Genomic DNA, 72,089 nt, shown 5'->3' on the forward strand with positions numbered 1-72,089 from the left:
ACTCTTCAAACAATAGCATTGTATTCTTTCACTGTAATAGCTACAGTAAATTGGACAGTGCAGTTAGATTAACAAGAATTTAAACTTTCTGCCCATATCATATATGTCTATGTCCTGGGAAATGTTCATGTTACTTACAACCTCATGCTAATCACATTAGCCTACGTTAGCTTAACAATCCCGTGGTGGGGACACCGATCCTGTAGTTAATTAATGGTGTTGGTCCCCCCTTTGCTGCTATAACAGCATCCACTCTCCTGGGAAGGCTTTCCAATAGATGTTGGAACATTGCAACGGGAATTTGCTTCCATTCAGCAACAAGAGCATTAGTGAGGTCGGGCACAGTGTGGTCAGGTGCCACAAAGAGAGACTTAGGAAAATTGCAATTGGCTCAGAACAGTGCAGCACAGTTGTACACAGAGAGCTAACATTAATAATGTGCGTGTCAATCTCTCCTGGCTCAAAATGGACGAGAGATTGACTTCATCACTAATTGTATTTGTGAGAGGTATTGACATGCTGAATGCATCTAGATGTCTGTTTGAACTACTGGCACACAGCTCGGACACCCATGCATGCCCCACAAGACATGCCACCAGAGGTCTCTTCACAGTCCCCAAGTCCAGAATAGACTATGGGGAGAGCGTGACTACATGGAACTCTATTCCACATCAAGTAACTCATGCAAGCAGTAAAATTGTATTTAAAAAAACAGATACAAATTTACCTTATGGAACAACAGGGACTGTGAAGCAACACAAACATAGGCACAGACACATGCATACAAACACGCGATAACATATTCACTATACACACACACGTAAACATGTATTTTGTGTTGTAGATACAGTGGCTTGTGAAAGTATTCACCGCCGTTGGCATTTTTCCTAGTTTGTTGCCTAACCTGGAATTAAAATAGATTTTGGGGGGGTTTGTATCATTTGAATTACACAATTACACGCATTTCACTTTGAAGAAGCAAAATATATTTTCTTATGAAACAAACAAGAAATAAGACCAAAAAAACAGAACTTGAGCGTGCATAATTATTCACCCCCCTAATGTCAATACTTTGTAGAGCCACCTTTTGCAGCAATTACAGCTGCATGTCTCTTGGGGTTTGTCTATATAAGCGTGGCACATCTAGCCACTGGGATTTTTGCCCATTCTTCAAGGCAAAACCGCTCCAGCTCCTTCAAGTTGTATGGGTTCCATTGGTGTACAGCAATCTTTAAATCATACCACAGATTCTCAGATCTGGCCTTTGACTAGGCCATTCAAAGACATTTAAATGTTTCCCCTTAAACTACTAGTGTTGCTTTAGCAGTATGCGTAGGGTCATTGTCCTGCTGGAAGGTGAACCTCCGTGCCAGTCTCAAATCTCTGGAAGACTGAAACAGGTTTCCCTCAAGAATTTCCCTGTATTTAGTACCATCCATCATTCCTTCAGTTCTGACCAGTTTCCCAGTCCCGGCCAATGAAAAACATCACCACAGCATGATGCTGCCACCACCATACTTCAGTGTGGGGATGGCGTTCTCGGGGGGATGAAAGGTGTTGGATTTGCGCCAGACATAGCATTTTCCTTGATGGCCAAAAAGCTCAGTTTTAGTCTCATCTGACCAGAGTACCTTCTTCTATACGTTTGGGGAGTCTCCCACATGTCTTTTGGCTAACACCAAACGTGTTTGCTTATTTTTGTCTTTAAGCGTTTTTTTTTTCGGCCACTCTTCCGTTAAGCCCAGCTCTGTGGAGTGTACGGCTTAAAGTGGTCCTATTGACAGATACTCCAATCTCCGCTGTGGAGCTTTGCAGCTCCTTCAGGGTTATCTTTGGTCTCTTTGTTGCCTCTCTGATTAATGCCCTCCTTACCTGGTCCATGAGTTTTGGTAGGCGGCCCTCTCTTGGCAGGTTTGTTGTGGTGCTATATTCTTTCCATTTTTTAATAATGGATTTAATGGTGCTCTGTGTGTGTCACGAGCATTTTTATCCCAATGGTTGAACTCAACTATCACTCAAGCTTTGTCTATTTCCCCACAGAGGTCGTAAATCTCCGGTTTAATAAAGAATTAGACAAAGTCTCAGATTCTGCAATAGATCAATACTTTATTCAGAGAGCACTCTGACTTCAAAATGAGAACACAATCCTTTTATAACACACACACACACACACACACACACACACACACACACACACACACCAGTAGAAACTCCACCTCTCTTTAGGTGGGCTGTATTTTTCCACAATACTAACACACAGTTTCTCATTATCTTCTGCAAGCCTAGCCATTTCTAACAGTTACTCCCCTACCTACATTTTTTTTTTTTACATTTTTAGTCATTTAGCAGAAGCTCTTATCCAGAGCAACTTACAGTAGTGAATGCATACATTTCATTTCATGCATTTTTTTATACTGCCCCCCCGTGGGAATCAAACCCACAACCCTGGCGTTGCACACACCATGCTGGCGTTGCAAACACCATGCTCTACCAACTGAGCCACAGGGAAGACCAGGTTGGGGAGACCTCTTTCCTGTTAATGGTTTCAGAGTTCTCACAAGTTGACAGTTCAGTTGGCCTTGAGTGTCTCAACTATACCCAGCTCATATTACGAAATAGTAACACAATGGCCTAGTCACACACATTATTGAATTATGACTCTTAACACATTTCATACAATGATATTGTTTCAGGGTGGAACACTTTAGTCATTATCTTACATATACAAATTATTCTATCAGTGGGATGTTCAAAGTTTCGGATATTTTTTTATAACCCAACCTTGATCTGTACTTCTCCACAACTTTGTCTCTGACCTGTTTGGAGAGCTCCTTGGTCTTCATAGTGCCGCTTGCTTGATGGTGCCCCTTGCTTCGTGGTGTTGCAGACTCTGGGGCCTTTCAGAACAGGTGTAGATATACTGAGATCATGCGACAGATCATGTGACACAGATTGCACACAGGTGGACTTTATTTAACTAATTATGTGACTTCTGAAGGTAATTGGTTGCACCAGATATTATTTAGGGGCATCACAGCAAAGTGGGTGCATACATATGCATGCACCACTTTTCCATTTGACATTTTTTTGACTTTTTTGAAACAAGATATGATTTTCATTTCACTTCACCAATTTGGACTATTTTGTGCATGTCCATTACATGATATCCAAATAAAAAAGATTTAAATTACAGGTTGTAATGCAACAAAATAGGAAAAACACCAAGGGGGATGTATACTTTGCAAGGCACTGTATGTAAAATGGCACCGGAGCAGAAAATGGTGCCGGAGCAGAAGGCAGACGTTTTACGTGCCCCCAACCGAATTCGTTTTTTTGTTTGTAACTTATTTTTATACATAATGTTGCTGCTACCATCTCTTATGACCGAAAATAACTTCTAGACATCAGGACTCCGATTACTCACCACGGACTAGCAGAATCCTTTTTCTTCTTTCATGACTCTGACCAGCCTGAGGCGGAGGATATACGGCTCCCTCGGGAACAGGCTGCCTTCTGAGGAGTAGGAGGCGATCGAGTAAACCCCCACACCCCTCAATTCTGCTCGCAAACATGCAATCTTTGGACAATAAAATGGACGAGTTATTGGGAAGATTAAACTACCAGCGGTACATTAAAAACTGTAACATCTTATGCTTCATTGAGTCGTGGCTGAATGACAACAATATCAACATACAGCTGGCTGGTTATACGATGTACCGGCAGGATAGAACAGCGGTGTCTGGTAAGACAAGGGGTGGCGGTCTATGTATTTTGTCAACAACAGCTGGTGCACGATATCTAAGGAAGTCTCGAGCCATTGCTCGCCTGAGGTAGAGTTTCTCATGATAAGCTGCAGACCACATTACCTACCGAGAGAGATCTCATCTATATTATTTGTAGTTGTTTACATACCACCACAGTCAGAGGATGGCACCAAGATAGCATTGAATGAGCTGTATTCCACCATAAGCAAACAAGAAAACGCTCACACAGAGGCCTAGTGGCTGGGGACTTTAATGCAGGGAAACTTAAATCAGTTTTACCTCATTTCTATCAACATGTTGAATGTGCAAACAGAGGGAAAATAACTCTGGACCACCTATACTTCACACACAGAGATGCATACAAAGCTCTCCCTCACCCTCCATTTGGCAAATCTGACCATACTTCTATCCTCTTGATTCCTGCTTACGAGCAAAAATTAAAGCAGGAAGCACCAGTGACTAGATAAAAAAAAAGTGGTCAGATGAAGCAGATGCTAAGCTACAGGACTGTTTTGCTAGCACAGACTGGAATATGTTCCGGGATTCCTCCAATGGCATTGAGGAGTACACCACATCTGTCATTGGGTTCATCAATAAGTGCATCGATGACATCGTCCCCACAGTGACCTTACATACATACCCCAACCAGAAACCATGGATTACAGGCAGAATCCGCACTGAGGTAAAGGCAAGAGCTGCCGTTTTCAAGGAGCGGGACACTAACCCGGAAGCTTATAAGAAATCCCACTATGCCTTCCGACGAACCATCAAACAGGCAAAGCGTCAATACAGGACTAAGTTTGAGTCGTATTACACCAGCTATGACGCTCGTCGGATGTGGCAGGGCCTGAAAACCATTACAGACTACAAAGGGAAGCACAGCCGAGAGCTGCCCAGTGACACGAGCCTACCGGACGAGCTAAACTACTTCTATGCTCGCTTCGAGGCAAATAACACTGAAACATGCATGAGAGCACAGCTGTACCGGAAGACTGTGTGATTAAGCTCTCCACAGCCGATGTGAGTAAGACCTTTAGACAGGTCAACATTCACAAGGCCGCAGTCCAGACGGATTACCAGGACGTGTACTACGAGCATGCGCTGACCAACTAGCAAGTGTCTTTACTGACATTTTCAACCTCTCCCTGACCGAGTCTGTAGTACCAACATGTTTTAAGAAGACCACCATAGTGCCTGTGCACAAGAACACTAAGGTAACCTGCCTAAATGACTACCGACCTGTAGCACTCAAGTCTGTAGCCATGAAGTTCTTTGAAAGGCTGGTCATGGCTCACATCAACACCATCATCCCAGAAACCCTAGACCCACTCCAATTTGCATACCGCCCCAACAGATCCACAGATGACGCAGTCTCTATTGCACTCCACAATGTCCTTTCCCACCTGGACAAAAGGAACACCTTCAGTTGAAGTTGGAAGTTTACATACACCTTAGCCAAATACATTTAAAATTACATCATTTTCTGGAATTTTCCAAGCTGTTTAAAGGCACAGTCAACTTAGTGTATGTAAACATTTGACCCACTGGAATTGTGATACAGTGAGTTATATGTGAAATAATCTGTCTGTAAACAATTGTTGGAAAAATAACTTGTGTCATGCACAAAGTAGATGTCCTAACCGACTTGCCAAAACTATAGTTTGTTAACAAGAAATTTGTGGAGTCGTTGAAAAATGAGTTTTAATGACTCCAACCTCAGTGTATGTTAACTTCCGACTTAAACTGTATGTGAGAATGCTATTCATTGACTACACCTCAGCGTTCAACACCATAGTGCCCCTCAACGCTCAAACATTTTTTTTGTTTTTACTGGTATTTTACCAGGTAAGTTGACTGAGAATACATTCTCATTTACAGCAACGACCTGGGGTATAGTTTCAGGGGATAGGAGGTGGATGAATGAGCCAATTGTAAGCTGGGGATGATTAGGTGGCCGTGATGGTATGAGGGCCAGATTGGGAATTTAGCCAGGACACCGGGGTTAACACCCCTACTCTTACGATAAGTGCAATGGGATCTTTAATGACCTAAGAGAGTCAGGACACCCATTTAACATCCCATCCGAAAGACAGCACACTACACAGGGCAGTGTCCCCAATCACAGCCCTGGGGCATTTGGGATATTTTTTAGACCAGAGGAAAGAGTGCCTCCTACTGGCCCTCCAACACTACTTCCAGCAGCATCTGGTCTCCCATCCAGGGACTGACCAGGACCAACCCTGCTTAGCTTCAGAAGCAAGCCCTCTGTAGTGTCTATAAATAAGCTAAGGACCCTGGGACTAAACACCTCCCTCTGCAACTGGATCCTGGACTTCCTGACGGGCCGATCCCAGGTGGTAAGGGTAGGTAACAACACATCCGCCACGCTGATCCTCAACACAGGGGCCCCTCAGGGGTGCGTGCTCAGCCCCCTCCTGTACTCCCTGTTCACTCATGACTGCATGGCCAGGCACAACTCCAACACCATCATTAAATTTGCCGATGACACAACAGTGGTAGGCCTGATCACCGACAACAACGAGACAGCCTATAGGGAGGAGGACAAAGATCTGGCTGTGTGGTGCCAGGACAACATCCTCTCCCTCAACGTGATCAAGACAAAGGAGATGATTGTGGACTACAGGAAAAAGAGGACCGACCACGACCCCATTCTCATCGACGGGGCTGCAGTGGAGCAGGTTGAGAGCTTCAAGTTCCTTGGTGTCCACAGCACCAACAAACTAACATGGTCCAAGCACACCATGACAGTTGTGAAGCGGGCACGACAAAACCTATTCCCCCTCAGGAGACTGAAAAGATTTGGCATGAGTCCTTAGATCCTCAAAAGGTTTTACAGCTGCACCATTGAGAGCATCCTGACTGGTTGCATCACTGCCTGGTATGGCAACTGCTCGGCCTCCGACCGCAAGACTCTACAGAGGGAAGTGCAAACGGCCCAGTACATCACTGGGGCCAAGCTTCCTGCCGTCCAGGACCTCTATACCAGGCGGTGTCAGAGGAAGGCCCGGAAAATTGTCAAAGACTCCAGCCACCCTAGTCATAGACTATTCTCTCTGCTACCACACGGCAAGTGGTACCGGAGCGCCAAGTCTCGGTTCAAGAGGCTTCTAAACAGCTTCTACCCCCAAGCCATAAGACCCCTGAACATCTAGTCAAATGTCTACCCAGACTATTGACATTGCCCCCCCCCTCCCCTCTCCACACCACTGCCACTCTCTGTTGTCATCTACGCATACTCACTTTAATTAACTCTACCTACATGTACATACTACCTCAACTAACCGGTGCCCCCGCACATTGACTCTGTACCGGCACCCCCCTGTATATATTGTTATTGTTTACTGCTCCTCTTTAATTACTTGTTACCTTTATCGCTTATTCTTATCCGTATTTTTTTAAACTGCACTGTTAGGGGCTCGTAACTAAGGATTTCACTGTAAGGTCTACACCTGTTTTATTCGGCGCATGTGACGAATAAAATTTGATTTGATGTGGTAGTAGAGTAGGGGCCTTGTCAGCAGCTAATGGGGATCCATAATAAATACAAATACACTGATGATGAATATTGCTGCCGGGACTTTTTTTGCAACCTAGGAAAGATGATTTTTAAGCGCTACATGCTTTAGCACTCGGCGCTCGTGTTCTGTGAGCTTGTGTGTCCTACCACTTCGAGGCTGAGCAATTGTTGCTCATAGAGGTATCCACTTCACAATGACAGCACTTAAAGTTGACCGGGACATCTCTAGCGGTGCAGAAATTTGAGGTGGCATCATTGAAAAGGTGGCATCATATGACAGAGCCATGTTGAAAGTCACTGAGCTCTTCAGTATAGCCATTGCCAATGTTTGTCTATGGAGATTGCATGACTGAGTGCTCGATTTTATACACCTGTTAGCAATGGGTGTGACTGATATAGCCAAATTTGAAGGGGTGTCCACACTTTTAATTACAGTGCATTTGGAAAGTATTCAAACCCCTTGACTTTTTTTTACATTTTGTGACGTTACAGCCTTATTCTAAAATGGATTAAACAGTTGCTTTTCCCTCATCAATCTACACACAATACCCCATAATAACAAAGCAAAAACATGATTTTAGAAATGTTTGCAAATGTATTAAAAATACAAAAAATGAAATATTACATTTACATAAGTATTCAGAACCTTTACTTAGTACTTTGTTGATGCACATTTGGCAGTGATTACAGCCCCGAGTCTTCTTGGGTATGATGCTACAAGCTAGATGTAACCGATGTGAAATGGCTAGTTAGTTACGCTAATAGCGTTTCAATCGGGTGACGTCTGAAGACCTGAAGTAGTTGTTCCACTTGCTCTGCAAGGGCCGTGACTTTTGTGGCACGATGGGTAACGATGCTTTGCGGGGGTCAGTTGTTGATGTATGCAGAGGGTCCCTGGTTCAAGCCCGGGTTGGGGCGGGGAGAGGGACGGAAGATATACTGTTACATTGATGCTGTTGACTCGGATCACTGGTTGCTGCGGAAAAGGAGGAGGTTAAAAGGGGGATGAGTGTAACCGATGTGAAATGGCTAGTTAGTTAGCGGTGGTGTGCGCTAATAGCGTTTCAATTGGGTGACGTCACTCGCTCTGAGACCTGAAGTAGTTGTTCCCCTTGCTCTGCAAGGGCTGTGGCTTTTGTGGCGCGATGGGTAACGATGCTTCGTGGGTATCAGTTGTTGATGTGAGCAGTGGGTCCCTGGTTCAAGCCCAGGTTGAGGCGAGGAGAGGGACGGAAGATAGACTGTTACATAGGCACACCTGTATTTGGGGAGTTCTCCCATTCTTCTCTGCAGATCCTCTCAAGTTCTGTCAGGTTGGAATGGGAGTGCCGCTACATAGCTATTTTCAGGTCTCTCCAGAGATGTTCGATCGGGTTTAAGTCTGAGCTCTGGCTGGGCCACTCAAGTACATTCAGAGACTTGTCCCGAAGCCACTCCTGCGTCCTCCTGTGTACTTAGGGTCGTTATCCTGTTGGAAGGTGAATTCTCGCCCCAGTCGGAGGTCCTGAGCGCTCTGGAGCAGGTTTTCATCAACGATCTCTTTACTTTGCTCTGTTCATCTTTCCCCCATTCCTGACTAGTCTCCCAGTCCCTGCCACTGAAAAACAGCATGATTCTGCCACCACCATGCTTAACCGTAGGGATGGTGCCAGGTTTCATCCAGACGTGGCTGTTGGCATTCAGGCCAAAGAGTTTAATCTTGGTTTCATCAGACCAGAGAATCATGTTTCTCATGGTCTGAGAGTCTTTAGGTGCCTTTTGGAAACTCCAAGATGGTTGTCTTGTGCCTTTTACTGAGGACTGACTTCCGTTCGGCCTCTCTACAATAAAGGCCTGATTGGGGGAGTGCTGAAGAGATGGTTGTCCTTCTGGAAGGTTCTCCCATCTCCACAGAGGAACTCTGGAGCTCTATCAGAGTGACCATTGTGTTGTTGGTCACCTCCCTGACAAAGGCCTTGCTCAGTTTGGCCGACAGCTCTAGGAAGAGTCTTGGTGGTTCCAAACTTTTTTCATTTAAGAATGATGGAGGCCACTATGTTCTTGGGGACCTTCAATGGTGCAGACCTTTTTTGGTATCCTTCCCCAGATCTGTGCCTCGACACAATCCTGTCTCAGAGCTCTACGGGTAATTATTTCAACCTCATGGCCTGGTTTTTGCTCTGACATGCACTGCCAACTGTGGGACCTTGTATAGACTGGTGTGTGCCTTTCCAAATCATGTCCAATCAATTGAATTTACCACAGGTGGACTCCAATCAAGTTGCAGAAACATCTCAAGGATGATCAATGGAAACCGGATGCACCTAAGCTCAATTTCGACGGTCATAGCAAAGGGTCTGAATACTTATGTTAATAAGGTATTTCTAAAAACCTGTTTTTGCTTTGTATCAGTAAAAAAGTGGGGTTATTCATAAAACTTCACCACAGACAAAACACTGCTCTTTCCATGACATGGACTGACCAGGTGAATCCAGATGAAAGCTATGATCTCTTATTGATGTCACTTGTTAAATCCACTTCAATCACTGTAGATGAAGGGGAGGAGAAATAAGGATTTTTAAGCCTTGAGACAATTGAGACATGGATTGTGTGGGTAAGACAAAAGATGCAAGTGCCTTTGAATGGGTTATGGTAGTAGGTGCCAGGCAGACCGGTTTTATTTTCTCAAGAACTGCAACGTTGCTGGGTTTTTCATGCTCAACAGTTTCCTGTGTGTCTCAAGAATGGTCCACCACCCAAAGAACATCCAGCCAACTTGACATAACAGTGGGAAGCATTGGAGTCAACATGGGCCAGCATCCCTGTGGAATACTCTTGACACCTTGTAGAGTCCATGCCCCGACGAATGAAGGCTGTTCAACTCAATATTAGGAAGGTGTTCATAATGTTTTGTACACTCAGTTTATTTATTTTATTTTGTATATTGTTAACATTGAGTTAATTTTGAATTTATGCATCAATTCAATCTCTACTAATGATTTTACTTATTCAGAACACAGGTAATACATTTACATTAACTAAAGTTTTATAAAAAGTCAAGTTGAGGCTTATATTTTTATACAGGTGAACAATCAAACACAAAATCAGACTAAAATATGGCTGACGAGAAGTGTTTCCTACTGAAATGCTGACAGATAATGTCTGAAAATTAGTATCTCATGGGACATCACATGGGATATTGTTATGGGACATCTTTTTGGTAACACATTGCTGCAACAGTCCCAAAAGAGATATTACACATTCCAACACACCCTTTTCTCTTACCAGCTGTGTTGTGTCTCTACAACAGCACCCAACAGCATCTACAACAGCACCCTCCTCCAGACCGCGGTGAGTGTGGAGCGCTAGCTTGATGTGGCCTTCCCTATCAGATACGCATCGTATGTTGGGTGGTGTCTTCACTGAACCTCAGCATCATGGACATTGTGCTATGCTCCCAGTGGATATACAATAATGGGACCGTAATGGATGATCCCCAGACAACGTGCTACCTGAACTTCACCTAAGACCAGCTCAGCATCCTTCTCCCAGTGCATCTGGGAGCTATTCCTGGTTCCTTTCCTGGTCTGCCTCTTCTGCTATGTCAACTTCATCTGCATTCTGTCTCCACTGCCCAACATCGAGCTGTTGGTGTTTGCCCTCTGCTTTGGGCCCTACAACATTTCCCATGTGGTGGGGTTCGTTCGGAAAGAGAGCGAGAGTTGGAGTGATGTAGCATTGCTCTCCAGTTACAGTTGACTTAAATCTACTTGAAAATCTATGGCAAATCCTGAAAATGGCAATGATCAAGAACCAATTTGACAAAGTATGAAGACATTTGAAAATAATATATGGGAAAATGTTGCACAATCCAGGTGTGGAAAGCGCTTAGAGACTTACCCAGAAAGACACACAGCTGTAATCTCAGCCATAGGTGCTTCTACAAAGTATTGACTTAGGGGTGTGAATACTTATGTCAATTAGATATTTCTGTATTTAATTTAATACATTTGCAAACATTTCTAAAATCATAATTTCACTTTTTCATTATGGGGTAGTGTAGATTAGCGAAAAAAAAGTAATATATTTTGAAATCAGTCTTTAACACAACAAAATGTGTAATAAGTCAAGGGTTATGAATACTTTCTGAAGGCACTAATTGTGCTACTGAAATTGTATATGGTTAAATTATGTAAGAACAATGGTGTAACACTAATAAAAATATTTTTATAACAAATGTGTTTTCCTGACTTGTATGGTGTATTAATAATAACATATATGCCAAACATCCCCTTTCATTCAACTGTGTATCCGGCAGATTCTTTCCAGAGGGCACACGCAAATGAGCCTAATCATAGCCTAAGATTTACCTACCGGTACATACAGTGGCTACTTGATACTCTAATTAAGCCTACTTAAGACAAACAAAAAGTAGAATGCAAACTGTGCAAACAGCGGTTTGCTCATATTTCAACAACGAATATGACATACCACTTGAAAACTGTAAGTAGTCTACTCCGTAGTTGCATTCTAAAACATTGACAGGTTTACATGCTTGACTGCAGCTGCTGCAGTGGCTCTCCCCAAGGTGCTTAACTGAATCTTCAGTGAGAGCTTTCTCCCGTGTTTAACTTGGCCTTCTCAAATATAGTTACAACAAGGCCTATTGTGTAGCGTATTACCGGCAACTTCAGGAGCGCAAAGGCAGAATCTGCAAAGGCCAGCAGCAGCGGGAGGAGGAGAATCAGAACAGTTTTTTTCCTTATCTTTATCTCTGGCTCCCTCTTGAGTCATTTGTGTCTTAAAGCATCAGACAAGCTCAGTGCATATAGTCGATTTTATTAAAACAGATTGGGTGTGTCTATATATGGAAAAATACATGTTTAAAAATGTTTGACCAATCAACTGGTCGAAAGAAAAACTGATTCTTGGTGGACCAAGAGTTTTTTTCAGTCGGGGACAGCCCTATTGGCAATACAAGACAAATTGACCTACAAGTTCAAAATTACATGGCAACTATATTCTCCCTGCTAGCTCATGCTAATGAAACTAAAGTCTGTTGTCCATATTTGTTTCAGTTATATAGTATATTGTTGTCCCTATCCGTCTCAAAGGACCACTCTTTTCATGGTCCTTTGAGCCAGATAGGGATAATTATAGCGAGTAGTAAACATTAGGTTAGCCACTCCCCTGGATAACCTAAGATGCCCCCACATTTTTTTGCCCCCACATTTTTTTTTATAAGGGGGTAAAGGATTGCTCCACCATTTCTGAACAAATCTTTTTTTAATGTAAATAGTATGTTATATAAAAGTGTCCACTTTTTTAACGATTTCACTTGGTTTTGAGAAACTTAGACCACCCGTGATAGACTTTCTCATTGCTCGTTCTGCAGTATAGGAGCTACGGAAAAATGCATCCTTTCAGAAATGGCCACACTCTCAGTATAGTGATGCAGGTCTTTAGATGTTGTACACTTCGCAATAACACAATTTCAACTTTATCTGCAACAATATATTCCATTTTATTAGACTCAAGCCATTTCCCCTACCAGCTGTGCTGAGCGGGCTACATGGAGAAGCAGCATACTGCAGAACGAGCAATGAGGAAGTCTATTGCGGGTGGTCCAAGTTTCTCAAAACCAAGTGAAATCGCTAGCATGTCTGGACCCCGCTACAATTTGCCCTTTACATCAAAACAGATTTGGTAAAGAAATTCTGAACCAATCCTTTAAGACTGCAGCTCAATTCCAAAACCACCTCTTGCCTCTATCCCCAAGGCACTAGTGTAGACCTAAAAGGATATGATGTAAGCAATACGGAAAATGTCACCTAACCAATCAGAATGCAAGGTGGAGCAAACACCACATTGCTTACCTATCCAATCCAAGTGTAGGGCCTAGGGATCGACTTGGAATTGGGCATATAGCTCTTGAAAATGCACCTCCACCTTACTACAGAACCAATCCAATGATTGTGTCAATGCTATGGTATAAACATTGAAATGTTATTGTACAATTGGAATACATCTTGCCAGTGGTTAGAATGCCATGCTGTGATTGCTTTCAGTGGAGATAAAACAAGGATGCTGACAACCTTCACTCACAAACAATTCCTTGAAGCAGTTGCTGACCTGGGATATACTAAAATTATCCTTCATAGCACTGGTTCCCAAACTTTTAAATTACTGGAGGACATGGTGAAAATCCATAATATATAACTCTCCCTCAGATCCTCAATATTGAGTTGAGTTACCCAGTGTCCCAAATTTGAATTTAATGCCTGTAAATGAACATCCCGTCATAGACTCAGGGACATTTATCATCTTATACATGGCAACGCTGACACATGCTCCAATTAATGTATTGAATACCGGTAAGTGACCTATCACAAGCAGATACATACAATGATTTAATGCCCAATATGCATCATTACCATATAGTGAAACTGATATTCAGGTTAAATGATTTACTGTGCACCAGATGGGACAACACAAGAGATACGAGAAATTAAGCAAGGAAGATGGGACTGAAATGAATTTGGGAACCAATATTATATATTGTCCTAATGACCTGAGCTATGCTATCACCTACTGCCCGATAGTCTGCAATGTCAGGCCTAGTGTCAATACAACAACCATACCTTTACATCGCAGCCCTTTAAAACAGCTTAATCAGTATTCTCTCATCTGCCTCCACTTAACAATGAAACAACCCTTTGAAATGGTGAGCATCAAAGGATGAAGGTACCTGATTTGTCTACCATGGTTTGTAATCTCTAAGGGAAAATGGAACAGCAAAGTTCAGCCCTATATTTGCACTATGATCCCTACTGCCACTGTCTTTTAATTCTGTATACACATTCATTGTAAACTAATACATTAAATGACAAACAAAAAGATTCATTCATGTCAGACACAGTAGTATAACTCACAACAAAAGCCCCAAAAAAGCTATGGAAAACAGAAGGTTAAAACAGAGTAAATGTGAATTGTCATTGTCCATAATAAAAACAGAGTCAGGTGAATGCATGACATTTGAAGAGTTGGCTATTCTTTGAGCAGAGGTGGGGAACTCATTTAGTTACAGAGTCATGAATTTCAGCTTTCAGCCTGGGAAGAGAGTGTGTGTGTGTGTGTGTGTGGGGGGGGGGGGGGTTGGAAGAGGTTTGATCAGTCAGCAGTCCACTTCTTCCTCTCAAGCCCTCTGTTCTGTGTGTATGCGTGGCAATTTCTGATGATGCATGCACGTGAGCATGTGTACTTTCATGTATTCTATAAGTATTTGTATTTTACCAGTGAGTAAGTGAGAGAGTGTGTGTGTGTCCAGTCGATCACTGTGGTGTTGTATCTCCATTGATCTCTATGCCGTGCTGTTGTAGCTGAGCTCGAAGCAGTGCATTGTCATTCTTCATCTCCTCAATCTATAACATGACAGAGCGTTGCAATTAAACAATCTTAACAACCAAATGCCAACACTACCAAATGTGAGAAGACGCTTCTATGTAGGCCTTTTATAAGACCTTCATACATAGGCATAAAAAAATTACCAAACAAATGCAAACAGGGAGGGACTAAAAAACTTGTCCAATAAGCAATTATCTTTTTCGTAGCAACATTTTTCTGTTGTAAAATGTTTTGTTACAATGTGAACCAATGAATACATTCGACTTGATGTTGACACAGACAGCATAGTGGAAGGTGCGAGTTACACATATAAGTGTGTACCTGTTGTTTGAGTAGTTCGTTGTCTGCCTGAACTCTCAACACCTCTTTGAAGCTGTCCTGCAATCGTTGGTTATTCTGTCTCAGCTCCCGGATGTAGTCACACGCTTTCGACAGGATCCCTCCTTTACTCTGGAGAGAAGAGGTTGCACATTACTTCTATTATAAGAAATCGTGATTTCGAACAATCTGCAATTGCGGGTCAGATTTGCAGACACAGATTAAGCCTAGTTTTGGACTAAAAACCTATTTCAATGGAGAGTTTCCATTGAGCATGTTTTCTAGTCCAGGACTAGGCTTAATCTGTGTCCTGATAAAGTTGGTTCTATGGGACTTAATCTCTATAGGCAAATTGATCACACTCACTGCTCCAGTCTTAGTACTGTCTATGTTGCAGTCTGGGATGATCTTTGAGAGGGTGACAATCCAGTTGTTGATCTTGTCTCTTCTCCGTCTTTCCACTGCAAACACAATAATCCCATATTTTAGTTGTCAAAGCTAAAGCATGAGCCATACTCCTGTGGTGGTAGAATCTGGGGTGAGCTGTTGTAACTTCAAGGGATACAGTGCATTCGGAAGTATTCAGACCCCCTGACTTTTTCCATATTTTGTCATGTTACAGGCTTATTCTAGAGACTCTTCCTAGAGCTGGCCGCCCGGCCAAACTGAGCAATCGGGGGAGAATGGCCTTGGTCAGGGAGGTGACCAAGAACCCGATGGTCATTCTGACAGAGCTCCAGAGTTCCTCTGTGGAGATGGGAGAACCTTCTGGAAGGACAACCATCTCTGCAGCACTCCACCATTCAGGCCTTTATGGTAGAGTGGACAGATGGAAGCCACTCCTCAGTAAAAGGCACATGACAGCCTGCTCGGAGTTTGACAAAGGGCACCTAAAGGACTCTCAGACCATGAGAAACAATATTCTCTGGTTTGATGAAACCCAGATTTAATTATTTGGCCTGAATGCCAAGCGTCACGTCTGGAGGAAAAATGGCACCATCCCTACGGTGAAGCATGGTGGTGGCAGCATCATGCTGTGGGAACGTTTGCAGCGGCTAGAAGACTAGATGGACCTGCTCCAGAGCACTCAGGAACCTCAGACTGGGGCGAAGGTTCACCTTCCAACAGGACAATGACCCCAAAGCACACAGCCAAGACAACGCAGGAGTGGCTTCGGGACAAGTCTCTGAATGTCCTTGAGTGGCCCAGCCAGAGCCTGAACACGATACAATATTTCTGGAGAGATCTGAAAATAGCTGTGCAGCGACACTCCCCATCCAACCTGACAGAGCTTGATGAGGATTTGCAGAGAAGAATGTGAGAAACTCCCCAAATACAGGTGTGCCAAGCTTGTACCCAAGAAGACTCGAGGCTGTAATCGCTGTCCAAAGGTGCTTCAAGAAAGTACTGGAGTAAAGGGTCTGAAAACTTATGTAAAATGTGATATTTCCATTTTTGTATCGAAGATTGATGAGGGGAAAAAAACAATGTAATCCATTTAAGAATATGTCTGTAACATAACAAAATTTGGAAAAAGTCAATGGGTCTGAATAGTTCCCGAATGCACTGTAAGTGAGAAGGTTGAAGGTAATTACAGGAAGTTAACAAAATTGTTTGATTGGTAATAAGGGAAACTTTAGTTGTGATACTGTATGTATTAGTAGGAATCGGATAGCCTACATTGAATATAAATAGTTTAGACTACTTTACAGCAGGAATCGGTTGGACTGCATTGAAGGTACGGTTAATGAAGTTGGTAGAATTGTGTCGGTTGGGAGACGTAGTTGGATAAAGAGAGATGAAATTGTGTGTATAATGGGTTACTAGAGATTTTATAAAAGTAAAAAACAAAACAAAAAGAGAAAACAATACAACAATGTACACTTGCGCACCCACACCTAGACGTACGTAGGTGGTGTAAAAAGTATTCGGAGAAATGGTCAGTGGCCCCTTTACGGATAATTTGATCATGATAAGGTTAAAGCACTGTATGACAGTCTAAAGGGTCTGGGAAATAAAGTCTTAGACAAAGGTTGGCACATGTTCTATGTTTTTTAAACAGCTTCCAATGAAAAATATCATTGCCATGTTAATCAGAGCCTTCGTAAAGAATTAAAGAAATACCACCCTGGTAATACATTCTGAAACAAAACCCATGCCCTGTTCAATAGGACCATTGAATATTGAACATGATTTTCTGTATTCACCCACGCAACCTTTTAACTTGATAGGTAGACTTGTTAACTTATGGCTACAATTTATTGTAGTCCTGATGGAGTTTTCGTTGATATCCCCAACAATTAAGTTTTAAACCAATTCGTGAGTAGGCTAAATTTAACCACTCCACAAGACGGAGTGGGAAACTGGCTCTGTCTCTCAGTTGATTCTGTCTCAGGTACCAGAAACCTTATGGACAGAGCACTTCTTTGACAGTGGACTGTTAGGCAGTGCTAGCCCAGTTATAATAAATGTTGATCCCAGAAAGAAATTCAAGTCTCAAGAGCTACCTTAAAAAATGTCTCTCCCTTTCTGAATTGGCCGATGTATTTTATAATTTGGGTCATATTAAATTTCATAATAATAGACATTTAAACATTTAATGAGTGTGAGGCAGAAAGTGAATATCCAACGGAAATTAGTAATAAATATATAGAGTAACATTGCTAAGGTAGACTAAAATGTAAAAGGGGACAATGGTCCCCCATCCATTAAACCTTATACAATAGGGGTAAAAGCAAAACATTGTTTGAGAGTGATCCGTGTGCATTATCAGTAGTGATTGAGAGGGTTTTCCTATTGGGAAGAGTATAAGGATCCTAGTTGAAGGAAATAGATATGGAGACTACCGAAACTAACAAAGACAGTGATAAAATGGAAAGATTTAATGGTACTCATGGTTTATCAGTTGATGCTAAATGTAATGAGTGTTGACAGTATGTGAATGATATGTTATTAGTGGCTTTCAGATAGCACTCTAATAATGCCATATCTTAATAATTTGAAGGAGCTAAGGTTTCAATACAAGATTACATAACTAACAGAGGGATTAAGCCTCGGGTCAACACCATTTACACAATATACTCAACTGAACAAAAATATAAAAACGCAACATGCAACAATTTCAAAGATTTTACTGAGTTACAGTTCATATAAGGAAATCAGTCAATTGAAATATATTCATTAGGCCCTAATCTATGGATTTCACATGACTGGGAATACAGATATGCATCTGTTGGTAACAGATTTTTAAAAAAAAAATTCAAAAAAAAAATATATTTAAAAAAGGAGGAGGGGCATGGATCAGAAAACCAGTAAGTATCTGGTGTGACCACCATTTGCCTCATTCAGCGTGACATCTTCTTCATATAGAGTTGATCAGCGTGTTGATAGTGGCCTGTAAAATGTTGCTCCACTCCTTTTCAATGGCTGTGCGAAGTTGCTGGATATTAGCCGGAACTGGAACACGCCATTGTACACATCAATCCAGAGCATCCCAAACATGCTCAATGGGTGACGTGTCTGGTGATTATGCAGGCCATGAAACAACTGGGACATTTTCAGATTCCACGAATTGTGTACAGATCCTTGTGACACGGTGCATTATAACGCTGAAACATGAGGTGATGGCGGCATATGAATGGCACAACAATTGTCCTCAGGATCTCGTCATGGTATCTCTCTGTGCATTAAAATTGCAATCGATAAAATGCAATTGTGTTTTTTGTCCGTAGCTTATGCCTGCCCATACCATAACCGCACAGCAACCATGGGGCACTCTGTTCACAACGTTGATATCAGAAAACTGCTCGCCCACACGACGCCACGTCTGCCATCTGCCCAGTACAGTTGAAACTCGGGATACATCCGTGAAGAGCTTCTCTAGCTTGCCGGTGGCCATCGAAGGAGAGCATTTGCCCACTGAAGTCTGTTATGACACTGAACTGCAGTCAGATCAAGACCCTGGTGAGGATGACGAGCATGCAGATGAACTTTCCCGATGCGGTTTCTGACAGTTTGTGCATAAATTCTACAGAAACCCACAGTTTCACCAGCTGTCCAGGTGGCTGGTCTCAGACAATCCTGCAGGTTAAGAAGCTGGATGTAGAGGTCCTGGGCTGGCGTGGTTACACGTGGTCTGCGGTTGTGAGGTCGATTGAATGTACTGATAAATTCTCTTAAACGATGTCGGAGGCGGCTTATGGTAGAAATTAACACTCAATTATCTAGCAACAGCTCTGGTGGACATTCCTGCAGTCAGCATGCCAATTGCAAGCGCCCTCAAAACTTGAGCCAACTGTGGCATTTTTTTGTGAGAAAGCTGCATATTTTAGAGTGGCCTTTTATTGTACCCAGCACAAAGCGCACCTGTGTAATGATCATGCTGTTTAATCAGTTTCTTGATTAGCCACACAGGGATGTAAACTAATTTGTGCACATTTTAGAGAAATACGCTTTTTGTGCGCATGGAACATTTCTAGGGCCTTTTATTTCAGCTCATGAAACATGGGACCAAAACTTTACATGTTGCATTTATAATTTTGTTCAGTGTAATTTTTTTATTATACAAAAAACATTTCTTAAGGCTCCTCCTTTTTCTCTCTATGCCCATGGTAAATCTGAACTTTTACTTTCAAGTTTCCATTTGCCAGATAAATACTTTTTTAATCAGTTTACCTTCATTGTGTTGTGCTCTCCTTCTCTCATCCCTAGGTGCCCGTGGACCATCCATCTTCCTGCAAAGAGAGACAAAGACAAATAAATGATAACATTTTGTCACCGTTAAGCACTGTAAAATCCACACTCATAAAAACAAACAAATTGACTGTGTATTCATATACATTACGCAAATGTAATATTTTAGTCAGTCATTTAGCAGACGCTCTTATCCAGAGCGACTTACAGTAAATAGTGAGTACATACATTTTCATACTTTTTTTGTACTGGCCCCCCATGGGAATTGAACCAACAACTCTGGCATTGCAAGTGCCAGGCTCTAGCAACTGTGTCACATGGGACCTGCATGAATCCATCATACTATCAACAAAGTATCTATTGATAAGCAACTGCTTGCTAATGTTAGGGCTATGGTTAAAGTAAGGCTTAAGTTTAGGGTTAGGATAAGGGATAGGGCTAGTGTTAGTAGATTGTTAGCTGAAATGTTACTGACTGTAGAGTATCTATGGATGGACTATCCAAATAAAGTATTCCCTAGACGTTTCCTCGCCCCACTGAAGAGGACTCCTTCGGTGAACCTATAACCCAAAGCTATATACACGCACACTATACATCACATTCCCCTGACAGGTACGCTAAGACATACGATTCATCACGACTAGTGGATTCACCACACATCTGCCAAGGATGGGAGGAGAGGGGGTTAGTTTTAGAGGATGTGAGCGAAAGTAGTCCTCACCAGTTTGAACTGCCATGCTGTAGTATCTCATTTTCACCGTGGTCTCTGAGGATGGCAGGTAAGTGGGACAGTTTTTGTTTTCTCACGTTTTGATTTCTTTTGAATGTTTTATCATGATAAACACAATCACAAACCAATCATGCCAAAATTGGCGGGTAAATACAAAGAGGTGATCATTTCCTGAAGGTTTAGCTAGGGAAAGTCCATTCCAATGTGGAGTTGGGAGGGAGAAGTGAGATGAACCACATAGATGGGGGAGCAGTGGGGTGTGAAGAATGTGTATGGAACACTAAACTGTGTGGCAGGTGAAGCCGTACTCACGTGGTGTAGGTGTGTGTGCGAGGGGCAATGGTCCTTGGCGTGCCAGCTTGCAACACATCAGGTGGGCTCATCATCACATAGAACTGACCTAGTGTCAGAGGTAGTACAAATCAGGGATTTATAGGATTCCCAAGAAAGACTATTGTGACTTAACATCTCTGGCCCTATTGAGATAAAGGCAATAGTCAAAACTATATTCAGTCAAATATATGTATTTTTACAGACAATTATTTACTGTGTTGCATGTGGGACATATTTTGGAGCTGGACCATTGCAAGGCAACAGACACGTGAGAGAGTGAAGGGAGAACCACCCTGTGAACTTCGTGAGCTAGCAAAATGGATATTTCATTGTTTTAGCTATTGCTTTAAAAAGCTGTTGTAATGCGGTCTGAGTAAACCAAAGTGATGAACTCTTAGCTAGTCCCGCATCCCAGACCACCGTGAGGATAGCATTGGATTTGTTTTTGGTTCAACTATCATTGGATGATTTCTGCTTTTTCTCGCCGCTCAGAGGCTCGACAGACAGATGCTGTGAGAGACTGAGCTCTGGGTGATTTTAGTAACGTTAGCTACTGGTTGTGATAAAACAAGCGATGAACTGTAGCTATATAATTAGCTACGTTGGGACCAGTCTCGATTATTCGAGGAGTACTGTGTTTTTATCCTTTTCAGAAGAGGGACTTTTTATCTACCGTGTTTGAATGGGACAGCCACTGGCCCGTTCGCTTCTCATCAGTCACGATCTGGATTTAGGGCTGTGAGTATCAGGTCCTTACTAATTAAGTGTACATAGATGTCATTGAAATGATGTTGATAATTTTTGGTTAATAACTTGATTCAAGCTTTGGATTGAAATGTCTTGACTTTAATAATAAAGAATGACTGTACATCTTGTTTGTTGTGATCATTCTTTATCATAGTTCAAGGGGATATCTATTTGTGGCTTTTTTCCCTGTAAATATATATCTTTAGGGGTACATTACTTATTAGGTGGAGGCACTGCACTACATTATTTCCGGTTATACACACATTAAACTTCACATTCTGACTACAGACCACATACTCCAATGCCAAGATACTAGGTTAAAACTGATTGTAACTCAGAAGAGAGGGTTACAAATGAATGTAAAAAAATATATATATGTATACAGTATATCTTTGTTCAATATAATAACATAATGCTATGTATGAGCTGCACTAGTGAATGGTTACACTATATGTGGGTTTCATACTAGGATTGGTGGCTACTCACCTCCGGCCTGTGTGAGTGTTGGGTCAGCCTGCACCGACACTGCTGTGGCTGCCCCATCACTGACACTGACTGTGGCAGCAGGGAAATAGGCAAAACGCGTTTCCCCTCCCACCGTCTCCCCCGCTGGACTACCCCCATTACTGAAGGGGTTCTGAATGACAGCCGAGAGAGAGAGAGAGAGAGAGAAAAGGCAAATTAGACAGCACTACTCCCCTAAGATGACAGGGTATGCCATGCCCACACACAAACACACTCATGCACACACACACGTGCCACTGCTTGCTGTACTCCAGTAAATGCAGCAGTGGAAACCACACTGACTGCCCCAGTCCCGTCGCCTGCTGCCTCTAGCTGGTCATCTGTCACTTGGACTACACGATAGGTCACCTGGAGTGAAGAAAGTCAAGGGGAGAGGTCAGGACAGGAGTATGCCAAACATTTCAGATATCAAGTTTATTCTGATTCTTCGCCAAGTACATTTGACATGTACCAGGAATTTGACCTGGAGAAATGGTGCTGACAACAATAAACAGAATATACAGACAAAATAATTGACACAATCTATAGATTCTTCTTGTTATTTGTTCATCCAGACAAGGTGGATTTTGTGTTACTGTGGTAGTAAGAACTGTGTGGGTTCAAAATTGCCTAGGTCATTGATTGAGCTCACCTGTCCTCCACTGTTCTCTGTGCGGAACTGATATTGAACATTATGATCCGCAAAAGCTGCGGCCTGCTGTACACTCTCTATGGTAACTGCAGTCTGCTCCTCCGTCCCCACACCTTTTGAGAAAAACACACGCGCATGTTAGAACCCACACTTAAGCGCTGTCACACACACAAATTCCATAATTACCCGTTTGAACTGAGTAAATTTCCACACACCCCGATACCTACCTTCCAGTTGGAGAATCTCCTCTGTTTCCTGTTTCTCGTGACTGATGGAAAGAGAAGGGATTTTTTTGTTATAAACACTCATATTCAATTGATCAGCTGTGTGCTATAAGCTAATTAATAATAGTCCAGCAGATAAGAACGTAATATACCAAGATCGTTCCACTTTATGATACAAGTATCAAACTTGATACACTAATACTAAATACCTTAAGGAACATTTTAAAGATTGGAGGCAGTCTGGGAAGCATGTCAGTCAACCAGGGCGGCCATTTTAATAAATGGCTGCCAATCGGATTTCCTGTTAAAAGAAAATAGGGTAAAATCATTCCAAAATGTTTTTATCTGCCCACAGATAATAAAGACAATAATTCTGATCATAAAATAGCTTTAAGACCTTCACGTTATTTTGATCATAGTCCAGTGTCTACGGGAAAAATTGTGGACTTTGTGATACAGCCACCAAATTTCACACACAGCTGGGGCATGTCTAAAAGAAGTATTTCTGGCTAGAGCCATCATATATTTTGTCCATTACCCCCTGTCGACCAAAGGCCACCAGGACATAATACATCCCCATGGGATTTTACATAAAAAGTGACGTGTATAGGGAAGGTTTGCTGTAATGTTTCTTAAAATGTACACAAAACAGAATATTATATTACACTGCCTTCAGAAAGTATTCATACCCCTTGACTTATTACAGATTTTATTGTTGCTTAACTCCATTCTGTTTATTTTTTTTATCCTGAAAAACTACCCAGTCCTTAATGATTCCAAGCATACAAATTATGTTTGAAAATATGGAGTGGTAGTCACTAATGTGTTGTATTGGATTTGACAAACATAACGCTTTGAATTGAGGACAGAAAGTGAATTGCTTTGCCACATTTTTTACAGTATTACTTTAGTGCCTTTTTGCAAACATGATGCATGTTTTAGAATATTTATTTTATTCTGTACAGGCTTCCTTCTTTTCACTCTGTCAATTAGGTTAGTATTGTGAAGTAACTACACTACCGGTCAAAAGTTTTAGAACACCTACTCATTCAAGGGTTTTCTTTATTTTTACTATTTTCTACATTGTAGAATAATAGTGAAGACATCACAATTATGAAATAACACATATAGAATCATGTAGTAACCATAAAAAAGTGTTAAACAAATCAAAATGTATTTTATATTTGAGATTCTTCAAAATAGCCACCCTTTGCCTTTATGGCAGCTTTGCACACACAGCTTTGCATTCTCTCAACCAGCTTCACCTGGAATGCTTTTCAAACAGTCTTAATGGAGTTCCCACATATGCTGAGCACATGTTGGCTGCATTTCCTTCACTCTGCGGTCCGACTCATCCCAAACCATCTCAATTTGGTTGAGGTTGGGGGGATTGTGAAGGCCAGGTCATCTGATGCAGCACTCCATCACTCTCCTTCTTGGTCAAATAGCCCTTACACAGCCTGGAGGTGTGTTAGGTCACTGTCCTGTTGAAAAACAAATTATAGTCCCACTAAGCCCAAACCAGATGGGATGGCGTATCGCTGCAGAACGCTGTGGTAGTCATGCTGGTTAAGTGTGCCTTGAATTCTAAATAAATCACAGACAGTGTCACCAGCAAAGCACCCCCACACCATAACACCTCCTCCTCCATGCTTTACGGTGGGAAATACACATGCGGAGATCCTCCGTTCACCCACACCGCGTCTTACAAAGACAAGACGGTTGGAACTAAAAATCTCCAATTTGGACTCCAGACCAAAGGACAAATTTCCACCGGTCTAATGTCCATAGCTCTTGTTTCTTGGCCCAAGCAAGTCTCTACTTCTTAATGGTGTCCTTTAGTAGTTGTTTCTTTGCAGCAATTTGACAATGAAGGCCAGATTCACACAGTCTCCTCTGAACAGTTGATGTTGAAATGTGTCTGTTACTTGAACTCTGTGAAGCATTTATTTGGGCTGCAATTTCTGAGACTGGTAACTCTAATTAACTTATCCTCTGCAGCCATTCCTGTTGCGGTCATGAGAGCCAGTTCCATCATAGCGCTTGATGTTTTTGTGACTGCACTTGAAGGAACTTTCAAAGATCTTGAAAATTTCCGTATTTCACGGACTTTCATGTCTTAAAGTAAGGATGGACTGTCGTTTCTCTTTGCTTATTTGAGCTGTTCTTGCCATAATATGGACTTGGTCTTTTACCAAATAGGGCTATATTCTGTATACCCCTCCCCACAGTTGGAAAGAAGGAAAGAAATTCCACAAATGAACTTTAGAAAACACACCTGTTAATTGAAATGCATTCCAGGTGACTACCTCATGAAGCTGGTTGAGAGAATGCCAAAAGTGTGCAAAGCTGTCATCAAGGAAAAGGGTGGCTATTTGAAGAATCTCAAATATAAAATATATTGATTTGTTTAACACTTCTTTGGTTACTACACGATTCCATATGTGTTATTTCATAGTTTGATGTCTTCACTATTATCCTACAATGTTGAAAACAGTAAAAATAAAGAAAAACCCTTGAATGAGTAGTTGTTCAAAAACTTATGACCGGTAGTGTACAATGTTACTGATCCATCCTTAGTTGTTTTCTCCCATCACAGCCATTAACTCTGTAACTGTTGGCCACATGGTGAAATCCCTGAGTGGTTTCCTTCCTCTCTGGCAACTAAATTAGGAAGGACCACTGTATCTTTGCAGAGACTGGGTGTATTCATACACCATCCAAAGTGTAATTAATAACTTCACCATGCTCAAAAGGATATTCAATGCTTTTATTATTTTTTTACCCATCTACCAATAGGTGCCCTTCTTTGCGAGGCATTGGAAACCTCCCTGCTCTTTGAGGTTGAATCTGTGTTTGAAATTAACTGCTCGACTGAGGGACCTTGCAGATAATCGTATGTGTGGACTACAGCAATGAAGTAGTCATTCAAAAATCATGTATAACACTATTATTGCACACAGAATCAATTAATCTTATGTGACTTGTTAGGCAAATTTTTACTCCTGAACTTATTTAGGCTTGCCATAACAAAGGGGTTGAATACTTGTTGACTCAAGGCATTTCAGCTTCACATTTTTTATTAAACATACAAAAATCTCAATGTAACCCATTTTAAATTCAGACTGTAACACAGCAAAATGTCAAAGGGTGGGAATACATTTTAAAGGAACTAATATATATATATATATATATATATATATATATATATATATATATATACATACATATATACACACACATACATACACACAGTTTAAGTCGGAAGTTTACATACACTTAGGTTGACGTAATTAAAACTAATTTTTCAACCACTCCACAAATTTCTTGTTAACAAACTATAGTTTTGGCAAGTCGGTTAGGACATCTACTTAGTGCATGACACAAGTAATTTTCCCAACAATTGTTTACAGATTATTTCACTGTATCACAATTCCAGTGGGTCAGAAGTTTACATACACTAAGTTGACTGTGCCTTTAAACTGCTTGGAAAATTCCAGAAAATGATGTCATGGCTTTAGAAGCTTCTGATAGGCTAATTGACATAATTTGAGTCAATTGGAGGTGTACCTGTGGATGTATTTCAAGGCCTACCTTCAAACTCAGTGCCTCTTTGCTTGACATCATGGGAAAAACAAAAGAAATCAGCCAAGACCTCCAATTGTAGACCTCCACAAGTCTGGTTCATCCTTGGGAACAATTTCCAAACGCCTGAAGGTACCACGTTCATCTGTAGAAACAATGGTACGCAACACCATGGGACCACGCAGCTGTCCTACCGCTCAGGAAGGAGACGCGTTCGGTCTCCTAGAGATTAACGTACTTTGGTGCCAAAAGTGCAAATCAATCCCAGAACAACAGCAAAGGACCTTGTGAAGATGCTGGAGGAAAGAGGTACAAAATTATCTATATCCACAGTAAGACGAGTCCTATATTGACATAACCTGAAAGGCCGCTCAGCAAGGAAAAAGCCATTGCTCCAAAACTGCCATAAAAAAGCCAGATTACGGTTTGCAACTGCACATGGGGGCAAAGATCGTACTTTTTGGAGAAATGTCCTCTCGTCTGATGAAACAAAATAGAACTGTTTGGCCATAATGACCATGGCCTCCCTGTGGCTCAGTTAGTAGAGCATGGTGTTTGCAACGCAAGGGTTGTGGGTTCGATTCCCATGGGGGGCCAGTACAGAAAAGAAAAAAACATGTATGAAATGAATTGCGCCTGCTAAATGACTAAAATGTAAATGTTATATTTGGAAGAAAAAGGGGGATGCTTGCAAGCTGAAGAACACCATCCCAACCGTGAAGCACAGGGGATACAGCATCATGTTGTGGGGGTGCTTTGCTGCAGGAGGGACTGGTGCATTTCACAAAATAGATGGCATCATGAGGACGGAAAATGATATGGATAATGAAGCAACATCTCAACACATCAGTCAGAAAGCTAAAGCTTGGTCGCAAATGGGTCTTCCAAATGGACAATGCCCCAAGCATACTGTCAAAGTTGTGGCAAAATGGCTTAAGGACTGCAAAGTCAAAGTATTGGAGTGGCCATCACAAAGCCCTGACCTCAATCCCATAGAAAATGATGCCTACAAACCTGACTCAGTTACACCAGCTCGGTCAGGAGGAATGGGCCAAAATTCACCCAACTTATTGTGGGAAGCTTGTTGGAGGCTACCCGAAACGTTTGACCCAAGTGAAACAATTTAAAGGCAATGCTACCAAACACTAATTGAGTATATGTAAACTTCTGACCCACTGGGAATGTGATGCAAGAAATAAAAGCTGAAATAAATCATTCTCTCTACTATTATTCTGACATTTCACATTCTTCAAATAAAGTGGTGATCCTAAATGACCTAAGACAGGGAATTTGTACTAGGATGAAATGTCAGGAATTTAAATGTATTTGGCTAAGGTGTATGTAAACTTCCGACTTCAACTGTATCATTGCAATCAAAAGGCTTCAGCGAACACCCATACTTTTTAAAGTGTTTACATGTGAACTACTAGAACCAGCCTTTTTTTGCACACATTTTCACCACTTTTCTACAAAAACTTTTAAGGATATGTATATATGGCATCTTATTTTGTTTTCCAGACCCCCCTCAAACATTTTAAGACATCATTGGGCTGTATGTACCAATTATTTAAGGAGATATGGCCATGTGAAAACGTGTCCACAACGGCCCCATGCAGCTGGTTGGCACCTGTACAAAAGCCCTCAGATTGGAGCAGCATACTACTGAAATGTACTTGATCAACTAAGTTGATTTCACCTGTTGACTCTCTCGCAATGCCACACACTTGTCACATTATAAGGCCTGCCCTGATAACCCCCCCCAAAAAAATGTTAGGAGCCTAAGTCATAACATTATGATGTCATGTAATTTCCTTATTTGAGATATGGTGCATTCGGAAGGTATTCAGACCTCTTGATTTTGTCAGGTTGGATGGGGAGCGTCGCTGCACAGCTATTTTCAGGTCTCTCCAGAGATGTTTGATCAGTTTCAAGTCCGGACTCTGGCTGGGACACAAGGACATTCAGAGACTTGTTCCAAAGCCACTCCTACGTTGTCTTGGCTGTGTGCTTAGTGCATTGTCTTGTTGGAAGGTGAACCTTCACTCCAGTCGGAGGTCCTGAGCGCTCTGGAGCAGGTTTTCATCAAGGATCTCTCTGTGTGCCTTTCCAAATAATGTCCAATCAATTGCATTTGGTCTTCATTATGAGGTATTGCGTGTAGATTGATGACGGAATTAAATATATATATTTTAGAATAAGGCTGTAACGTAACAAAATGTGGAAAAAGTCAAGGCATGGTGCCTTTGGTTTAATAGATTCATCCTTATCACCTTTACATTATGTTATGCAACCTGCTTCTAATGTCTCTCCATTGTTATAGAACCACAAACAAATCCAACTTCACCATGTCCAACCACATGTCCTTAATACATATTGGAACATTGGTGTCTGCTTGCTCTCTGACTATAGCAGAGTATCCCTGGTGAAATCTATCCAACAAGTTCCCCCATCTTGGGTTTCTTTGCCTATTTTTCAGCAGCCACATTGGAAGTGACCGCCAGGGGAGTAAAGGACAAAATCTGTGATGGCACTATAGCCCAAAATACTTATTTAGACATGCCCTAGGTGTGTGTGAAATTTGGTGGCTCTATCAAAGTAAAAAAAAAAAAAATCCCCTATAACCGCTGGTCTATGGTCAAAATGACCTTGATGTGACCTCCATGAAGGTCTTAAGAGTACTTTATGATGATAATTATTGTGTATATTATCTGAGCGGTTTATTTAGTGGGTAGATAACATTACAAAGTAATTTTTGGAATGACTTTACCCTATTTTTCTTCAAACAGGACATCCAGATTAACTGACAAGCTTCCCATACTGCCTCCAATCTTTAAAATGTTCCTTAACGTATGTAGTATTAATGTACCAAGTCTGATACTTTTATCATAAAATTGAACAATTATTTCACCTATTCGCTGCACTATGAGTGACTGTGTGTACTAGCGGTGCATGAGTCAGCCATTTGTTCACCTGCCCGCAATTGCTAATAAGCCATCTGCAACCATCAGACTAAATGTGAAAAAGTGAAAATCGGCAGCCCGCACCCAACCCTAACCCGTTAATATAGAAAATGCATTGTAGGCTAGTCAGAGACGGCAGAACTATTTTTTTGACAGGGGTGCAGGATTTTGTTGTGACTGATTGTGATATGTTTCTGCATATAATTTCAACCAATTTAGTAAGCTATTTGTTTTATTAACCTCTCTTCTGTCATTATATAATTTTTTGACACCCCTTTTTCTCTCCAATTTAGATATTGTCTTATCACTGCAACTCCCCAACGGGCTCGGGAGGCAAAGGTTTCGTCATGCGTCCTCCGAAAAATGACCCGCCAAACCGCGCTTCTTAACACCCGCCCGCTTAACCCAGAAGCCAGCCGCACCAATGTGTCAGAGGAAACACATTTCAACTGACAACCGAGTTCAGGTTCCAGTCACCCAGAAGAACTTGCTAGAGCACAATGATCCCCCCTGGCCAAACCCTCCCCTAACCCGGACGACGCTGGGCCAATTGTGCGCTGCCCTATGGGACTCCCGAACACGGCCGGTTGTGATACAGCCCGGGATCGAACCCAGGTCTGTAGTGACACCTCTAGCACTGCGATGCAGTGCCTTAGATCGCTGCGCCACTCGGGAGGCCCCTTTTCTGACATTATGTTGCCCTAGATTACTAAATAAACCCTCACCAGAATGTCATTAATGATTGAAGCATTCATTCTATCTAGTTGACATCGGGAAAGTTACGTCATTTCTGGTTCTTTCGTGGAGCAAAGATGCTTAGGGACTGGGGTGAAAATTTGAGCTATGACGGTTTTGGAATATGTGGTTACATAATTGGCCAGGCCAATGTACACAGTCACCGACATAACTGTTCAGGGATGGGGGAAGAGAAAAAAAGATGATATTTGTACACTTGTTTACATAGGTTTTTATTAAATTTGAACCTAACCTATTTGTATTATCATGGCGTTTCATTATTATTCAGGTTATTACTTACTAAATCAACAAATTAAGAAATGCCAGGTTGGAGAGAATCTGCCGCATTTCCATATTGACAACATTAACAGAGTCAAAACAAAGACATATGCCTACCATGTCTTTGTCTGTTGGCTTTTCTGCATATAAACAAATAAATACAGATCCTATTTCGACACACAAAACCATTCAAACAAAGTCTGATGGGTTTTCTCCCACTTTTCCCGAAATATTCACATAACGTCACAAACCCTGCTGCTGTCATTCGATGGCATTGGCATATGTTCTTCAAAGAGAGGACACCGTAATCAGAGAAATAATGTAGCCTAAGCTACTGAAAATTGGTATTTAACAATATTAAATCATGACAGGAGCGTTTGCTTTTTAATAAAGAGAGAGTTTCCTAAAGTATCTTGTCTGGACACCATCTAAAATCATGACAGGAGCGTTTGCTTTTTAATAAAGAGAGAGTTTCCTAAAGTATCTTGTCTGGACACCATCTAAATGGACATAGAGAATCATTCTCTATAGGCCTATAGAGAATCAGCAAAATCACACACCCCTGTAAAAGCACACGTCAATCAAAGCCATGTCAGACTCAAGAGCAAATATTTTGCCTTTCCTTAAAATGTATTAAAAAAACCTAGGTCTACCTTAGGCTTTTCAAAAGTAAGCTAGAAGATAAGGAATTGATAAGGAAAGTATGAAGGCGACAGCTATGCTATAGTATGAAGATGACATTGACAATCATTAAAAGAAACAAATACACGCAACAGCATATTTATCAGCGATACTGATTGGGCACTTTCCTACATTTGACATTGACGAAAAGCAGGCCAGATACTTTTATGTGTGCTCAGGCACTTGCGTGCCATCAACACTAACAGGAGAGAGAAACCAGAGACATGCTCATTGCTCTCACATGGAGCGTGTAAATTATGGTATGAAATAAACCAAAACTTGTTTCTCACAAGTGTAGCAGGTTGTGAACTCTGCAAACAACGTTTCCACTCTGACTAGATGTGTGTTCCACTCTCATTAGATGTGTATATTACTGTAATTAATACATGCATTAACAGAAATGTATGTAACCAAATGACAGGGATTAACGGTATTCTACTTTGTGGGGATAGGAGGGCGGCAATTTTTTTTGTCTCACCTAGGGTGGTATATCGGCCAGTCTATCAATTAAGAAAAGATTCTGTATAAAATAATACCATGCCAGGTTGGAGAGGATGGCACGTGTCCACTTGACACAAAATTTGCGCATTATAGGCCACATAGCCAGAACAACCTTGTCGACTGCTGTTGAATAACTAATGAAGTCAGACAAACTTTTTTTTTTAAGGCCGATTTATTTACCAGTGAGCAATGAAAATGTGCATTGAATAAAACAAAGTCCACACATCATTTTTTTTCCCTATAGTGCTCTACACCCCGCGCATCTAGGGATGAGCTGCTCAAGCATCAAAGGAAAGTTGGAAAGAGGAGACATAGTATGTTTAATAGCCAGACTAAGTTAGCAAAACAATTGCTTTTGTCATTAGTAAACACTCCCGCTATTAGGTCATGTTTATCTACATGAAAATGAAGTTAACATAAAATAAATCCTCAAATGCATGTAGGCCTATTTAAATGGTTTTGACGGTTATTTTATATTCATGGCGGGCTTCATCCATAACCGTCAGTTACACGGTTATTCAATTACCGTCACAGCCCTAATGAAAATGCAACAACTCCCCCCCCAAAAGAACAAGAAAGATTTTCTTTCCAAATGTCCATATGACATCAGTTTGACCGGTTGTAAGGAAAGAGAAATCTGTGAAAATGTTTCTGATAAGATTTCTGTTCGGCTTGGATGAATAGGCCTATTTTGTGTGGTTGGAATACTATCAGCTTTTATGATGTTGATAAACATGGCACCTTTACAGATGTATAACTGTGCATTCACATTCTCTTAAGATGCTAAAATAAATACGCTTGAAGTTGGAAGTTTACATACACCTTTGCCAAATACATTTAAACTCAGTTTTTCACAATGCCTGACATTTAATCCTAGTAAAAATTCCCTGTCTTAGGTCAGTTAGGATCACCACTTCATTTTAAGAATGTGAAATGTCAGAATAATAGTAGAGAGAATGATTTATTTCAGTTTTTATTTCTTTCATCACATTCCCAGTGGGTCAGAAGTTTACATACACTCAATTAGTGTTTGGTATCATTGCCTTTAAATTGTTTAACTTGGGTCAAACTTTACAGGTAGCCTTCCACAAGCTTCCCACAATAAGTTGGGTGAATTTTGGCCCATTCCTCCTGACCGAGCTGGTGTAACTGAGTCAGGTTTGTAGGCCTCCTTGTTCGCACACGCTCTTTCAGTTCTTCCCACAAATGTTCTATAGGATTGAGGTCAGGGCTTTGTGATGGCCACTCCAATACCTTGACTTTGCTGTCCTTAAGCCATTTTGCCACAACTTTGACAGCATGCTTGGGACATTGTCCATTTGGAAGACCCATTTGCGACCAAGCTTTAGCTTTCTGACTGATGTGTTGAGATGTTGCTTCAATAATACCCACATAGTTTTCCATCCTCATGAAGCCATCTATTTTGTGAAGTGCACCAGTCCCTCCTGCAGCAAAGCACACCCACAACATGATGCTGCCACCCCCGTGCTTCACGGTTGGGATGGTGGTCTTCGGCTTGCAAGCCTCCCCCTTTTTCCTTCAAACATAACAATGGTCATTATGGCCAAACAAACAGTTCTATTTTTGTTTCATCAGACCAGAGGACATTTATGATCTTTGTCCCCATGTGCAGTTGCAAACCGTAGTCTGGCTTTTTTATGGCAGTTTTGGAGAGGTGGCTTCTTCCTTGCTGAGCAGCCTTTCAGGTTATGTCGCTATAGGACTTGTTTTACTGTGGATATAGATACTTTTGTACCCGTTTCCTCCAGCATCTTCACAAGGTCCTTTGCTGTTGTTCTGGGATTGATTTGCACTTTTCACACTAAAGTACGTTAATCTCTAGGAGCGGTATGACGGCTGCGTTGTCACATGGTGTTTATACTTGCGTACTATTGTTTGTACAGATGAACGTGGTACCTTCAGGGGTTTGGAAATTGTTCCCAAGGATGAACCAGACTTGTGGAGGTCTACAATTGGAGGTCTTGGCTGATTTCTTTTGATTTTCCCATGATGTCAAGCAAAGAGGCACTGAGTTTGAAGGTAGGCCTTGAAATACATCCACAGGTACACCTCCAATTGACTCAAATTATGTCAATTAGCCTATCAGAAGCTTCTAAAGCCATGACATCATTTTCTGGAATTTTCCAAGCTGTTTAAAGGCACAGTCAACTTAGTGTATGTAAACTTCTGACCCACTGGAATTGTGATACAGTGAATTATAAGTGAAATAATCTGTCTGTAACAATTGTTGGAAAAAGTACTTGTGTCATGCACAAAGTAGATGTCCTAACCGACTTGCCAAAACTATAGTTTGTTAACAAGAAATTTGTGGAGTGGTTGAAAAGTTTTAGTGACTTCAACCTAAGTGTATGTAAACTTCCGACGTCAACTGTACATTATTAATTTTGGTTGCCTATTTTGGTTGCCTTCATGAATTTTATTCTATAGAAAGTATTTGACTCTGATGTGTGCCACAGAAAGTATCTGATTCTAGCCACAAAATTAAGGAAATTAGAAGGGGGGGATTTCGGCAGGCAAGAAAATGGGCTTTCTAATTTCCTTAAATGTGTGGCTAGTCAAATACTTTCAGTTGCACACATCATAGTCAAATACTTTCTATAGAACAAACTTCACGTCAGGATAGGCAACCAAAATGAATTAACACCTGTTGTATTCGGCGCACGTGACAAATAAACTTTGATTTGATTTGAGTGCGTGTTCACGCAAAGAGGGGGGGAATTCTGGCAGGCACAACACCGGCAATGGTATCATCCTCTTACCACTTCAACAAATATTAACCAAACATTCCTTTTCTTGCCCTCCCTTCTCTTTATTTTCAACTCTCCATTTCACAGCTTTTCTAATATTGAATTAAACTCCGACGTTCTGCTTTTTGCTTCCAAAAAACAGCATTAACTTTTTCTGCCCGTTCCCAAAAGCATTTGGGGATTGGCGTGTTGGGTATTTGGCGTTCTGCGTAGTTAGGCCCTAAAGTTTAGGCTTACGCACCAATGCCAGATAGCCAAACATAATTAAAGAAAAACCTCAAGGTAGCCTATAGATAAAAATTGCACAATATTATACATTTATGAACTTTTTTATGTATTGTTTTCTCTTTATTCAACCCGCCTGCCCTTCATCCACACAATATTTAGCCTAATGACCCTAAAACAGTCAGCCCTGCGGATAGAACAGGAGACTGCGGGTTAGGAGTCAATCCGCGCATTACTGTGTACTTCTTATACCCTGACTACACCACTCGCGTCGCGTGCACGAAGGGTTGCAAAATAAATTTAGGAATACATGTTATTCAATTATTGCATCCACACTGCTCGCGCGCGCCAACAAACGTCTGTGTTGCCAAGGGCTAAAATAGAAGTAACTCCTATTTCTGACGCAGATCGCGCTGCAAGTCCTGCCTCTCCCATCTCCTCATTGGTTTATAGAAGCAGGTGCCATCTCCTCATTGGTTATTCCCACGTGGGTGATTGAAAGACAAACTGTTTTGCCGGTTGTCATGGTAATACTATGAAAGTGTAGATGCCAATCACCACATAAGTTCAAAGATGAAAAAGCCTGGAAGGAGGAGAGAAGACTAGAAACAATTCGGTTGACCGTTTTATGTGTGGATTAATTGTCGGAGTAGAGGACCTTGTGCATTTCAGGTAAAATAACAACTAAATGTTTATATCCCAGGACAAATTAGCTAGCAACAGCAAGCTAACTAGCTAAATTGCCATACATGTTTAATGCTTTTCGACCTGTCCCCAAATGAATGTCATTGGTTCAGAGTGTAGGGGGACAAAATACATTTATGCACGATGGCGCACGCGCGCAGCCGGTTTGGGTTCCGTGTTACTGTACACTGATATCAGTAGCAAGAGTGCCCCTGGCGTTGTGTTAGCGAAAAAAAGGTGACATTCGAAAAGTGGCCTCGTCACCATACTAGACTGCTAACATTGAATGAGTAAAATTGACGCATATTGGCTGATGTTAGCCATCAAACGAAAACACGTTTTTGTATTGTAATCAGAATACAATGTGCATGCATCAGCAGGCCAACACTAGACTTTCAACTTTCCCTCCACTTCGAAAACGTTGACAAATTGGTCCACATCCTTCGAACGGAGGCTAAAACATTATTATGACTGCAGTCTCTGTCTGAAGCACAGCTCAAGACCGTGCTGTTCAGAAAAGCATTCATGGATTGTATGCGCCTTGGGTGTGAGAAAACGCGCTTAACAAATTAAGATAAATTATTATTAAGCCAATAGTGGAAAATTGCTAAATTATATAATGGAATCATTGAAACAAATGCATTATTCAAATGTAGCCAGTTTCATGTAACCAATAATGATATTATCATTGCTGTTCATCATTATGGGTTGCAAACAAACAAATCACAGGAGGATAATGTACTTTTTTTACTGACGTACCACTGAGAAGTATAGCAGTTGTGTATATAAATCGTGCATTATTATGAATCTTATTTTGATGCATTTCTCAACAAAAAAAAGCGACATCATACACTTTCTAATCACATCACTGACATTAAAACGGTTGTAATAATTTGACAGTTACAGCTACATAGCTGACCTACAAGACTGTCGCTGGTCTCGTTTGACTGAGTCGAGTAAATAAACCATAGCAATAATAACAATGAAAAGCACGTTAAAAGATATTGGTCTTATGCATTGGATTTACAAAACGAAATATATTACTGGAAATAAAACATTTGTTCATATAGCTAGCGCTAATGTGTTGCAAAGATGGTGCCTAGGCCTGTGAAGCTATTGCGAGCGGTGAGCGTAGAATGCGTTTTCTTACCCTGTAGAGGTGTCCAAACTCTGTTCATGCATATCCATGAAGGTTACAGTTTAAAATGTGATATTCAGCGACACTGAAATACGGAGTTGGAAGTACTGATCACGGGGACAAACAAGGGTCATGTGAGAAAGACTGTCCAGAACACGTGAGGTACCGACCGGGCAAAGAGTTAAAATGGAGACCGCTGCAGAGCTGGAAGGTGTTGTCGTTCTCGTTCTGTGTGTTCTTTTGACTCTATCACGTTGCCTCTTCTTGGAAAATGCGAGATTCGGGTGTCAGAATTGGCTACTGTTAAAGCTTCTAAGGAAATTTACCGTCGGATTTATAGATGGGAATTGGGCAGATATTTCCGTGATTAACTGGTTTATTTTGTACCTTTCTATAAATGTTTTATTGATTGTTCCCTGGTTGGGCTATTTGCACTCATAGTGGTGTTAAATGTATCCATCCGCAAGGCTGCGTCTAAGTTGCCTTGTCGTTGTGGAGAATAAAGTATGGTGTGGAGTCTATTCTAAACACGGGTGGACTCTTGATTCCGCTGAACTTGTTTAATTAAAGTATTGTATCCGAATCATTCTTGCTCAGCCTTGAACAAAAGTTTGTGTAGTCAGTGCTGGACTGACTGAAATAGGTGCCGGTATTCATGTTGGGTCAATGTACTGTTTGTATTTTGGTGCAGGAGCTCCACAATACTTTTGAGCTAATATTCCATAAGAGGAACAGAAGCTCAAGGAGTATAACATTTGGGGTGCCAGTACTCAGCTCAGGTGAGCTCCTGCCATAGTCAAGCACAGTGTCTAGTGCAATTGAAATCAGCAGCCTAACTTGATTACCTAATGAGCATGTTGTGCACATGCCCTGGGGCCCCTGAGCTCCACAGCCCCCATTACCAAAAAGGTTTTCTGTCAAAGAAATACTGCTTCTAAAATACGTTTTTTTACTGCAGTCAGAGTGCAGTATAAATACAGAACGCTGCAGTTATTCCACAATTACTGCGTCCAATATACCACAGTCGACTGCAGTTACTGCACTTTTATTGCAGTTATAAAACTGCTATATTTTTTTGTAAGGGCCAACATACATTGTTTTGGGGGGTTGTGGGTCCCCGGGAGGTTGTAGGCCTGACATGCCAAATAATGGCCCCCAGCCAAAAAGTGTCCCGAGGTCACTTTCGTTGCTGTATCAATGGTATGATGACCTAATGATTTGAATTTTGGAGATCATTACAGCCTAAATTATGTTCTCTTCTTCCCTGCTATGCAAATAAGGCTGATTTCCGCAACAATTTAGCTGTTTAAACGAGTTGTGTTTAGCTAATAAAATTAAAACATTACTTCTAACTACTTTTGGGCATCTTGTTAACATTACAACAACATGACATCCATGTCTTAAACGTTGCAACATTTTGGAAATAGCAAAGAAAATGTGTCATCTGCTTGACACATTAATGTTACTTACCTTACAGATCACAAAGTCAGTATTTTAACCTGCCCTATTATTACACTGAAATAATATAATTTCTTGCATAGCTCATTAGTACACCCTTGTAGTTGAATATATATATATATATATGTATATATATGTATTACATTTACATTTGAGTCATTTAGCAGACACTCTTATCCAGAGCGACTTACAGTAGTGAATGCATACATTTTTTTCTCCGTACTGGTCACCCATGGGAATCGAACCCACAACCCTGGCATTGCTAACACCACGCTCTACCAACTGAGCCACATGGGAGTCACCATGTATCTATTGTAGGTCCTATGATATATATTTTTTTAAATTACCTTTATTTAACTAGGCAAGTCAGTTAAGAACAAATTCATATTTTCAATGATGGCATAGGAACAGTGGGTTAACTGCCTTGTTCAGGGGCAGAATGACAGATTTTTACCTTGTCAGCTTGGGGATTCAATCTTGCAACCTTTCAGTTACTAGTCCAACACTCTAACCACTAGGCTGCTGGAACTAATAAATACCATCAACGGATACCTTACAACTTACAATAATGAACACCTTGTGAAACAGCTGTGAAAACCAACCTGGCAGTATTTAAGATTTTTATATATAAACGTTGATATTTTTTGGGTACAGTTGTGTCATTTTCTTTACACTCACATGGCAATCATAGACTAAAATACTACATTCTGGTGCGTGGAATATAGAGGAGGTGGTTGCTGTGTGGGTGGGAGGTTATGCCTGTCATTTGTTTTCAACAGGCAGCCAGTCTCTGAAGGGGGACTTGAAGAGGGAGACTGAAAAGTCCAGGGCCTGCTGCTCTCTTTGTTCTGAGTGTTTGTAGTACTAGTGTTATCTCACATATTATGCGCCCAGTATGATAGAGCAAGAAAACTTTCTTGGCAGATAATAACATGACAATAACAGTAGCTGTAGATGATGTAATGAAAAGTTGGAGGGTGGTTGGTAATGGAGGACATCAGGTGGATCCACATCTGGGTGTTGGGCAGAACCCCTAGCTCCTAGAAAAAACGGTCCAGAGTTAAAGGGAACAGCGTAGGAAACAGAGACGTAAACAAGCAAACACACAGGTTACATTTTACTGTGAGAAAATTTGATGGATTAGTGCAGTGTTGTAAATGGGAGATATGCACTTTTCAACAGTTTTGGAAGGTATAGCTTACCATAAGCTGGTCCCCAGGTCTTGCCTTCCTTTCTTCCTTCTTCCAAAGCAAGTAATTTGCCCGGATGTCGAAGCACTTGATCTCCTTGATTCTCCTCCGGTAGCTCTCCTTCTGTTTCTCCTGTGCCTTGTCGATTCAGTCTCACCTTGATTGATAACAGGAATATATGCAATTATATTCCATATTAAAAATACATTTCTTACATATCTCTTGGAGGGCCAGAAAATAAATTAACAGCGGACAATCATTTTTACCTGGTCAAAAACCTCCACATCCTTCTCAGTCCGTGCCTGAATGTGGTCCTCGAAGGTGTTCTGATCTGGTTCAACAACAGTGATCTGAAAGTACATTAGTCAATCACAAATTTGAAAGACTACAGTATATGCAATAGTTGTATATACAATTCCATTGTTTACCTCAGTCAACAGCTGCGGCTCCCGTCTGTGGACAACTACAAATACCTAGGTGTCTGGCTAGACTGTAAACTCTCCTTCCAGACTCACATAAAGCATCTCCAATCCAAAATTAAATCAAGAATTAGCTTCCTTTTTTGCAACAAAGCCTCCTTCACTCATGCTGCCAAACATACCCTCGTAAAACTGACTGTCCTACCGATCCTAGACTTCGGCGATGTCATTTACAAAATAGCCTCCAACACTTTACTCAGCAAACTGGATGTAGTCTATCACAGTGCCATCCATTTTGTCACCAAAGCCACATATATTACCCACCACTGTGACCTGTATGCTCTTGTTGGCTGGACCTCGCTACATATTCGTTGCCAAACCCACTGGCTCCAGGTCATCTATAAGTCTTTGCTAGGTAAAGCCCCGCCTTATCTCAGCTCACTGGACACCATAACAACACCCACCCATAGCATGCGCTCCAGCAGGTATATTTCACTGGTCATCCCCAAAGCCAACACTTCCTTTGGTTGCCTTTCCTTCCAGTTCTCTGCTGCCAATGACTGGAACGAATTGCAAAAATCACTGAAGCTGGAGACTTATATCTCCCTCTCTAACTTTAAGCATCAGCTGTCAGAGAAGCTTACCGATAACTGTACCTGTACACAGCCAATCTGTAAATAGCACACCCAACTACCTCATCCCCATATTGTTATTTATATTTTTGCTCTTTTGCACCCCAGTATCTCTACTTGCACATCAATCACCCAGTGTTATTGCTAAATTGTAATTATTTCGCCTCTATGGCCTATTTATTGCCTTACCTTCCTAGTCTTCTACATTTGCACACACTGTACATAGATTTTTGTATTGTGTTATTGACAGTACATTTGTTTATGTGTAACTCTGTGTTGTTGTTTTTGTCGCACTGCTTTGCTTTATCTTGGCCAGGTCGCAGTTGTAAATGAGAACTTGCTCTCAGCTGGCCTACCTGGTTAAATGAAGGTGAAATTAAATAAAATAAACATTCAGTGTGCAATCTTTCTCACAATTTGATTACATACACTAGTTTATTAAAAAACATTTTTATTGGTTTCCAAGTGATTGCTTTGCTTTCCTTGCTTGTAGCACTAGGCAGGACTAGGCTACTTTTTTCCTCTTGTCTATGAGTCATAGCTACAGTGGCTCTCCACCACAGTCTGCAAAATTCCATTGCCTAGTTATTATGGCTTTACTGGAACTAAATATTGTCTTGAAATAATCATCAATGTAGCTACCTATTTTTAATTTTATCACATTGTTTGTGAGGGAGCACAGTTTTGGTTGTTTGGGTTTATATTGAAGTGTTCGGCTGCCACGAATAGGGATGACTTCTGACTGCATAGCCTACTATCAAATATTAAATGTTTTCTATAACCTCGTAGTTGATATACTCATGTAGGGGCAAAAGCTGTACACAAATGAAATAAAAGTAGCATGGAATTTAATACTGACAAACCATGTTTACATTAGCACTTTTAGTGTTGAGCAATGGTTTTGCAATTTAAATGTAGCATCATGAATTTACTTGGGAAATTCAACATTCATCCTTAAAACCTGTTGAGGCCAGGGGGCAGGATCTAATCCCGGTATTGGGATTCATTGTCATGTGACCATGGCGGGGAATTCAAAACTGCAAGAGTAATCATTTCAAATAATCAAATAATCAACTATTTTCCTCCATTTGAAAGATATATCTCCTAAATCTAACCACGCTGTCCGATTTTCAGAGGCATTACGGAGAATGCATAAAGTTAGGTTATGTGAGGAGAGTACATTGACAATAGCTGCGTGTAATGTTTAGCCAATTCAAAGAAGGGCATCAACAGACAGAAAACTAGCTAGAATTATGCACTTACCTTTGACAATCTGCATCAGATGACACTCATAGGACATTATGTTATACAATACATGCATTTTTAGTTCCATCAAGTTCATATTTATATCCAAAAACAGCATTTACAGTCGCGGTGAAATTCAGAATTTTTTTCGGCTCGAATGCACCCAGTGAATCCAGCATTACAAATCACGGAATTACTATTCGAAAACATTGGTAAATTATAATATTGTCATTCAAAGAATAATATATTATCATCTCGTAATTGCTACCGAATGGCCAGATCTCAAAATAACTTTACTGGGAAATCACATTTTGCATAAACTGGGTACTATGCTAACAACAATAAGCTATATGCTAAGCTAAGCTATACCGTTAGCATTAGCATCATCTAATATCGATAATAACATTCTAAATATCCCCTTACCTTTGATTATCTCCATCAGAAGGCGCTGCCAGAGATCCCAGGTCCAGAACAAATGTGGTTTCTTTTGACAAAGTTCATAATTTATGTCCAAATAGTTAGCGTTCAGTAGGCTCCCACAAAATGAGGTGGGCAGTGTAAAGTCACGTCGAAAAGCTAAAGAAAACCTAGTAAATAATCTATTTACGTTTGTTTAAACATGTCAAACGTTGTTTAGCATTAATCTTTTGGTCCATTTTTAACGTGAAACATCAGTAAACATCGGTAATATTTTCACACAACCTATCAAGTGTCTAGAATAAACGATAATGACAAAGACACTCTTCTCAGATTCATGCGCAGGCGCAAAAAATGAAGTGATGACGTGTCAACTTGTAAGCTTTCTAATTCGGTCTGTATTCATGACAGATGCTTCCAACAACTTTCTAAAGATCGTTGACATCTAGTGGAAGCCGTAGGAGTTGCGAACTGAATCCTTTCTCACTGTGGTATCTTTAAAACAATGACACTAAATAGTACAGTCACAAAATTCTCATTTTTTAAAATCTATTTTTCACAGGTTTTTGCCTGCAATATGAGTTTTGTTATACTTACAGACACCATTCAAACTGTTTTAGAAAATTCAGAGTGTTTTCTATCCAAACCTAAACAATAATATGCATATTCTAGCTTCTGAGTTGGTGTAGGAGGCAGTTAAAAATGCGCACATATTTTTTTCCAAAATTCTCAATACTGCCCCCTAGCCCGTAGAGGTAAAGGTCACACACACCCAGTGAATGAAGGGAGGGGAAGATAGGCGGAGCATTGAGGAAATCTCTCTCTCTGTGGTCAAATATATGGGCACTAACAGACTGATTCTCAGACAGTGTTCCTAGGCTGGTAATTCATTTACAGAACATACCCTGACAACTGGAGCTATTTTAACAGTCAGAAAGACAAGTTGACCATCAGACAAACGCTGATTTACACTTTCCCCCTCCTACACCTTTCAAGGTAAGTCTCATGGAAAATTGTCCTATAAAATAGAGACACAACTTATGTTTTTGGTTGAGTTGATTATCCAATTACATATCAAAGACTAGCCAAAATATATATTTTTTTAAATAACAAATTAAATGATGATTAGCCTTTCTATGGCCAAAGTTGTTGTTTTCTAATTCCAGCAGCAGGACTTTCTTTTGGAATGTAAGATAACATTTTTCCAATTTTGTATGTTAATGTCTAGCCAGCAGATTCAGACCTTACCATTATGCTTGTTAATACTGAGCTGCACTGGGGTCGGAACAATCATGGTTAGATTAAGAGACTGCAGAGCCGGCACGAGATATGGGTCGGAAAAAGTGACTCAATGCAGGGATGGGATGTTCCACTGTACTCCAACTTTTATCTATATCCAAACTGATACATCGAAAACTGCCATTTTTGTCCTCACACTAGCTAGCAGTTGCCACAACCGCAGCTCAGTGTAAAGAAGTATAACGGTAGGGTTGGAATCTACTGTCTATAAAGACCTATGGCAACAGTGCTGAGATTTATGATTATATGAAGTTCATGATTATTTGAGTGTTTGTGGTATTCATATGCAAATTACAATTTAACTGACTTTGATATAGGCCTAGGCCTTGTTCTGATATTCTGACAAAGATCTTTATCTCCCTGTACAGACTAGGCTACCTTCACCTACCATGACGACACCTAACCAGAATCGAACCCCCCGCGGCGTGAGCACGCCGCTCTCCCCCAACCGCATCACGCGGCTGCAGGAGAAGGATGACCTGTGCAACCTCAATGATCGTCTGGCCGTCTACATCGACAAGGTGCGCTCCCTGGAATCTGAGAATGCGGGGCTGCGGCTGCGCATTACTGAATCGGAGACCGAGATTAGCCGGGAGATGAAGGGCATGAAGGCTGCTTATGAGGCCGAGCTTGCTGACGCCAGGCAGACTCTGGACTCGGTGGCCAAAGAGCGTGCCCGCCTGCAGCTGGAACTAGGCAAGGTGCGGGAGGACTACAAGGAGCTCAAGGCCAGGTACCTACAGCATCGGTGTATATTCTAATATAAAAAACATGTTTTTATCCTATAAACCCCACCATGCAATTGATAAAGCCCTCAATTAAGAAAGATAATCTGCCATATAGCTATTGCGCACTTCCCTGTAAAGACCGCAACACATTCATACTGTAATGTCCTGGTGTGTGTGTGTGTGTTTGTGTGTCATTAGAGTGCAGGGAGAGCGGTGGAGCGTTGATGTGCCATTCAGTTGAACTGAGTTTAGTATTATTAGACTATTAATATTAATTAGAGTAAGAATGTCTGATTACATCGTTCTGTGACAGCCAGAAAAGCTAGGCACATTTTGCACAGGTTTACAGAGTCAGTTGAACCTATGAAAGTGTGTGTGGTGGTTGAGCATTGTGTGATGGTTGAGCGTCGGATTCAAACTTTCCATGCCTACTGTTTCCATTCTGGAGTAGTTTGGGTTCTCTGACTCACCCAAATAGGTTTAAGATGTAAATGTTATACTGCCGCCATGTCTCCAGTGGTTATATAACAACCCTTTGCCCACTGGGGAACCAACTCAAGAGCATGCATTGACCACGTGAACGACTATGTCTGAGGTTTCAACGGAAATTTTGTCTCTCTGATTAAAAATGTATGCAAATATACAGTTCCCTAAGATCTGAACAGATCCAGATGTTTTGTATTGCATCTCCATTCTTGTGGGAACTGGGATGCTTGAAAGCCTTTTGAAGACGTTGTTCTGATTCTGATTAAAAGCTTGTTTGTCTTTGACCTCAAATACAATTTAATCAGGCCTTAAGGTCATTTGGATTAGCATAAAATATATCACTTATCATGCATGAAAGGATTTGAAATGAAGAATTACGCTGTTTCTGTGCTTATCAGTAGTATATATACTCACCGGACAGTTTATTAGGTACTAGTCTAGGACCGGGTCAGAGCCCCCTTTGCCTCCAGAACAGCCTGATTTCTTCGGGGCATTCTACAAGGTGTCGGAAACATTCCACAGGGATGTTGGTCAATGCTGATGCGATGACATCACGCAGTTGCTTCAGCACTTTTAAAACCATGACTAGAGACAGACTGTCAATGAATACAGCAAAGAGCTGCTATTTTTATGAGTGAGTTCATGTAAAAGTTTTTACTCAGCACTGTCAACACTTTCTATTTAACACGTTTAGGACATTCATTTGTGCATAAGGCAGAAAAAATGTGGTGCGACTCGAGTTTCACCATCAGCTGGATGATGGTGTCCATTTTGGTAATTGTCAGCAGAGGAAAGGGAGAGTGGAGGGACATTAAGAGGTGGACCCTCTGCTGCCCTCTCCCTCTGCTGAGCTCAGACTGACTATCAGATGCAGGCTCCTTCAGCCCACTAAAATAAAAAGCTAATTATTCAAATTTATGCTCACTCAGCTGTGCCTCACAAGAAATACAACAACTGATCTATTACTTGTGTGGTCATATAGCCTACCTCAAAAAAATTGTCTGAGAAGAACAACAATGCATTGGCACGGGAATTGAAAGCAAAGCCAATAGGTGGTGATAATATTTTGGGCCTATTGCCTACTGCACAAACCTCATTACTACAGTATTGTTTTGTGCATAGGGCGGCCGTTTCTGAGATACTGGATCCAGCGTGCCTAGCACTGATGATTCTACCACACTCAAAGTCGCTTAGGTCACTAGTTTTTCCCATTCTAATGTTCAATCGAACAGTAACTGAATGCCCTCAATGCCTGTCTGCCTTCTTTACACAACTAGCTATGGCCACATGACTGTAGGAGCAATCCATTTTCGTGAACGGGGTGGTGCACCTGATGAAACTGTCCGGTGACTGTAGTTTCCCTACACACACTCACTTCCTACGCCTTCTGCATGTGTCGAATGATTCCAGTTTTATTTTGCAAATGCCTTCATTTTCCTCACTGTAGTTTGACTACAACCATCATCCAGCCAAACAGCTCCCATCCCATCCTACTATACAGCATCCAAGCCCAGTGACTAACACTTTCCCGTTTGTGCTTTCCAGTCATCATGTCTGTGTCCCAAATGGCACCCTATTTCTTACAAAGTACACAACTGTTGACCATGGCCCATATGTCTCTGGTCAACAGTAGTGCATTGTGAAGGGAATAGAGTGCCAATTGGGACACAACCTAAATGTACAATACGTGGCAATGTTTGGAGTGTTCCACTCCCCGCTTCCATTATTTTTTCATAAATATTGAGATGGTGGCAGCCTTGTGTTTGGCAAAGGCAGGCCGGGTTGCCATGGCAGCCTCTCAACCAAACAAAGACGGTTGTGGCTTGTGGCTACCAGATGCGTCACAGTGGATGGATATAGATATAACTATGACTCATAGCGCAGGGCTGGAAACACCCCCACCCATTCCCAGGCTTTCCCACCTTTCTCCTCCAGGCTTTCATCTCCCTAAAATAGCCACAGGATACAGCTGTATGAATGAAAAAAGGAACTGTTGGAAAAACAGTTCTACATCTACATGATTTATTTGTTGAAGGGATAATCAGTGTATGTAATCAAGTCAGTGTAGGTATTCTCTTGTCACTGACATTCTCTCTTTCTGTAGCAATTGAGATTGGGGACGAGGTTAGTGTAAGGATAAAATTATAGTTTTTAAAATTATATTTATATAAAAATCTACTCAACACTCCAAGAGACTGCTTATCATAATTATGTTCATACAAACCAGTGATTCCAGTGAATGCATGTCTCCTCAGGAACACAAAGAAGGAGTCCGATCTGGCGGGGGCGCTACTCCGGCTGAAGGACCTGGAGGCTTTGTTGAACTCTAAGGATGCATCCCTGACCACTGCCCTGGGAGAGAAACGCAACCTTGAGGCAGAGGTCAGGAACCTAAAGGCCCAGCTAGCCAAGGTGAACTCACTCACAATTTGTCTGGTTCTCCAAGACACTATCAATCCCATTCACACAGCTATTGTCCAACACTATTGCTTTTGTGAGTCACTGACTTTTTTCACTCCAGTTCATTCTGATTCAATCTCTCCATCTAGTTGACACTGTTATCTCTTCTCATTGTGTGCATGTTTGTGTGTGCTTGCCTACATGTGTGTGAATGCCATACCCTAACATCTTATTTCTCTTTATGACTCGATCAGCTGGAGACCAGTCTGAGCGATGCTAAGAAGCAGCTGCAGGATGAGATGCTGCGGAGAGTGGATTTAGAGAACCGCATCCAGACAGTAAAAGAAGAGCTGGAGTTCCAGAAGAACCTCTACACTGAGGTCAGACTGTCTGACATTGTCACTACTGTTACCATGATGATGATAATCATCATTTTAAGACATTTTAAGACCTCCATGACTAGTTTGCAGTAAAACTAGTAGTAATCATTATGGGTCAGTAATGTTTCTCGATTAAGATTTAGATTAAACAGCAACTGCTCCTAAAAAGCTACATCTTGTTTTGCATTGATATTAGAGGTCGACCGATTATGATTTTTCAATGCCGATACCGATTATTGGAGGACCCAAAAAAGCTGCTACCGATTCATCGGCCAATTCTTTTATTTATTTGTAATAATGACAATTACAACAATACTGAATGAACACTTATTTTAACTTATTATAATACATCAATAAAGTCAATTTAGCCTCAAATAAATAATGAAACATTTTCAATTTGGTTTAAATAATGCAAAAACAAAGTGTTGGAGAAGAAAGTAAAAGTGCAATATGTGCCATGTAAAAAAGCTAAAATTTAAGTTCCTTGCTCAGAACATGAGAACATATGAAAGCTGGTGGTTCCTTTTAACATGACTCTTCAATATTCCCAGGTAAGAAGTTTTAGGTTGTAGTTATTATAGGAATTATAGGACTATTTCTCTCTATACGATTTGTATTTCATATACCTTTGACTATTGGATGTTCTTATAGGCACTTTAGTATTGCCAGTGTAACAGTATAGCTTCCGTCTCTCTCCTCGCTCCTACCTGGGCTAAAACCAGGAACACATCGACAACAGCCACCCTCGAAGCAGCGTTACCCATGTAGAGCAAGGGAAACAACTACTCCAAGTCTCAGAGCGAGTGATGTTTGAAACGCTATTAGCGCGCACCCCGCTAACTAACTAGCCATTTCACATCGGTTACACCAGCCTAATTTTGGGAGTTGACAGGCTTGAAGTCATAAACAGCGCAATGCATTGCGAAGGGCTGCTGGCAAACGCAAGAAAGTGCTGTTTGAATGAACGCTTACGAGCCTGCTGCTGCCTATCATCGCTCAGTCAGACTGCTCTATCAAATCATAGACTTAATTATAACATAATAACACACAGAAATACAAGCCTTAGGTCATTAATATGGTCGAATCCGGAAACTATCATCTCGAAAACAAAATGTTTTTCCTGTCAGTGAAATACGGAACCGTTCCGTATTTTATCTAACGGGTGGCATCCCTATGTCTAAATATTCCTGTTACATTGCACAACCTTCAATGTAATGTCATAATTACGTAAAATTCTGGCAAATTAGTTCGCAACGAGCCAGGCGGCCCAAACTGTTGCATATACCCTGACTCTGCGTGCAATGAACGCAAAATGACACAATTTCACCTGGTTAATATTGCCTGCTAACCTGGATTTCTTTTAGCTAAATATGCAGGTTTAAAAATATATACTTCTGTGTATTGATTTTAAGAAAGGCATTGATGTTTATGGTTAGGTACAGTCGTTCAATGATTGTGCTTTTTTTGCAAATGCGCTTTTGTTAAATCATCCCCCGTTTGGCGAAGTCGGCTGTCTTTGTTAGGAAGAAAGTCTTCACAGTTCGCAACGAGCCAGGCGGCCCAAACTGCTGCATAAACCCTGACTCTGTTTGCAAGAGAAGTGACACATTTTCCCTAGTTAAAAGAAATTCATGTTAGCAGGCAATATTAACTAAATATGCAGGTTTAAAAATATATACTTGTGTATTGATTTTAGGAAAGGCATTGATGTTTATGGTTGGAGCAACGTGTACCTAAGCGATTATATGCAACGCAGGACAGGCTAGATAAACTAGTAATATCATCAACCATGTGTCGTTAACTAGTGATTATGATTGATTGTATTTTATAAGATAAGTTTAATGCTAGCTAGCAACTTACCTTGGCTTCTTACTGCATTCGCGCAACAGGCAGGCTCCTCGTGGAGTGCAATGTAAAGCAGTTGGTTAGAGCGTTGGACTAGTTAACCGTAAGGTTGCAAGATTGAATCCCCGAGCTGACAAGGTAAAAATCTGTGTTCTGCCCCTGAACAAGGCAGTTAACCCACCGTTCCTAGGCCGTCATTGAAAATAAGAATGTTGTTCTTAACTGACTTACCTAGTTAAATATTGGTCAACATGTTTTTACATTTTTTATAAAAAAATAAATGGGCGTCCAAAAATACAGATTTCCGATTGTTATGAAAACTTGAAATCGGAAAAAATGGTGTCAGGTAATGAAGGGTTCCATAACAGTTTTCCTTGGGTTGGGATTATGTCAATCCTGCCCACATGCCCACAGCTGGCAGCACCCAAGTAATCAGCAATTAGAAGCGCAGCTGCACATGACCCCATCATAATGCCCATGGTCAATTTGGTTTGACATTCATATCCTTATGGGGTTAGTTAAGGACCATCAATAAATTACACGATGTACATGGGATAATATTTGAAAAGGTTAATAAAGCTCCAAATTTCAATGTCTTAAAAACTTCTAAATTGTAGAAATTCATATTGAAAGCATTTAATGAGGCAACTAAGATATTTCGCCAGCTAAAGATAATTGGCTAAATTGAAACCTTACCATATGCTTCCCAATCGAAACAATTCGCACATACACTACCGTTAAAAAGTTTGGGGTCACTTAGAAATGTCCTTGTTTTTGAAAGAAAATCACATTTTTTCTCCATTAAAATAACATCAAATTGATCAAAAATACAGTGTAGACATTGTTAATGTTGTAAATGATTAATGTAGATGGAAACGGCAGATTTTTAATGGAATAGGCGTACAGAGGCCAATTATCAGCAACCATCACTCCTGTGTTCCAAGGGCACGCTGTGTTAGCTAATCCAAGTTTATCATTTTAAAAGGCTAATTGATCATTAGAAAACCCTTTTGCAATTATGTTAGCACAGCTGAAAACTGTTTGTCTGATTAAAGAAGCAATAAAACTGGCCTTCTTTAGACTAGTTAAGTATCTGGAGCATCAGCATTTGATTACAGGCTCAAAATGGCCAGAAACAAATAACTTTCTTCTGAAACACGTCAGTCTAATCTTGTTCTGAGAAATTAAGGCTATTCCATGTGATAAATTGCCAAGAAACAGAAGATCTCGTACAACGCTATGTACTACTCCCTTCACAGAACAGCGCAAACTGGCTCTAACCAGAATAGAAAGAGGAGTGGGAGGCCCCGGTGCACAACTGAGCAAGAGTACAAGTACATTAGAGTGTCTAGTTTGAGAAACAGACTCCTCACAAGTCCTCAACTGGCAGCTTCATTAAATAGTACCCACAAAACACCAGTCTCAACGTCAACAGCGAAGAGGTGACTCCGGGATGCTGGCCTTCTAGGCAGAGTTCCTCTGTCCAGTATCTGTGTTCTTTTGCCCATCTTAATTTTTTCTTTTTAATGGCCAGTCTGAGATATGGCTTTTTCTTTGCAACTCTGCCCAGAAGGACAGCATCCTGGAGTCGCCTCTTCACTCTTCACTTCACTCAACGACAGATGACTAGTTTTCGTGCACATTTTTCACTTGAGAAATACTTTACCAAACACCTTAGCTATATGTTCTTTACTATTCTGCCATCAGATTTACCATCAATGCTCCTTATAGGACACATCTCTGCACTCTATACTCTGTAAACTAGTCATCTCCGTATAGCCATCGCAAGAACCACTGGTTGATGCTGATGTAGAAAACCCTCTTAGGCCTCACTCCCCCTATCTGAGATACCTACTGCAGCCCTCATCCTCCAAATACAACACCCGTTCTGCCAGTCACGTTCTGTTAAAGGTCCCCAAAGAAAACACATCCCTGGGTCGCTCCTCTTATCAGTTTGCTGCAGCTAGCGACTGGAACGAGCTCCAAAAACCACTCAAACTTGACAGTTTTATCTCCATCTCTTCATTCAAAGACTCAATCATGGACACTCTTACTGACACTTGTGGCTGTTCGCGTGATGTATTGTTGTCTCTACCTTCTTGCCCTTTGTGCTGTTGTTTGTGCCCAATAATGTTTGTACCATGTTTTGTGCTGCTGCCATGTTGTGTTGCTACCGTGTTTTTGTCATGTGTTGCTGCCATGCTGTGTTGTCTTAGGCCTCTCTTCATGTAGTGTTGTCCCTCTTGTTGTGACCTGTGTTTTGTCATATATTTACATTTTTAATCTCAGCCCCTGCAGGAGGCCTTTTGCCAGGCCATCATTGTAAATAAGAATTTGTTCTTAACTGATTTGCCTAGCTAAATAAAGGTAAAATAAATAGACTAGACTGGGCACATGCGTCCTCATGTGCCATCACACGCATGTTGATTTTGTCCATCCACACCAGACATGATCAGGACACTTAGGTTGAAATATCAAAACAAACTCTGAACCAACTATATTAGTTTGGGGACAGGTCGAAACAATTGAAATATTCATTGACATTTAGCTAGCTAGCTTGCTGTTGCTAGCTAATTTGTCCTGGGATATAAACATTGGGTTGTTGTTTAACCTGAAATGCAACGCGGGCTGTGTGGTCAGCATGTTAGCCCTCAAAATAAATGGCTGATTTCTTGATTTATTTCATGAATATTTTGTGTTAGTGTTTCTGGCTATGTTGTTGCTAACGTGGCTCAAGAGGGACAAACAACAGTAATATTGTCGCTTTCTTCTCGTTATTCAAGCGAAGGACTTTAGGGAATGTGTGAGCACAGGTGTTCGTTTCGCCTAGCCGAGATCTACTAGAAGCAAACCAAACCTATGTATGCGGACGCCTTTACTGTGTACTGTTTTGGCAGAGTGAATGTACAAATGCTTGCCATTGAGAATTATTTTGAATCCACGAAAAGGCTTAATCTGAGTCAGGGAAACCGGTCCTTAAGATTTAGTTTTATTGGTAAATCTCTTACAGGAGCTGAGAGAAACGAAGCGACGCCACGAGTCTTGCATGGTGGAGCTGGGTAACGGAAAACAGGAGGACTTTGAGAGCAGGCTGGCCGAGGCCCTGATAGAGATGCGCTCCCAGCACGAGCTACAGATCAAGATGTACAAGGATGATATAGAGAAAACCTATACATCTAAGGTAGCGTAAACATCAGATTTTGAGATTGAGAGAGAGCTTCATGATGTGCAATGTGCCTGCTAGTAGTATATTCAGAAAGCTGTAGGCCAACATGCATGCTACCATTTGAGAGATTTGAGCACAAGTGATTGGTTGAAGTACATTTCATCAGTATAGTTAAGGGATGAATAGCATCAGTTTAGACGACCACTGATTCTGGTCCCCATGCTCCCAAGGACTGATGCCCTTTTGTTGTTCTCTGCCAGTTGGAGAACGCCCGTCAGTCTGCTGACAGGAGCAGCCACCTGGTGGGGGCAGCCCACGAGGAGCTGCAGCAGACCAGAGTACGCATCGAGTCTATGTCTGCCCAACTCAGTCAGCTGCAAAAACAGGTACAGTATTTGTGCAGGTTTGTTATAGATCTTTTCAACTGTCAAAACAATAACACGTTATATACACATGCGCAACCAAAATATTCCAGTTAATCTCGGTTACCCAGAAGTAAAATTATCTTGCGAAAGTTTGTCATTTCATGCCATTAACAATTGTGATTACCTTTGTGGAAAGGAAGGAAGCTAAGTCTCCTCCATCGCAAACGAAAACTCTCAGCCAAACCCCTTTTTCGCTAATTTCACCCGTGTTTATCATGGCCAAAGTACATTTTTGTTAGTGGAAACCGTTTTATCATCCACACACAGACTTAAACATCACTGCACTAGTTAAACTCCGCCTTCGCACAATCCTGATTCATCCAAATAATTAATGAAGAATACCCCAAACCAGGAACTACTGCTGCTCGTAATCACATAATTGTACGTGAGGCTTGACAGATTCTCACCGTTTCATCTCTCCACAAGAGATTATTCCTCAATAAACATCCGGTGCTGCAGCGCGCCATAATTGCTAGCTAGATCCAATATACACACATTGACTTGTTACTACCAGATCCACTAAACAAAATCATCAGACAACATTTATTTCCTGTATATTTTCTGTTTGCTCTGGTGTTTCATTTGGCTAGCACAGCAAATAATATCACTGGAGCTAGCGTGATGTAAAGGTAGAAAAATATAAGTTTACATTGTTAGCCAGCTAGCTAGATAAATTAATTTCTCTCACGACATCCAACAAAGTAACTATGTAGCTAGCATATACGTTCAATGTTTGACTGCCACATTGTTTACATCATAAGTTAGCTAGCAGCAGTAATTACCCAACTATCAACCCCTCTCCCTCTAACCAATCTGTCACTCAGTTCTTCGTCTGCATCCTCTAAAACACAACTATATTTTACCTGGGTGTATTGCCCACTTACTTTTTTAAAGAAACAAACTAGTTTTAATGAACCGCTAGCTTGTGCTAGTCATGTATTATCGGCCTCATGTTACAAGACCTAGTTAGTGGGGTGTTTACAGTAAAGCTGAACTTTACAGATGCTAGCACTGACACCTTGTGGGGATAATGTTGAACTGCATATCATCACACCAGGATGGAACATAACATTAGTTTTATTTCAAGCAATATTTTGTGATGTATTTTGAAGTTAAATTAAATTAACCTTAAAATGTTATTTTCTGCACACCATCATGACAGTGATATTTGATAATAGTGGTTCTCTCTGCGTGTCATGTTAACCCAGGCCCTGTGTGTCCCCAGGCGCTCTCGTTTGTTGACTTCTGTAACCGTAAAAGCCTTGGGTTCATGCATGTTAAATTCATGCATGCATGTTAAATTCTCGGGCCGACTTTTTTCTCTGTTTATATCAATGATGTCGCTCCTTCTGCTGGTGATTCTCTGATCCACCTCTACGCAGACGACACCATTCTGTATACATCTGGCCCTTCTTTGGACACTGTGTTAACAAACCTCCAAACGAGCTTCAATGGCATACAACACTCCATCCGTGGCCTCCAACTGCTCTTAAATGCTAGTAAAAACGAAATGCATGCTCTTCAACTGATCGCTGCCCGCACCCGCCCGCCCAACTAGCATCACTACTCTGGACGGTTCTGACTTAGAATATGTGGACAACTATAAATACCTAGGTGTCTGGCTAGACTGTAAACTCTCCTTCCAAACTCATATTAAATCTAGAATCGGCTTCCTTTTTCACAACAAAGCCTCCTTCACTATTCACCCTACCGATCCTTGACTTCGGCTGTCATTTACAAAATAGCAATCAATGAAAATCAATGAAAACATATTTGAAATAGACAATATGGCGGCATACACATTGGTGGACTACTTCATGGAGAATAAAATTGATTTATTTTAATAACAGAGCATTTTCTAAATTCAAACGAACCCGCTGCAACTGGACACAGACATTTTATGAGACTCATATTTCCACGAATTGAGAACGAGCATAGTACGAACATAATCAAATGACACTTGAAGTTAGCATGCCAACCACTGGAGGACAGTGAGTGTAGCAGAATAAGGCAAATCGACGCAAAATCCTCCCGCAGCTGATACGCTTATGGTATTAAGATATAGATAAATTCATGATGGACAGGAGACACTACTTTAAGTCTCAGGGGGGAAGACATCACATTGGCTACTAGAACTCACCTCTGCTCCAGTCACACCCCTTTCACCTCCTCCTATGCCGCCGACAGTATAACTCAGCCACCGACTGTGTGATCTGAGTCAATGTAGCAGAATTAAACCGGGGTGCAACTTCGGAAGTGGGGGGGACATTATAATTATTTTTTTTACATTTTAATCCAGTTGGATAAACACTCCAAGCAGCCTACCCGACCGCTCAGAGGCGTCCACATGGTCCTAAAGCACACCGTCCCTTGTTTTGTGTCACATTCCAATGGGGGTGCTAGATTGACTCAGTTCACACAGTCTGCTCTGCTGACTGCTGAGGTTGATGCGGAGAAGGATGTGTGAGTGTGTTGCACGTTAGCTAGTTGACAGGTGCTAAGCTATTTCTCAATTCATCCTTCCTCGATTCCTCTCCTCCTTCTCAAAACCCATTGGAGAAGGTCAGAAGGGTAGGGACCTTGTACCTTCTCATCCAATACAGTTGCAATACAATACAGGTAAGGAAATGGGATGTGAGGAATCAAGGAAAGACAAAGTGAGACAAAATCCTAGTACCCATCGTGTGGTGATGTCACCCACCCTTAGACCTAAAGTACTGTTATCCTAGCCCAACTGCATCAACTTTTCAAAGTGCTGGTAGTGCTTTCAGATGATTTCTATTACCTGATGCATTCGTACAAGATGAAAATACATGCATGAGATGCATGCCTACTTCTAGAGCTCGTGCAACGTGTTTACATGGTTCTGCACGTTTCAGGTGATAGAAATCTGAACGCTCTTCCAGCGCTTTGAAAAGTTGATGTAATTATACTTTCCTGTAGATATATTTTCTCACATTCCTACCTGCAAAAGGGCCAACCACACAGACAACCATTAAAGTAAGTTCAAATGTAATTTTATTCAAGGTCGGTAGAGGAAACTTTTCCAATTTAGGCTACTCACTGCGTTGCTTCTTTGGGAAATCTATCACTTTTAATTTTGAAAATAGATTAGTTCCCGGTTGCAAGGAACATCCGACTCTGACCTTGAGAAAACAACTAGACTAAGTTAGCTAGCTAGCTTAGCAGTTAAAAATGTGTATACCCTGTCAATAAGTAAGTTGTACCCATTTCATAAGAACCTTTCCACCCATTCCAGTTGGCAGCCCGTGAGGCGAAGGTGAGGGACCTGGAGGAGGCGTTGTCTCGTGAGAGGGACACCACGCGCCGTCTGCTGGGGGATAAGGAGAGAGAGATGGCTGAGATGAGACAGAGGATGCAGCAGCAGCTGGATGAGTATCAGGAGCTGCTGGATGTCAAACTGGCCCTGGACATGGAGATCTGTGCCTACAGAAAGCTACTGGAGGGAGAGGAGCAGAGGTATACTGAAGACATAGAAATATGCATTTTATAGTCACACATACAATACTTGTAAAATAGGGCAGGGTTAAACCTGTTTTGATAGCTAAGCTAGCTTGCCGGTTTCGATATTGAATCACTACAAGGCTGCCGGCTAGAGCAGTATGGATGCCGTCTTAATTGGCTAGTCACCTCACCACCATGAACCACACACTGGTACTTTTTAGGGTTCTTTAATGAACAACTGTAGGATGTGGTTTTACAAGGAATAGAAAAACAAACATATTATAGGACACAATAATATATGATTATTACTATAAGATGCATACAGTATAAGGGCTTAACCAGATAAGATTACTACAATTTGCTATGTAAATGTAATGAAATAAGGCTTCACACAGATGTGAAAACAATACTGACTTAAAATGATATGCTGTATGTAATAGGCTTTCATTACATCTCAAATATAATGCAGTATAGGAGAACATTAATCACAATAGCAGAATACACCTGCAGTCTATACACCGCTACACAATACAGTTCTAGTATGCTAACATAGACGGTAAACTATAAAGTGGCCTGCAAGGACACGTGACCACTACAAGGTGCAATAACTGTGTACTGACCATGAAAATGGTGGACAGAGCGAGAGCGCTCACTAAACCTGCTATCTCTAATAAGCTGCCGCAGTTACCAGCAGGCTGTACAATGTAAACAAACTCTGACAACGATAATAAAAGTACATAAATATTCTTATATCTCAAGCATAAACATAACTGCAATGCACTGTGTGCATGATGCATAGAAAACAGTTAGCCTGGCTAACTAGCTAGTTGCTAGCAATGACGATACATAAGCAATTACAACTTGGAGGTGGGACTTACAACAAGCAGGCTAAAGAGAATGTCTCTGATTGGATAGAAATTTGGTGGTGATTGACTGATTATCTGTCGTGTATTCTAACTAAAGGGACGAACTAGAAATACTACATCTGAAGACCTGGCCTTTTCTACATATTGTACATTTTTACATACTGACAAAACACATACTTTACATGTACTTACTCACAGGGCTACAAACAGTCACATGTGGCACATACAGTATTAAAAAGTACTGTATACACAGGTCAGAAGCACAAATACATGTCAAACTCAGTCATTCACAAATTACTCTTGCTCTTCTCCCTTCTCGGTTATTAAAACCCATGGATCAATTCTACTCCATCCAGGCTGCGTCTGTCTCCCAGCCCTCCCTCCATGCGAGTGACAGGAAGTGGATCAGGCATCCGTACCGTCCACTGCAGTTCCTCTACCAAGAAGCGGCGTCTCAACAACGCCGACAGTGAGGCCTCAGGCCTGATAGGAGGCGCAGTGGCGCGAACACGCATCACCCAGCAGGCTTCTGCCAGTGGACGTGTCACTGTGGATGAAGTGGACCTGGATGGGAAGTATGTGTTGCTCAGCAACAAAGCAGATGAGGTGAGAGGGGCTTGTTTGGCATTTTACACATTAAAGTCAGTTTGTTTTCGTTTTAGGTTGATAGGATGAGGCTGAAGAGGGACATTTACAAATCTACTGCCACTGCTTTAGCACTTTAATTAGGGATTTACAGTAAATCCATCCTCTACATCACTCCCACAGGACCAGAACCTGGGAAACTGGCAACTGAAGCGACAGATAGGCTCCGGCACCCCCATCACCTTCAAGTTCCCCCCTAAATTCACCCTGAAGGCTGGACAGAGGGTCACAGTAAGTGTGTCTGAAAAGCTTCAACTACCATTGTGTTGAACATGGTAATTTTATCTGTGAAAAAAAATGAAAATACTTCTGAATGTTCTTTTGGGGAATCAGATCTGGGCATCTGCAGCTGGTGGCAGCCACAACCCCCCTTCTGACCTGGTGTGGAAGACCCAGACCTCATGGGGCAGTGGAGACCACTTCCAGACCACTCTGATCAGTGCCAACGGAGAGGTGGGCACTCACTGTTTATTTATTTACTTGACATTTATTTAACTAGGCAAGTCAGTTAAGAACAAATTCTTATTTTCAATGACGGCCTGCCCCACAAACATGTTCATATTATAGTTTGTGACATGCAACGGATCTTTCTCTCTATTCAGGAAATGGCTACGAGGAAGGTGACACGCACCCTATTTGATGAGGATGAAGATGACATGGTGAGTGCAATCAAATTGAGTATGAAAAGGGTGTGTCTTCGGACTTTGGCACATCCATAAGGAATGCAGCAAAATGAATGTGTGGTTAATAGATATATCTCTGACGCCCCCTGCAGATGGCCCATAGCACATGCGGAGGAGATGGTGAGTATAACCTGCGGAGCCGGTGTGGCTCCTGTGGCCTGCCCGCTGACAGCAAGTCCAGCGGCGGCTTCTCTGTGTCCTCCGCCTCCCGCTCCATCCGAAGTGGGGGCATCGCTGAGGGTCTCCTCCCACACTCCTATGTTGTGAGCAGCAGCACGTCTCGTAGGGTAGGTCCTATAAGTCCCACAGACACACAACATTTTTAGTCCCAATAAGTAGGCCCATTTGAAATCTACACTTCATTTGCTGGAAAGCACACAAACCTGTTTAATGACACAGAACTCTGGTTGTATAATCATTGAGCTATTCAACATATTAAGATATTTTGCACAACAAACAGTGTATGTTAAAAAATATATCTCATTTTTCAGAGTGGATCTAGAATGGAGAACTGCCCCATCATGTGAAGCCTTGAGTTCTAACTGGTGCACATGGACTCCATTTCATCTCAATTTTATATATATATATATATATATATATATATATATATTTTTTTTTTTTTATATTTTTTTTTTATACTCTTTATCCAATAACGTTTTTCTAACTTTATACATTGTAATACATTCAGACATGCACATGTGTTTGATTTATGTTTAGATCCAGACAGAGCACAAATAAAGGTTAGATTAATTTGTTGGCATGAAAATTAGATTTAACCACTGCCAGCTATATATTTTCCCAATGGATCCCTGCATGTTACAGTATGCCTCCAGTCTGATCTGGAACACATCTTGCTTCTATTCATGTCACAATTAATAAAATATTAGAATAGAATAACTATGCATGGATCAATACAATTGCCTCATGTTGTTTCAATGGTGTGTCTTTGTTCTTGTGGTCTCGTTTTGTTATTCAATGCTGCACATTGTATTGGCTGTTTGTACAGGTAAGATGGCGCTGACAGATATGGCAGCTCTGCTTCTAAGTCCTAAGCAACTTCGCAGTATTTCATTTTTGTGTGTGTTATTTCTTACATTATTAGCCCAGAAAATTATTTGTGTTATTACGTATTGTCGGAAAGAAATTTGGATATCAGAGCAGCGGTAACTCACCAGTATTACGAACAGGAATATGACTTTCCCAAATTGGATTCTTTGTTCGTACCCCACTGGGCAATTGAACTTATTCCAGAGGCTGCTCCAAAACACTGTCGGCGGAGAAGAGGTATTCGGAGTGGACTTCTAGTCTGCTTCCAAGTATATTACTCGCTAATGTTCAGTCTCTGGACAATAAAGCAGACGAGCTCAGGGCGAGGATCTCCTTCCAGAGAAACATCAGGGATTGTAACATACTCTCGCAGTACATTGTGCAGACAGGAAAAAATAACTCTCTAGGAAGAAGAAAGGCAGGGGTGTATGTTTCATGATTAACTACTCATGATGTGATTGTGATAACCTACAGGAACTCAAGTCCTTTTGTTCACCTGACCTAGAATACCTCACAATCAAATGCCGACCGTATTACCTCCCAAGAGAATTCTCTTCGGTTATAGTTACAGCCGTGTATATTCCCCCTCAAGCAGATAACTCGACGGCATGCCAAGAACTACACTGGACAATATGCAAACTGGAAACCACATATCCTGAGGCCACATTTATTGTAGCTGGGGATTTCAACAAAGCAAATTTGAGGAAAAGATGAACAAAATTCTACCAACAAGTTGACTGTAGTACTCGGTCTGGAAAAACATTGAACCACTGCTACTCAACTTTTTGAAATGCCTATAAGGCCCTCCCCCGCCTTCCCTTCGGCAAATCTGATCACGACTCCATTTTGCTCCTCCCTTCCTATAGGCCGAAATTCAAACAGGAAGAACCCGTGCTAAGGTCTACTCAACACTGGTCTGACCAATCGAAATCCATGCTTCAAGATTGTTTTGATCACACGGATGGAGATATGTTCCAGGTAGCCTCTGAGAATAACATTGACAAATACACGGATAAGGTTACTGAGTTCATCAGGAAATGTATAGAAGATGTTGTATCCACGGTGACTATTAACACCTACCCAAACTAGAAACCGTGGATAGAAGGCAGCTTTGAGGATAACACAGTGTCACCGATGCGGTCCGCTACCAAGAACTGTGGGCTCTCCTTCTCCGTGGGCGACATGAGTAAGACATTTAAGCATGTTAACCCTCGCTGGACACCTACAGCACCCGATGTCAAAGGAAGGCCAAAAAGATCATCAAAGACATCAACCACCCGAGCCACGGCCTGTTCACCCCACTATCATCCAAAAGTTGAGGTCAGTACAGGTGCATCAAAGCTAGGATTGAGAGACTGTAAAACAGCTTCTATCTCAAGACCATCAGACTGTTAAATAACCATCACGAGCCGACATCCATAGAGGCTTCTGCCCTATATACGTATATTGACTTGCAATCACTGGCCACTTTAGTAATGGAGCACAAGTCACTTTACTCATCTCATGTATATACTGTATTCTATTTGACTGTATTTTCGACATTGCCCTACCTAATATTTATACAGTACCAGTCAAAAGTTTGGGCACACATATTCATTCAAAGATTTTCCGTTATTTGTACTCTTTTCTACATTGTAGATTAATAGTGAAGACATCAAAACTATAAAATAACACATATGGAATCTTGTAATAACCAAAAACAAATCTAAATATATTTTATATTTGAGATTCTTTAAAGTAGCCACCCTTTGCCTTGATGACAGCTTTGCACACTCTTGGCATTCTCTCAACCAGCTTCATGAAGTTGTCATCTGGAACGCATTTAAATTAACAGGTGTGCCTTGTTAAAAGTTAATTTGTGGAATTTCTTTCCTACTTAATGCATTTAGGGCAATCAGTTGTGTTGTGACAAGATAGGGGTGGTATACAGAAGATAGCCCTATTTGGTAAAAGACCAAGTCCATAATATTATTATGGCAAGAACAGCTCAAATAAGAAAAGAGAAACGACAGTCCATCATTACTCTAAGACATTAATCAATCTGGAAAATGTCAAGAACTTTGAAAATATCTTCAAGTGCTATGATGAAACTGGCTCTCATGAGGACCACCACAGGAAAGGAAGACCCAGAGTTACCTCTGCTGCAGAGGATAAGTTCATTAGAGTTACTGCAGCCCAAATAAACACTTCACAGAGTTCAAGTAATAGACACATCTCAACATCAACTGTTCAGAGGAGACTGTGTGAATCACTACTAACCACTACTAAAGGACACCGATTAGAAGAAGAGACTTGCTTGGGCCAAGAAACGCGAGCAATGGACATTAGACCGGTGGAAATCTGTCCTTTGAGATTTTTGGTTCCAACTGATGTGTCTTTGTGAGACGAAGAGGAGGTGAACGGATGATCTCCGCATGTGTGGTTCCCACCGTGAAAAATGGAGGTGGAGGTGTGATGGTGTGGGGGTGCTTTGCTAGTGACACTATCTGTGCTTTATTTAGAATTCAAGGCACACTTAACCAGCATGGCTACCACAGCATCCTGCAGCGATATGTAACCGATGTGAAATGGCTAGTTCGTTAGCGGTGGTGCGCGCTAATAGCGTTTCAATCAGTGATGTCACTCGCTCTGAGACTTGAAGTAGGGTTTCCCCTTGCGTTGCAAGGGCTGCGGCTTTTGTGGCGCAATGGGTAACGATGCTTCGTGGGTGTCAGTTGTTGATGTGTGCAAGGGTCCCTGGTTCGAGCCCAGGTTGGGGCGAAGAGAGGGACGGAACCTACACTGTTACAGATATGCCATCCTATCTGGTTTGCTCTTAGTGGGACTATCATTTGTTTTTCAACAGGACAATGACCCAACACACCTCCAGGCTGTGTAAGGGCTATTTGACCAAGAAGGAGAGTGATGGAATGCTGCATCAGATGAACTGTCCTCCACCGTCACCCGACCTCAACCCAATTGAGATGGTTTGGGATGAGTTGGACCGCAGAGTGAAGGAAAAGCAGCCAACAAATCCTCAGCATATTTGGGAACTCAAACATTCCTCATGAAGCTGGTTGAGAGAATGCCAAGAGTGTGCAAAGCTGTCATCAAGTTTGTCCAAACTTTCGACTGGTACTGTATATTTCTTAATTCCATTATTTTACTTTAGATTTTTGTGTATTGTTGGGAATTGTTAGATACTACTGCACTGTTGGAGCTAGGAACACAAGTATTTCGCTACACACAATACCATCTGCTAAATATGTGTATGTGACGAATAAAATTGGATTTGTACCTGGATGACTGGATACACTGTGTTTTATATGTGCTTCTGCCTCCACAGAGTCATATTGTTTGTCTCAGTTAAAATATTATCTGTTCTTTTCATTCATAGGAAAAAAATGAAATATTGAAATAATCAAAATGAATATGGAAAATAGCTACAAGGACATAAGGTGGTCATATAAAAATAAAATACTGACACATGGTTTCTTCTATTATGTGTTTTTATTTTAATCATTTAATAATTTAGAATTACATGTACATTAATTGCTACAAAAAATTAGGGTTTATGCCTTTTCACTTGCATCTGAAAATACATATTCACATAATTATTCGCTTTTACATAAATGTCCTTGGTAATTAGTTGACTATTTGAATCAGCTGTGTAGTGCTAGGGCAAAAACCAAAAGTTGTTGCCCATGGGGTCCCGAGGACCGAGTTTGGGAAACCCTGCTTGAGGTGTTTTAGATGCCAAGCTTATGGTCATGTTGCATCACAGTGTAGGAGGGAGATTCCAAGATGTGAGCAGTGTGCAGGTGAGCATGGGGCAAAGGAATGTGTGGTATCGGTGGAAAAAAAACTGTGTATCGATTGTGGGCGTGCCCATGTTTTTGGGGATCAGAAGTGCCCGGTGCAAGAGAAGAGATTAGAGGATAATGGGTCAAGGTTGAGTATTAGGCGTAGGCTTCCTAGTTATCAACTGTACCGCAGAAATGGAATCCCAGAAAATAGATGTTGTGGTGGCAGCTGCTGAGAGGCACTTGGATGTAAAGGGTTTTACTGCAGAAAAGTTACAAGTTCTGTTGAACAAAAGATTCTCGTCCTCTCAGGCCATCAGCCTGGTGTCGGATCAGTTAAAGTAGTTGCATGGGGGGGTGATGAAATAGTGGTATATAGGTTTAGGGTTAGTGGTGCCATTTTTTTCCTTTCCTCCTTCCTTTTTATATCACAAAATATAACGTGATTGAGAACACATTACTGCACAGTAGGTGGCGGCATGCACAAACAAATGTGCGAACGCGATGATACCAAAAGAAGAAGAAGAAACGGTTTCCGATTATACAGGAAGTAAATGCTAAGCAATTCGCGTAACAAACTGCACCAGACACACGGTTTTATAGGCGATTTAAATTGTGTCATTTGGTTCGTAAATTGTGCAATTGAATATTTGAAGATTAACAACCTTTAAATCTAGAAGATTGTGCATTTGGTGAGTCTTACTAATCATCTTTCAAATCACTTGACTTGCTCACATCCATAACAAATTAGTATTCAAGTTGGAGGTTTTCAGTGTTGTGCTTGCTTGGTATTAGGCATAGTTCTGTTTAAACTGTTATTTAGATGTTTTACTGCAGAGGTCTTTCTTGATAACTTAAGTTATTTATATATTTTTTGTTATGAAAACCATAGCTTAAAGCACATACATGCACAAAAACATAAGCCAGGCCCCGATCTGTTTGTGCTCCTGCCAACTCCATTGCTCATTGTCAAATCAAACATTTTTGGATGACAATTCCATAAGGAGTTGGCAAGGGCGCAGAAACAGACTGGCACCCAGGCAATAACAATAACACCTGTTTACTCACCTGTCATCTTCAGTGTCCATTACATTCAAACATGGGTCTCTCATTGAATGTGAATATGTTCCTCCTCTTCCAGGTGTTTGAACCAACTGGATGTTGAGTCTGCGGGCTCTGTTTAGGATTGGGTTCCTTGTGACATTACGGACAACCACAGTCCTCTCCCACAGGAGGGCATGTCCATTGGTCAGTGTGACAAATAGTCTATATAAGGAGTGCTTCAGTGGACTGGCGTCCACCATGGCCCAGTCCATAAAATACCTTGGGTAAGGAATAAGGGTGTGTGTGTGTGTGTGTGTGTGTGTGTGTGTGTGTGTGTGTGTGTGTGTGTGTGCGCATGCCTGCATGTGTGTGAACTGTGTGATATATTTATCTGTATCCTCAGGCAGGAGGAGGCTCAGCAAATTGACGAGGAGTTGTTCTCAGAGTATGGCTTCAGTGTGGACCAGCTGATGGAGCTGGCTGGGCTCAGCTGTGCTACAGCAATCACCAGGGTGAGACTCAGTATTTCCCCTAGGAGTGTCTCTTACAATGACTGGTACTGCCCAAGGTGCTGTGAGATGGTGAATGCCACAGCTGTGCGCTGTTCAGCATTGGAAAATCTCAGAAGCACAAGTTTAACTCAATTTAGACTCTGCATAGTGTAGATTAGACATTTCACAATTGGAAGTCATGAGGGCCCTACTTTAGGCTGGTTGAAATGGTTTTAAGCTTGACATGTGCTTTAAGTGTTGCTTTTAGGCTACCTTTTTATTCACCTGTTGCCTTTCTTCTGTTCTAGGCCTACCCCACCAGCTCTCTGGTCATAGCCAGACCCTCTTTGCTTGTGATTTGTGGCCCAGGTAACAATGGAGGAGATGGCCTGGTCTGTGCCAGACATCTCAAACTCTTTGTGAGTGTTTCATCCTTCTCATCTGATATGCAGTAGATATTAGAGAATTGGTTATTATTATAATTAACCCATTTTTCTTAAAGGCATCTATTGCTTTTGGAATCAATGCTGTGTTGTGCTTTTTCTGTAATAGTAAGTGACTTTTAAATTGGCATCAAATAGGCTTAAATAACCTATTAGTATGCATTGCTAAGTAACATGCCTATAGTCTGTGATTCTTTGTGTTTGATGCTTTGTGTGTGACTACAGGGTTATGCACCTACCATACTGTACCCAAAGAGGCCAAACAAACTGTTGTTCCAGGGTCTGACCACCCAGTGTGAGAAGATGGATATCCCTTTCCTAACTGAAATGCCTGAGGTACTAGTGAGCTGTGGCTCCTGTGTTAACCTCAGAACAAAGTCTATTTGGTTGTTAGGTGTGTGTCCTGACTCCTCGGCTACCTCACATAAAATTATCTGGGAGTGTCAGTGTTGTATAAAAGGTTGTTGATGTATTTATCTTGGAGTGTGTATGTGATAATGTGCAGTGGTGTTAATTCTGAAAGTGACAGATGATCCTCTTAGGCAATGGTGGTCGACGAGGCTTACAACCTGGTGATAGACGCCATTTTTGGCTTCAGCTTCAAGGGTGCAGTGCGGGAGCCTTTTGGCTCCATCCTGGACGTGCTGAAGAAGACCACTGTACCCATAGTTAGTATTGACATCCCCTCAGGTGGGTGGGCCCTTAACTCACTTCAAACTAGAATCTAGAGGGCAGATATAGATGTCTTTCAATGATAAGCAAGTCTAGTAAAAATATCCAGTCTCTACTATATCTCAATCACAAGGTAATAGTTGATTTTATATAGTAGAATCTCAAAGTTGGTTTAGAAACAAAATAAACCAAAAACAATTTAGCAAAATCTGGCAGTATTTGGGTGATGGTCTTCGACATCTTTAGATGATAGGCAGTACAGAAATGTAGTATCTTGAGAAGAGGGAGCATAGATGGTACAGAGACCTTCAGACAGACAGGCCACGGAGCTTCTCAATGGGCACTTAGTAGTCTTGGATAGTCGCAGCTCCTCCTCCATAGGTAGGCTGGATCATCCACTACTGAAATGTAGCACCCACCTGGGTGATGCTTTGGCAACTGTAAAAGTGGCAGTAAGACCCCCAACCCTCGGCAGTGGTCCAGAAAAGCAACAGACGGAGTGAGCCTCTGCATCCCCTCACACCGCAGTCCACTTCCCTCTAGGAACTGGGGCAGGGGGCTAAATAGCTAATACTGTTGATCTGGTGTTGCTGCATTAGTCAAATCATATTAGCAAGCTAGCTAGCCAAGCCAAATATAAACTGACTTGCCATAATCAGTCCTGCATTTCTGTGGGTCACCACCAGATATTTCAATTGATCTATTAACAAGTTATCAAAAAAAAAAAAGCAAAAGAAAATGCCTTGATTAAAAACCACATTTTGGGCAGTATTTCGTTCAGAAAACATCAGGAACGTTATTTGTTGAATCCAGAGGTTCAATACAGTGTGCCTTAAGTCTATTAGCTCAGCCAAAATGTTTCCATTGGGATGGAGATATTCTCCCATACTGTACATGTCCTCTTCAGGTTGGGATGTGGAGCAGGGCAGCACAGATGGACTCCAGCCAGACATGCTAATCTCCCTGACTGCCCCTAAGAAGTCAGCAAAACACTTCTGTGGACGCTACCACTATCTGGGTGGACGTTTTGTGCCTCCTGCCATGGAGAAGAAGTACCAGCTCAACCTTCCTCCGTACCCCAATACTGACTGTGTGTACCAGCTGCAGTAGTGCCATCCAGTGGTGTGTGTGTGTGTGTATATACACATATGTAAAAAAAAAAAAAAGATTAAAAAAAAAAAGATTGGTGTGTAAATGCTGTTCGCAGTGAGTAAAGTAATGCTCCCATGTATGTGCATTTACCCTCCGCTACACCACTGGTGTCAGCTGTATAGGTGAAAGGCTGTGTAAGTACACTTGGGGTTTGAGAGGTTATCAACGTCAGTGGATCCATTAGGAATTGGATGAGATTTTTATGTACTGTTTGCACAAAAAGGTTATCTAAATTAATGGATCTTTTGCTGTTGCAGTTTGATTTAAATGTTTTGGCATACTTCTAAGAGTTTTGATGGACAGCTATAATTGCAGTCTGTTATTTAAATATAAGACATTTTAAGTTTGATATTATAAATGATCAATCTTAAATTCTTTTTTGTCATTATCACTTAACATTGTAAATTAGTAGGTATGTCTTAATAAAATGTACATCTAGCAAGACCAATCGAACTGAGAAGACAGTTTATCATAGTCGATCACATTCTATTATAAATACCTTTTGAAGTTTAGTATATTTCATGATTGTGCATAATTTATAAGACATACAACAGGGGGAGTGGATGGATTTATTATATATTTTTTCAATCGCATTGGTGAAATTTTCAGTTATCGGGTGAATTTTAACTCAAACTGATAACACTTGTAATACCCCCTATCTTATGTTCAGAACATTTTATTGTGCATTGATTGGGGTTTCACACATTTCACCCATGAGTCATTCATGCAAAATCTACGTTTTCTGGGAATTACTATGACATTTCGTTTAGTCACCAATACATCAGATAATGCTAACTATTTATTTATGCAATTTTAACAAAAAAATACAAGATACAAGTGTCAAAACTGTTCTTTTTGAAGTGCTGAATATAACAAATAGTAGATGGTTTCACTATTCTTATACAATGCATACAGTAGCAGTCATCTTGAATTCCAGGTGAAGCTGGTTGAGATAATGCTAAGAGAGTGCAAAGCTTTCATCAAGGCAAACACTTTTTTGGTAACTACATGATTCCATATGTGTTATTTCATAGTTTTGATGTCTTCACTATTATTCTACAATGTAGATAATAGTAAAGATAAAGGAAAAACCCTGGAATGAGTAGGTGTGTCCAAACTTTTGACTGGTACTGTATAGTATGTAGGGCAAATCATCAGAAATAGGGGTATTGTAAAGCAGTTGGCGGTCCCTTGCAAGATTCTACAAGATCACCTTTTCTATGTGACTTGTCAACTGATACAGTATCGCCTCTCTCTGCTTGAAATTCATCAGCTTACAGTGTATCAATGAAATATGGGCTATTCGGAGTGCCTGGATACAGCCCTTAGCCGTGGTATATTGGAAATATATACCACAAACCCCCAAATATACCACAAACCCCCAAGGTGCCTTTTTGCTATTATAAACTGGTTACCAACGCAATTAGAGCAGTATACGGTCTGATAAACCACGGCTTATAAATAGTTTTATACCATGGCATTGTTGAATACTCAAATCGAATTTTATTTGTCACATGACCTGAATACAACAACCTTTCTGTGAAATGCTTACTTACAAGCCCTTAACCAACACTGCAGTTCAAGAAATAGAGTAACACAAAATTATGAGGCTACATACAGGGGATACCGGTACCGAGTCAGTGTGCTGGTTAGTCGAGGTAGTTTGTACATGTAGGTAGTGGTAAAGTGACTGTGTAGATATACAGAGATTAGCAGCAGTGTAAAAACAAAGGGTGGGGGTGTTAATGTAAATAGTCCGGGTGGCCATTTGATTAATTGTTCATCAGTCTTATGGCTTGGGAATAGAAGCTGTTAAGGAGCCTTTTGGACCTAGACTTGGTGCTCCGGTACCGCTTGCTGTGCAGTAGCAAAGAGAACAGTCTATTGACTTGGGTGACTGGAGTTTTTGACAATTGCTTTGCCCCAGTGATGTACTGGGCCATAATAGTTTGTTGGTGATGTTCGGCCCTCCTTTTCCTGTAGTCCACAATCATCTCCTTTGTCTTGCTCACACTGTGGGAGAGGTTGTTGTCCTGGCACCACACTACCAGGTCACTGACCTCCCTATAGGCTGTCTCATCGTTGTTGGCGATCAGGCCTATCACCATTGTGTTGTCAGCAAACTTAATGATGGCTTTGGAGTCGTGCTTGGCCACACAGTCGTGGGTGAACAGGAAGTACAGGAAGGGACTAAGTACGTACCCCTGAGGGGCCCCCGTGTTGAGGATCAGCGTGGCAGATGTGTTGTTGCCTACCCTTACCACCTGGAGGCGGCCCATCAGGAAGTCCAAGATCCAGTTGCAGAGGGAGGTGTTTAGTCCCTTGGTCCTTAGCTTAGTGATGAGCTTTGTGGGCACTATGGTGTTGAACGCTGAGCTGTAGTCAATGAACAGCATTCTCACATAGGTGTTCCTTTTGTCCAGGTGGGAAAGGGCAGTGTGGAGTGCGATTGAGATTGCGTCATCTGTGGATCTGTTTAGGCGGTATGCGAATTGGAGAGGGTCTAGGATTTCCGGCATGATGGTGTTGTGAGCCATGACCAGCCTTCCAAAGAACTTCATGGCTACCGACGTGAGTGCTATGGGGTGGTAGTCATTTAGGCAGGTTACCTTCACTTTCTTGGACATAGGGACTATGGTGGTCTGCTTGAAACATGTAGGTATTACAGGCTCGGTAAGGGAGAGGTTGAAAATGTCAGTGAAGACACTTGCCAGTTGGTACGTGCATGCTCTGAGTATCCGTCCTGGTAATCCGTCTGGCTCGGCGGCTTTGTGAATGGTGACGTGTTTAAAGGTCTTGCTCATATCGGCTACGGAGAGCGTGATCACACAGTCGTCCGGAACAGCTGGTGCTCTCATACATGCTTCTATGTTGCTTGCCTCGAAGTGAGATTAAAAGGCATTTCGCCTGTCTGGTAGGCTCGCGTCACTGGACAGCTCGTGGCTTGGTTTCCCTTTGTAGTCCGTAATAGTTTGCAAGCACTGCCACATCTGACTAGTGTCAGAGTCGGTGTAGTAGGATTTAATCTTAGTCCTTTGTTGATGCTTTGCCTGTTTGATGGTTCGTCTGAGGGCATAGCGGGATTTCTTATAAGCATCCGGATTAGTGTCCCGCTCCTTGAAAGCGTCAACTCTAGCATTTAGCTCGGTGCGGATGTTGCCTGTAATCTATTTCTTCTGGTTGGGATATGTACGTACGATCACTGTGGGGACTACGTCGTCAATGCACTTATTGATGAAGCTGGTGACTGAGGTGATATACTCCTCAATGCCATTGGATGAATCCCAGAACATATTCCAGTCTGTGCTAGCAAAACAGTCCTGTAGAATACTCCTTTTTAATGAAGGGCATTCTAGAGCGTCTATTATTTCTCTACAACGCACAGTACATTTGCATGGTAGAATTCAATGGATATTGTACATTTTTACATGTTTTGTTTGAGGTGCTTTTGAAAGCAAAAGCTGAATTGAAGTATTGGTATTGTTGAATTCAGGGGCACAACTTTTGTCCCCCCCAGTTTTATCATTGGAATGTGATACAAAACGAGGCAAAGGTCTGCTTTAGGACCATGCGGATGCCTCCGAGCATCGTGTAGGCTGTTTGGGGTATTTATTAGATTCGATTGTGCCGCTGGCTGAATTCGATTTTCATAATAGCAAGCTAGGACTGATGGCTTGGTTAGCTAAACTAGCAAGTCTGTTTGGTTACCACGGCAACTACTGTAGCCATCAACTAGCCATCTAGTAAACTTGCTAGTGACTTCAGTGGATGTTAACACATTTCTACAGGCAATATTGCCATGTTCGCGGTTTTCCCGCCAAATTGGGCTACTTTGAAAACAATGTCGCGGGTGAAACTGTTTTGGCTGCGGGTTGCAGGTTTTTGGGCTATTTCTAAGTTGCACAGCGGCCAACATTGCATTTCTTAAAAAATCTTTATTTCACTGTGACCTGCTGTTGACTGTCAGGCAGTGAGGTAGGCTGTTGTTGAGTGAGTGAGTGGTGGGGAGGTGTGTGCGCGTGTGTGTTGAGAGAGCACTACAGTTATTGGCCGAGTCACATGAGCAAGAGGAGTGAGAGCAGCACGTGTGGACGTTGTGACACATTTTTACCAGTTAGGCTCTTTAGATTGTCATTAGGGAAACACCTATTTCCAACCCTATTTCCATAAAACATTAATACGCTAGAACTGATTCACATCAAGAAATAATGGAGACAACGCACTGGAAAACGACTTTGGGCACACTAGAGTGCATTACATACATTCGCACAGAGGTGGTTTAAACTGCATTCTAATGTTATCTGCTTAAAGAAAACCGTCTCAAGCAAAGTGCTTTATGCATGCTCAGTTATTGGATCTCAGGGCTGCCCAAGTGGAAATTTGAAATGGAAGTTATTCAAATCAAATTATTTGTCACATACACGTGTTTAGCAGACGTTATTGTGGGTGTAGCGAAATGCTTGTGTTTCTAGCTCAAACAGTGCAGTAATATCTAACAATTTCACAACACTACACACAAATCTAAAGTAAAGGAATGGAAATAAGAATATATAAATATTTGGGCAAGCAATGTCCGAGTGGCAAAGACTAAGATACAGAAGAATAGGATACAATGCAGTATATACATATGAGATGAGTAATGCAAAATATGTAAAAAATTATTAAAGTTACTAGTGTTCCATTATTAAAGTGGCCAGTGATGAGTTCACGTCTATATACTGTAGGGCAGCAGCCTCTAATGTGCTATTTAACTATTTAACAGTCTGATGGCTTTGAGATAGAAGCTGTTTTTCAGTCTCTCGGTCCCAGCTTTGATGCACCTATACTGACCTCACCTGGATTAAAGCGGGGTGAACAGGCAGTGGTTTGGGTGGTTGTTCTCCTTGATTAACTTTTTGGCCTTCCTGTGACATCGGGTGCTGTAGGTGTCCTGGAGTGCAGGTAGTTGAGGTTGAAGATGCGCTCTTGTGCCTTATTCACCACACTGTCTGTGTGGGTGGACCATTTCAGTTTGTCAGTGATGTGTACGCCGAGGAACTTCAAGCTCTCCACCTTCTCTTCTGCGGTCTCGTCGATGTGGCTAGAGGTGTTCTCCCTCTGCTGTTTCCTGAAGTCCACGATCAGCTCCTTTGTTTTGTTGACGATGAGTGAGATGTTATTTTCCTGGCATCACACTCCCAAGGCCCTCACCTCCACCCTGTATGCTGTTGGTAATCAGGCCTACTACTGTTGTGTCGTCTGAAATCTTGATGATTGATTTGGAGGCGT

The 72,089-nt window shown here is 41.4% G+C and overlaps 3 protein-coding genes across 6 annotated transcripts; 2 read left to right on the plus strand and 1 right to left on the minus strand.

The window, feature by feature from the left end:
- Positions 1–12,104: 12,104 nt before the first annotated feature.
- On the minus strand, positions 12,105–36,687 carry LOC115176108 (upstream stimulatory factor 2). Of its 3 annotated transcripts, XM_029735927.1 has the most exons (11): positions 36,454–36,687; positions 22,889–22,929; positions 22,662–22,774; positions 22,259–22,378; positions 21,992–22,142; positions 20,738–20,825; positions 20,417–20,461; positions 19,678–19,736; positions 15,370–15,464; positions 15,007–15,135; positions 12,105–14,702 (listed from the first exon to the last, which is right to left on the minus strand). In XM_029735927.1, exons 1-11 carry the CDS (start codon positions 36,489–36,491, stop codon positions 14,613–14,615), a joined length of 969 nt encoding a protein of 322 aa, XP_029591787.1. In that variant the 5' UTR covers positions 36,492–36,687; the 3' UTR covers positions 12,105–14,612. The 3 variants fall into 3 exon arrangements, with proteins under 3 accessions (XP_029591787.1, XP_029591786.1, XP_029591788.1); XM_029735926.1 differs by lacking the exon at positions 36,454–36,687 and having other exon boundaries at positions 22,889–23,050; XM_029735928.1 differs by lacking the exon at positions 36,454–36,687 and having other exon boundaries at positions 22,265–22,378; positions 22,889–23,049.
- Positions 36,688–42,651: 5,964 nt separating this feature from the next.
- Positions 42,652–58,788, plus strand: LOC115176110 (lamin-A). 2 transcript variants are annotated; one of them, XM_029735930.1, is made up of 14 exons: positions 42,652–42,798; positions 42,969–42,990; positions 43,470–43,834; positions 46,571–46,727; positions 46,970–47,095; positions 51,951–52,121; positions 52,367–52,492; positions 55,791–56,011; positions 57,219–57,468; positions 57,631–57,738; positions 57,841–57,960; positions 58,110–58,166; positions 58,283–58,477; positions 58,682–58,788. In XM_029735930.1, exons 3-14 carry the CDS (start codon positions 43,491–43,493, stop codon positions 58,715–58,717), a joined length of 1,911 nt encoding a protein of 636 aa, XP_029591790.1. In that variant the 5' UTR covers positions 42,652–42,798; positions 42,969–42,990; positions 43,470–43,490; the 3' UTR covers positions 58,718–58,788. The 2 variants fall into 2 exon arrangements, with proteins under 2 accessions (XP_029591790.1, XP_029591789.1); XM_029735929.1 differs by lacking the exon at positions 42,969–42,990.
- Positions 58,789–63,559: 4,771 nt separating this feature from the next.
- On the plus strand, positions 63,560–67,269 carry naxe (NAD(P)HX epimerase). Its single transcript, XM_029735932.1, has 7 exons — positions 63,560–63,711; positions 64,161–64,347; positions 64,467–64,575; positions 64,863–64,973; positions 65,223–65,333; positions 65,540–65,687; positions 66,577–67,269. Exons 2-7 carry the CDS (start codon positions 64,178–64,180, stop codon positions 66,777–66,779), a joined length of 852 nt encoding a protein of 283 aa, XP_029591792.1. The 5' UTR covers positions 63,560–63,711; positions 64,161–64,177; the 3' UTR covers positions 66,780–67,269.
- The last annotated feature ends 4,820 nt before the right edge of the window (positions 67,270–72,089 follow it).

Source organism: Salmo trutta, chromosome 36 (genome assembly GCF_901001165.1).
Source record: "Salmo trutta chromosome 36, fSalTru1.1, whole genome shotgun sequence".
Lineage (NCBI taxonomy): Eukaryota > Metazoa > Chordata > Actinopteri > Salmoniformes > Salmonidae > Salmo > Salmo trutta.

Coding starts and splice junctions, on each gene's coding strand:
- naxe (XM_029735932.1), top strand. CDS start 64,178: ATGTTGAGTCTGCGGGCTCTGTTTAGGATTGGGTTCCTTGTGACATTA. Junction 64,348..64,466: donor CAGTCCATAAAATACCTTGG/GTAAGGAATAAG, acceptor CTGTATCCTCAG/GCAGGAGGAGGCTCAGCAAA. Junction 65,688..66,576: donor TAGTATTGACATCCCCTCAG/GTGGGTGGGCCC, acceptor TGTCCTCTTCAG/GTTGGGATGTGGAGCAGGGC.
- LOC115176110 (XM_029735930.1), top strand. CDS start 43,491: ATGACGACACCTAACCAGAATCGAACCCCCCGCGGCGTGAGCACGCCG. Junction 57,739..57,840: donor AGGCTGGACAGAGGGTCACA/GTAAGTGTGTCT, acceptor TTGGGGAATCAG/ATCTGGGCATCTGCAGCTGG. Junction 58,167..58,282: donor ATGAGGATGAAGATGACATG/GTGAGTGCAATC, acceptor CGCCCCCTGCAG/ATGGCCCATAGCACATGCGG.
- LOC115176108 (XM_029735926.1), bottom strand. CDS start 22,970: ATGAGTGTTTATAACAAAAAAATCCCTTCTCTTTCCATCAGTCACGAG. Junction 19,737..20,416: donor CAGCATGGCAGTTCAAACTG/GTGAGGACTACT, acceptor CTCTCTTTGCAG/GAAGATGGATGGTCCACGGG. Junction 15,136..15,369: donor ACAGTACTAAGACTGGAGCA/GTGAGTGTGATC, acceptor TCTTCTCTCCAG/AGTAAAGGAGGGATCCTGTC.